The following is a 72,089-nucleotide window of genomic DNA, read 5'->3' as shown; positions in this document are numbered from 1 at the left end:
GTGTTTGTGGAGGTTAGCACAGGCAAGTTTTGTTGTGTGGTTAACACAGTGTTTGGCCAGTGGCCCCATATTTGGCTAGTGTGAGAGTTTGAATATGCTTGCCCCAGGGAGTGGTACTATTAAGAGATATGGCCTTATTGAAGTAGGTGTGGCCTTGTTGAAGAAAGTGAGTCATTATAGGCATAGGCTTTAAGATCTTCATCCTAGCTCCCTGGAAGCCAGTCTTCTGTTTGCCTTCAACACAAGAAGTAGAACTCTCAGATCTTTCTACACCATGCCTGCCCAGATACTGCCACACTCCTGCCTTGATGATTAAGGACTGAACCTCTGAACCTGTAAGCCAGCCTCAATTAAATGGTGTCCTTATAAGAGTTGCCTTGGTCATGGTGCCTGTTCACAGCAGTAAAACCCTAATTAGGATGGCCAGCTACATACTACTTGCATGCAGAGCATCAGGAACATTCAGAGCAGGAAGCCATCTTCTACTCTTCCCAGTGTCATTGGATGGCATGGACGCTGAAACATCTCAAGCTTGGCTATTAAGTATGATTTGCTAGCCACCTATGAGATTCCTTCATGGAATATTGGCACTGATGTATAATAAAGGTTTTCTACTACCTTCCTGATACAAACTCCCATTTGTGTTACCATTAAAGACTTCTTTATAAAACTCCCTTAGGGGACAGAGAAATGACTAAATCAGCAAAGACAGTTGCCAATGAGCCTGACTTCCTAAGATAAATCTCTGGGTCCCACATAATGGAAAGAGAGAACAAACTCCCAAAAGTTGTACTCTAAGTTGAGCACCATGTCAGGTGACCTTCACACACACACACACACACACACAGACACACATGCATATATGCACACACATACATGCACACACACATACATGCACATGTATACACACACAACAAATAAATTAAAATGTATTTAAATTTCAATCCCTTGTATTACATATAAACAGCACACCATTAAAGAATGGCTTTCATTGATACTTCATACACTAACCACTCCTTCTTTCCATATCCTGGAGCTTGGGAAAGTTATACAAGCAAGAGAAACAAAAAGAAAAACTAACACATTCAGAGTTAGGCAGCCCCACAGGATTCTCTCTGATAATTATGAGCATTTTCCTAACAAGGTATAGTTGACTCAGTTGATATTTTTCTTGGCTTGGCACAAGGACCAGGGAACTGTCCCAGATTTGTACCAACAGCCTACACAACACTAGCATAACAAAGACCAGGACATCTTTCTCCCTGGACTTACACCATTTTGCTAATTTTTTTTATGAATGTTCTTCTTTTGTTTCACTTTACAAAGACCACAAAACTTTGAAAAACACCCAATTGTCACACTCTGCAGTGAGACAAGGATCTTCCTGTCTGTAGAAAGAACAGATACACAGCTGACAGTACCATGAGCCAATCTGGAAGGGGTGTGAGGAACCGTTGACATGAACAACTCTCAGAGAAGAAAGGCGGCCATCCGCTACGACCCTGCATGAAGACCTTTCATGTGAAAGGAAACGGAGAGACCTGTTGAGTCTGGAATGAGATGCCACCTTATGATGACAGAGCTAAAGCAAGGGGTCCAAGAAATCAGTAGAGACTTGGGGTCTACCGATCTTTACTTAAAATTACGAGTCTGAATTGATTGACTGGACAATGATGGATATTGTATAGAATATGGACAGATATAGCACAGGCCTAGTTTCGGGGGTGAAGAAAGGACGGCTTGAGATAAGCAGGGGGTACAAAGAAGGGAGGACAAGTCTGGGGACTGGAAGTTTTGTCCATCCCTCTGTCTCTTGATTCCTACATCGCTGGTATCCATGTAGGCATGGGGTGAGCATCTTATTGATTCTTGTCATGAGCACAAGTTAAAGCATGTCCCCCTCTTCCCTGTGGAGATTACATGGTACTTTAACTCTTCCCCGGGTCACTTTCTCAGAGGTTCCCTCTGGCCCCTGCCCCATTCCTTTGTTCTGTCTTCTTAGAACCACAGGCCCTTCCTGAAAGCAGCCTCAGCATTTCACACTTGGAATTAGAATGGGATTTACAAGAGTAGGGCCATGCACATTCAGTTTTCCCCTTTGTACACAAGCACATAACTATAGAAGTATTCAATAAGCTTTTGAGTAAACAGTGAGTGGATGAGTGGGGTGGGGGGAGATGAACATCAAGGAAAACTCATCTCTTATTAATGTGAATTTGGCTCTGTCACTCGGGGAAAACTCTCCCCCTGCCCAGCTTCCTCTACCAGTAATAGACCAAGGAGCAGTGGCTCTTTCCTGCCCTAGAGGAAGCTTGGCTATGAGACAAGAGACGCGGGGAGCCGTCACTGGTTGCTGTCTTTGCTACCCAGAAAGAACCGTGCCAGCATCAGGATGCCAGCTCTGATTAAATTCTTTTGATTCTGGGCTTCCCTCTGACAGAGATGGGGAAAGGGTGTTGGTTCATCCCACCACTGCAGAAAGGGAAAATAAACACAGTTTTCATTTATTAGAGACCAGTATAAGAAGCAGTCCTTCAGAACTCTCTGACATGGCCTCATTACAACATAACAACATGTTGAGAAGGAGCCCATCACTCTTTCCTACTTCATTTGGCTCCCACCATGACCACACAGCTTTTCAAAACCCCAGTGCTATGTTTTCCAAAATCCACTTGGAACTCCATCACAGCCTCCCCCTCCCCTCTCAGCAGCTCCAACCCTCAGCTTGAGAATTAAGGCATGAAACACATGGAAATACAATGTTCCAATCCATCTAATTAATGCATTAAGTCCCTCATTTACATAGTACAAATTTCCCTTTATGCTTTCAGTTGCTTGGCAATCGCCTGCCTCAAGAAAATATATTAGCAGCTAAAGCGCAGCTTAACAATAAGAGAAATAACAAAGACATCAGCCATCTTTCCAAAAAAAAAAAAAGGCATATTTCAGAAAGGAATGGAAAGATCCATCGTGGGAAGGAACTTCAAATCTTTAAGGAGCTCAGGAACCAGTTTTGAAAATTGATGTGAGAAAGTGAGTAATGTGGCGTGCATTACTCTGGCAGGCAGGAGGGATGTCCATTTAAGGTCTGTGGAGCAGATGCTACCCTAAGATCTGCATAGCAGTTCCTCAAGTATGTCTGCCTCCTGAAGGCCGTGGGGAAAGAAGCCTGGAGGGTGGTCAGGGTGCCTCCAGCATTAGCTGTGGGAAGAGTCTCACTGTCCCTAGAACCTGAGCACTCCAAAACAAAGGTAGATGGTGAACCAGATCGGTAAGCATGCTCCCCAAAAAAGTGCTATCAAGCCATACCGCACCGCTGCAAATAGGGAGACGGAGGGGCAACTTTGATCCTAAATTAATCCCAGCTTGTGTCAGAGCGCCACATACTCCTCTAGTGCTGGGGAAGCCCCAGCTAGGTAGAGGCAAAACTATAGCAGTTGATCTCTCTCCGCGGGACGCTGCTTCCTCAGGATGTATAGGAAGGAGTGCACCGGAAGTGCACTGTCCAGGCAGAAGGACAGTGGGAAGTTTCTGGTTTGGAAATATAAGGAAAATTGTGAAGACCAAGCAGCAATTGCATCCTAACCCCTGACAAGGCAAGTAAGTTCCTGCCAGGCTCAGAAAATAAATAAATAAATATAAAAGGCAACACAAATCCAGGCCGTAGAATGTTTCATGAACACCTTGGAGTGCCACCTCGGCGGATTGCTCACCCTGGTTCATGGCATCACAGATCAAAATACATCTCCACAGTCTCCCTGCCAAATGATAATATTCTCTGCACTACCTAACAGTTGTGTGTGACGCATCAAGATGTCGAGAAAATGCTTTAGATATAGAGTTCCTTTTCCAAGAGGACAACAGGGATATTCGACCAAAATGCCTTACATGCGCATGCACACTTATCAATGAATAAGTGGTTTTCAGAAATTCATTCTGCTATTTAATAAATACCGAGAAGCCTGAATTTTAACCACCCCTTCCCTTTTTTGAGATGAATTCACAATACTGAAGCCATGACTTAATGAAGATCTCATGATGGGCTGAGCACGGTGGCTCAGCCTATGAACTCAGAACTCACCAGGACAAAGCAGGAGGAGTTAGTCCAGAATAGGGTCCAGGCTACACACACACACACACACACACACACACACACACACACACACACACACACACACACCACACACACACCACACACACACACATACACACACACACATAAACACACATACACACACACACACCACACCCACCACACACACACACACACACACACACACACACACACACCACGCACCACACACACACACACACACACACACCCACACACACAACCCACACACACACACACACACTCACACCACATACACACACACACACACACAACACACACACACATACACACACACACACACACACACATACCACATACACACCCCACCACACACACATTCACACACACACATACACACCACACACACTTCACACACACACACACACACACACACACCAAAACAAGAAATTCATAAAGTACATCCATATTCTCAATTCCAAACCAAAGCTCCTGAGGAGGAATACATTAGCACATCATATCAAATCATACTAAATGTAAACCACTTATCCTTGTGGAACGAGATCAGATGCGTGGTGCATGAAATCAGTGCACAGTGGCCTGCTTTCCCACTGTATCTCTGGATTGGAATGGACATTTTCTCAGAATGTTGCTCTTTAGCAATTGCTATATTTACAACTCCTGATGGAAAACAAACAAATGAATCTGAGACGAGAATGTAAAAGGAAGTATGATGTCTCAATAGGGAAAATTATATATATATTAATATAAATTTATATATGTATATGTACCAGGCCAAAATAAACAAGCGTAACAAACTGGAAGACTACCCATAAGCCAGTTCCTGATTTGTTACCCCAGTTTGAAGATATCTCCTTTGAAGCCAATGTTCTGAGGCACTTTATAAATAGCCCTTTTCTTCATGGGCTGGGTAGCATCTGCTGTCTAAGATGGCCTGGTTTTTTGGGACTGCTGTGAGGGACAGCTTCCAACTTCCAAACCCAGGCAGCAAGCTGTGTGAGGACATATTTCCCAGAGAGGTTGACAGGTTGTAGTGGAAAGTTCCCAGGCGCTAATTTCAGAGTTATCTCCACTCTGTTTCTGAATCTTTGTATCTGTGCAGGTGCCAAGCACTCTTTGGGGAGAATTCGAGCTACTTTTCTCTTCGATGTGACCAAATATCTAACAAGGAATAATATAAAAACAGGCTCATCTTGTCCTATGACTTGAAGACACTTGGGGTGGGGGTGGGGGGGTTATGGTAGGTGGAGGCAGCTGGCCTGCAGCTGTGGCAGTGGGGCTGCCACATCTGGATGGATGAGGAAACAGGGGTAGGGGAGGAAGTAGGGCTAGACTATAAAATCTTAAAGTCTCCCCATTCTGACCTACTTCCTCCAGCTGGACCACAACCAGTAACAGTAATACAGTTACCAAAACAGTGCCACCAACTAAGGACAAAGTGTTCGAAGACATGACCCTGTGATAGCCATGGGAACTGAAACTGGTCTGTATTACTGGCTGTTTCTATAATAACCCCAGGTGCCAGCGTGTCTTTATATTCCTTCTCTAACACTGGAAGTGGTCCCCTAGGAAGCATCCATTTTACCTTTCTATCTCTTCTATATTATTGCTAAACAGGGCTCTGATTGTGCCAGTCCTTGGTCAAATGTCAGCAGACTAGGCAGGGAGAGTGTCATCACCCCATCAGAGGAACCTATGCTATGGCCTGAGCCCTCCTGGGCCCCCTAGTCATCCTAGGCATGCCTCATGCCTGCTCAAACCAAACTCCTAGTATGGGAAAGGCATAGCCTCTGGCTACATCCTTCCTTCTTCATTACTGCTCTACCACAGGCCCCCAAATAGCTTCACGTGCCCAGACCCATCTTCTCTTTGAAGGCCAAGAACAATGCTCCCGCCCCCATCTAACTACAGTAGTCCATCCATTAGTCCATGTTCCTGCCCATTCTGTGGTCTCATAGAGCTTCACATAGTACTTGCTACATGGGCACCATAGGACCAAGACTATATATAACAGCGTGGCTGTCAACAGATGCATTCTTACCCCACTCACTAGACTCGGACATCGGTGAGGGGCTGGCAAATGCTCTGCATGGGTTCTTCATGGCAAAGAGCCCTGTTCTCTCAGTGCTTGGTGTAAAACTCCTAACATGGTGGAGTTCACTGAGACAGTGTGGAAACCACCAAGTCGGTGGAATAAGGAGAGTGAGATGGAACCATTCAGCAACATCGTCATTATACAGATAAAACAGTCAGGAGCGTGGATCATCGTAGAGATTCCATGTTGGAAAATACTGAAGATGTGAAGAACTCTGAATATTTTTAAATCTTTTAAACGTTGAATTTAAATAAGCGTAAGGCTTTATCCTCCAAATTTTAACCATTGATACGTTTGTCAGCCAGCTACAAAGTTTCCGGAAATTTACAAATCTGTTTTTTGCAAGCTGGCTAGTCTTTCCCCAATCTTGAGATGCTTCGGATGACAGGGCCCCAAAGAAGTGATTCAACTCACGTATGGGGTAGCCATACATTGCTATTGAAAGAGGAAAACATTTCGGAACGTGACTCGCTGATAACTAAATGTCAAGCAGGTAGAGGGGGCTGAGGAGATGGCTCAGCGGTACAAAGCGCTGGATGTTCCTCCCAAGGACCCAGGTTCTATTCCCAGCATCCCCATGATGGCTCTAACTCTAACTCCCATCTCTAACTCTAGGGTTGGGATCTAATTCTCTCTTCTGTCATCTTCAGGCACCAGGCACTCATGCAGTACACAAACATAATACATGGGGTCACAATACACAATGAATAAATAAATGAATAAATAAATAAATACTTTTTTAAAGAGGGACTGGTACCTACTTCAAAAAGCATTACTGGCTCCATTTTTATAGACCTCACAGTTCTCTTAATACTGATTTTGCTTATGGTGGTGACCCACATACGGATACTGGTCTATCTACACACATGCACTACACACATACACATGTAAGCACAACATTTAGAAAAGAGACCAAGAAATGGTAACGTTGGGCAACAGAGAGGACAGGATGCAGAAAAGCACTTATCTATCATAAAAGAGGATAGAAAGTTGTTGGTTTTTATTTTTTCTAATTTCAACTGTGTCGCTTTTTCCCCTCTCTGTGCTGTGATAGGATACATGTATAAAAGTGTAGTTAACAGTAAAGATAAAGCCCCTGACTCCCATGGCTTCAGGATGGCTATTCTACTGTATAGACTCTCACTGAGATATATGGAATTTGGGGCCAAGGAGGCTCTCATTTGTGTAGCTTCCTTAAACTGTCTTCGTGGTGCTATTTGCAAGCCCGTTACAACAAAATGATTTTATTTAATTTTTTAAAAAAGGATGAAAATGTTTTCTCAGCTAAATTAATCCACACAAATTATAAACTTTATTTTGTCCTTGAAAATCTCCTAGTGTGAGATTTCAGGAGTGTTAGTTAGAAAATAAATGTCACTGGGGCACAGGGGCTACTATTTTTTGCAAATTCAGTGTGAATTATCAGTGTTCACCATGGGATACCCAATCTGGAAGATTTCTGTGGAAACCTCAATATTTGTTTATAGAAAATCAGCACATTGTTCTCAGAGATGCTTCATTTTTTTTTTCTCTAACAGGTGGTATTCATCATAGGCTTCAACTCATGGTTGACTAAAGAAAGCTGTAAAGGTTAGTAGGGATTGTCAAATTGACAGCATCTGGTATCACCTAGGAGACAAGGTTCCAGGCACACCTGTGGGGAATTATTTAGATCAGGCTAGCCTCTGGGTAGCCTGTGAGGGATTATCTTGTTTAAACTGACAGGGGGCTTGGCTCGCAGGCTGCAAAAGGAGGAGGAAGCTGAAGAGACAACTCCCTCGTTAAGCCCCTTACGGGTATCACAAAGAACCCGAGCTGGGGTCCCAGCATCCACATACGGAGGCTCATAACTGCCTGTAATTCCATCTCCAGTGGATCCAATTCCCTCCGTGCTCTGACCCCACAGGTATCCTAACTCATGTGTACTTGACCCCACACAGACACAGATTTTTGTAATTAAATTATAATATTTTTAAAAGGGGGATGCTATCTGGGTGTGACCAGTGCTTGTTCTCTTCAGTCTAATTGCAGATACGACTTAACCACTTGCCCCAAACTTCTTCCCACCGGGATGGATGCTGTCCTTAGATTGTAAACCAAAGGTGGCATGGTTGTATACACTTTTAATTCTAGTCCTCTGAAGGCTGAGGCGGGTTAATCTCTATGTTCGAGCCCTCCCCATCTCCAGGAAAGCCAAGGCAACATAGTGAGATCCTTTCTAACCACCTCTCCAAAGGGGAAGAAAAACTGAGGCGAAATAGACCCTTCTATCCTTAAGTTGTTATTGTTAAAGCATTATATTACGGCAACAGGAAAAATAACTAAGAAACAGCCATGTTAGAATTTTACTTTTGGAACACATCAACATTTTACATTAGAAATACCCTCTTTAAAAAGATGTAGGATGCTTCATGATAGTCATCCAAACACAAAGGCTACACAAGGATATCGTCATAAAGCAGCCACCCCGTGTCAATCAGGACCAACTTGACACGGCTTCTTTCTGCACTCAACAAAGTGTTTCCTCCAACACTGAACACCATTGTGCGATGAAGTTGTTGGTTGTTAGGTTCAACTGGCAGACTCTTCCGATGGAACCACCACACCATACAAGGAATACTGGTGCTTGTATTTTGAAGTGACTGTTCTCAGAGCTGATCGCTTCTCCTAGACTTCGGTAGTGAGTTCACAGAGGCCTTCCGTCTCCTTGTCCCATCAATAATTCCTTCTTGCTTTCGGAGTTCCAGCCTCTGCTCTGGGCAGCTCTTTTCTCGGCATAAAGGAGCCCATAATCTCCTTTATCCTAAACCTGGACAACACCGAACATCTCAGCAGCCCAAGACGCTGCTCTTTCACTGCAGGGCCCAGGCCTCTCCATGTCCCTTACCTGTACATTCTTGCTTCTTCTGTCGACACTAAGGTCCATGAAACTCACATTCTGGTTCTCACTTCTGCTGACACTTTCCAGTCAACCAGCACCTTCCCTGTCACCTCATATGCTGGCCACACTCCTTTCTCACCCACATGACCTCCACAGCCTTTGAGCCCCAGACCCTACCCCTCTCCTCTCTCCTCTGACTTCTTTACATTCTATGCATTCCATGGGTCAATGTCGCGCCCACCTCAACCGGCAAGGAAGACGCAACACCGTTGGATCCTTCTCAATCAGCCTTTATTGCAGGACACCCTCATTGATAGCATGGGGACCCCGAGGAACAAAGGCAGTTGCCTTATATACAAAACAGACTGTGGCTGTAAATTTGTCCACTGGGGATTGGTGGAGTATGAAATAACCTATTTAGCATGAATATCACCCTGGCCTTGTAGATGCTGGGGGCATGCCAACACATGCGCTGTAGGTGTTTACCACAAAACGACCACCGGATGTCGGCGCCATCTTTAGCCCCTCCCACATCTCTCTCTTTTTTGTTTTATTTAAAAATGAACCCATTAGGTGGAGGTAGTGGTCTGAGAGAGGTCAGACATGTCTCACAGAGTGCCCAGCTCGGCCATGGCGAGCCACTCTTGCAGTTAGGACTGCACCCCAATGGCTAGAGATGACTGAAATGTATAACACACCGTTCTGGGCTACTGGTGTGCTAAATAGTAGGAGAGAGACAGAGCAGAGGGGCATGGGACCAGCCCGAATGTACAAACAGGGCAGAGCCACCTCTGTCTATGACTGGTCTAGATCTGGGTGTCACGTCAATACACGTCATTGTTCCTGTCTTAGGTCGTTCCTCTCAAGAACTCGGCCTTACCCGTCACTGGAACATAACCCTATCGCCACCGGGCTCCTGGCTTAGGTTGGTCCGAGCCTGAGGAAAGTTGCCCGTCTCTGGATACAATGACTTCACATGACAGTGACAAAATATGATCTAGGGCGAACTCTCAATCTATCAGAGAGGCCAGCCATACCCTGGGAGAAGCACCGCTTTCAATGGCCGCCATAGCCTGGTAAACAATCGCTTTGTGTCTGGCATGTTCTCGTTGTAAACGGCAAAAAAGCCATAGACATACTCCACATCCCAAGAGGACAATAGCCCCCCAGGCAAACATGTCAGCCCAATCTTTAAAAAATGAGAAAGCATTAGTGATCCACGAGGTGAAATCTCCAAACGTGATGGGTTCCAATCTAGTGTTGTTAAGGGCAGCAATCTGTATCAGCAATTGTCTTGATAATCGCTCCGCTTTCATGGACCAGTTTCCTTTCAAATAATTCGATATTTCTTTTGCTCTGTTGAGAATACTGAGAAAGGTTAGCTTGCAATGGAGTAACACATAAGTTTCTAAAAGAGGGAAACCCAGGACAGCTGTGTTATGATATAATGCCTCAATTTGTTCTTGAAGCAAATCTATTCGTTGGTTAGCTAATAGAAAGCCAGATGCCAAGTGGGTATTGACTTCTTCTTTTGTATCTCTAATGCTACTGTGGTTCTTTCTACAATCTGATTGATAGTCTCAGCCGTCTGTATTTGATTAGTCATAGGTTTAGTAGCAGCATGGCGATCTGCAGCAGAGCGGCCATGCGTATCTAAAATTAAGAAATTTAGAGTAAAAAGAGCTAAAGACAACTGTTCTCTTGGTGTTTTGCCATAGGCAATTCCCCCTTTTTGTTTTTGTAAGAGCTCTTTTAAAGTATGATGTGTTCTTTTTATAATTTTTTGACCTTGGGGATTGTATGGCAATCCTGTAGTATGTTTGACCTGTATTGTTTGGCAAAAACGCCTGAAAAGACTTTGTAGTGTAGGCAGGTCCGTTGTCTGTCTTGAGACTGTCAGGCTTTTCCCAGGCTGTCCACGCCTCTTAAGCAATGGCTAATGGCATTACGAGCCTTTTTACCAGTCATTAGAGTGGCATGTATAATGTCAGAGCAGGTATCAACAGAAACATGTGTATATTTTAAATTTCTAAATTGAGATATGTGTGTAACATCTATCTGTCAGAGTTTTAGTGGAATCAGACCAGGAAGGTTAATTTCCACCTGAGGAGGGTGGTGAAACTGAACACAATTCTGGCAACGTAATACTACATCACGAGCTGTAGCTCTAGAGATTTTAAATTTTTGTTGAAGAGTGAAAGCAGGAACATGGAACTTTTGATGAAATTCTCTGGCGAGATCAACTGGGGCTGTATGAAAAATAAATTCTCTACGAGTACTAGCATCCACCAGAACGTTATTATTGGCCATGGGACCAGGCAAATTAGTATGAGCTCGAATATGTTGTATGAAAAACTTATTTTTTTTGGCCCAGATTAATTTTTGTAACTCTAAAAGAGTTTGACATATAGTACTAGTCGACCTAATTGGCCCTGTAATTTCAAGTGAGCGCACAGCGTTAACTATATAAGCAGAATCAGAAATTAAATTGAAAGAATCATGAAATCTTTTAAAAACTTTTAACACAATTTTATATTCTGTAATTTGGGGGTGTCTGGCTCCTAGGATAAGAGTTCTATAAAAATATTATCTCAATTTAGACCTGTTTCTCTAGGTTGGCTTATGTCACATATTGTCTAGAATGACTCTATCTAAATTATCAGTTTTATGTCAACTTCTTGTTATAGATGTTATAATTTTTTAACCATATCTAATAACTTAAAGGCCAATAATCTATGACCAAGGCATGTAGAGCATATTTATACACTTAGAACCAGTCAGAAACAAAATTGAAGTGGTTACACATGTCTTTAATATTTAGACCAAGCACCATTTTTGTTTTTCTAGCTGTGATTTTAAGAGAAGCACCTTGTCACCTGTTAAATCTAATAACAAGTCAGGGAAGAGAAATAGCCATCAGCTCCCATACCAAGAAGCTGAGGAGTTGTTGGCGCCTTTAAGATCAGCTCTTGTAGATGCTCCGCCCCCGGGCAGCTTCTCCAGCTGACCTAGGCTCCTTGTTGTAGGTACAGGGCTCCAAAAGCCTATTGAAACTGTTTTTATTTATTTGTTCTCTATTTAGAAACGAGTTAAGACCAAATCAAGGTGTGAATGACCTGTAGATAAAGTTTTTACTATTGTTTTCTTTTGAACATGAAACATAAAACATTTAAACAACGAGAAACAAAAACCACAGGCATAAAATGACAAACATGGACAGCTTGGTGCACCAAGGACAGACAATAGACATAGAGGGGGGAAAACTAGATGATGTCCCACTGAAAGGACCCAGATATCTTATCTATGGAATTCAGAACCAGAAATAAGCATTTCTCCAATAGGAGCCAGCAGAGAGGCAGGACGTCTCTCGCCTTCCCTCTGTTCCCAGGAGAGCTCTGAAAGTTTTTCTCTTTCTCTAAAGCATCTGTGGAGAGTCTGGGAGGACTGTTTTTCCCAAACCCATTCTCTCTCATGTCTAGGGTGTAAACTATCTCTAATCAGGGTCCAAAGATTAAAACATAACTCTAAAAGAACACATACACAAAAACACTTTACCATTACCTTGTCTCTTTTTTATTATAAGTTTTACTCACGCTAGCCCAAATCATCGAGGCCTTTTTTAGCCCATCTTACCCCAATATGTCCCTGTTTTATGGCTCCAGGAGATAAGGGATGCCAAAAGGTTTTATGGCCCCTGGTTCTTGGAACAGAGCTACTAAATCAGGAGAAGGGTCAGATCTTCAGGTCCTCTTTATTTTTATCTCGTCCTGTTGGAGTAAAAGTTTGTCAGAGTTGATGAAACATCTGCATTTGAAACACATCTGGTTAGGCTTGAGCCGACCGGTTTCCTGGAATGCTCTCTGTTTTAACTTTCACCTTTGGCTGTTGGCAGTTTTGCGGTCCGCGGGGCTTCTCTGTCCCCCAACCTGGGGCATTTTGACCATAAGGGCAGGAACTGGCTGCTGTGGGGATAGGATCAAAGGCACTCTCCATGTTAATGATGACTAACGAGAAAAATAACTTAATGTTGGAGACTGACTCCTCTCTTGGAATAAAACCAACAGATAAGGTAGGCTCTTTAAAGAGCTTCTCTTAATGAGCACTCTTTCTGGAGCAAAAGTTGAAGGTCAGGCCTTCAACTGGCAGAAATTTTTTTTTTCTTGTTCTTGTTTTCTTTAGAGTCCTCCCCACCTCACTCTCAGCCTTTTTAGATCATTCCTCCTGTAGCATTTTTTAATGTAGCCTGTCCCTTTAAGGTTCCTTGTTCCCAAGCAAAATGTAAATCTCTCCCAGCTTATCTCAGCTGTCTACCTGAGATTCCCAGAGACTGTGAACCAAGGTGCAATAGCACGCATTCACTAAGAAATCTCTATAGTGTTTCTTTTTTATCTTAAGCCTTTTCTTTCAAAAACAGCTCCTGAAGAGCCAGAAAAATTGGATGAGACTGAGAAGTCTCCATGCTCGCTGCAGCAGCTCTGCAGCTAGTTTCGCTCCCCACTACTGTATGGGCTGGGAGCACAAGCACAGATAAAACACTATGCTTCAAAAATTAACGTTGGCTATCAACCAACACACTGTCACTAGAGCGGGGTCTATAAAATTAAGTTTTCTTTCACTACACCTGCTCCATAGCCGAAGAGAGGCAGGCTCTGGTTAAACTCCCCCAGTCTCCAGGGGTGAGACAATATCTGCCAAGAGCCTCAATTTGAGCGATAACAAAAGCTGAGTTGACTCCATAGGTTTTGACTGACTCTGCTAATTGTTTTATTGTCTTAAAGTCAACAGGTTCATGATGTCGCTGTCCGTTTGTATCTAGAAAAACTGGAAAACTCAATCCTAACTCTTTCCATACTTCTGGGCAAAAAGAAGTACTTCCTGCAGACTTCACCATTGTTTTCCTTTGAAAGTTATACGGTGGTGCAGGAGGTGCTGTTGGGATAATTGTCTTCTTATCTAAGTCCTTGGCTTGTTTCTGCACAGCATAAGTGTTTGGCCTGTCAGAGTGATAAATCTCTTTCTCATAATGAGCTACCTCCTCCTCAAGGTCAGCTAAGTCACTATCACTAAACTCTGAATCACTAGACATCTCCGAGGTCAATTACTTTAATGAGGGATAAATTTTCTTTGTTCTTTGATCCTGATTATTATTCCCGCCTTTGTCTGTCCTCTCCTTGATCTTTTCTGCCTTTTCTTTTACCTCTTTTCCTCCTTTTCTTTTCTTTCTTTCCTTCAAAACTTTCTCTCCTTTTGACATACTCTCCTGTTGCTCTGTAAGGATTCTCTGACCTGTCCTAACAGCTTCCTTACACCGTTTATCTTCTAAGCAGGCACGGACCATACGCCAAAGTGGCCTTGTCCCTGGTTTAAGCTTGCCCACTGTAGTCTCCTTATCCAGATCTTTTCCCAGCTTCTCCCACGCTCTCAAAGTGAGTGACCCTGACACTATAAACCACGGGGCACAACGGTTACACTCATCAAGAAAACACAACAGGATTTTCTTTTCAATTTTAAGCTTACGCTGACCAAGAAGCTCCTGAAGAGCTGACAGGAGCGGGGTGGAGTGTGAGCTTCCCATGCTTTTACGACCTTATTTACGAGCAGGGCGAGTTGGCGAGCTGGCGTGTTTATTTACACACGATCTTGTGGCTCATCAGTGGACTCTTCCCAACAAATGCATTCGTGCCCTGGACTGTGGCAATTAACAGTAGCAACACCACAACACAAAAGGAGTATAAGGCAAAAGTGCTAGTCCAACCCACAAAGGATCAAATGGAAAAGACAACATTACCTTGCTCCACAAACCCCTTTTCGCCTCTAAACCAAGGCTATCATTGCCTCTGCTTTTCCAGAGAACTTTATTGTCCTACCAGGGAAGTTTTACAATCCCTTATCCCGGAGCTTTACAGTCCCAATTTAGGAACTTTACCGTTCCACTTCTAGGAACTCTATTGTCCCATTCCGGCAATTAACTGCCACCCTTGGGAACTTACTGACGCCGACCGTCCTGTGGCTGAAAAGTTCTGGATCCAGACGAGAAAAGATTTTCGGTCCCCGTACGGGGCCACCAGTTGTCGCGCCCACCTCAACCGCAAGGAAGACGCAACACCGTTGATCCTTCTCAATCAGCCTTTATTGCAGGACACCTCATTGATAGTATGGGGACCCTGAGGAACAAAGGCAGTTGCCTTATATACAAAAACAGACTGTGGCTGTAAATTTGTCCACTGGGGATTGGTGGAGTATGAAATAACCTATTTAGCATGAATATCACCCTGGCCTTGTAGATGCTGGGGGCATGCCAACACATGCGCTGTAGGTGTTTACCACAAACGACCACCGGATGTCGGCGCCATCTTTAGCCGCTCCCTACAGGTCAACTGTCACCAGTTTTCAAAAGGCTCCCCCAGCCCGAGTGTTCAAGCTGTCATCTTCGTGTGCTCACATTCCAGCTACGGATTAACACCTTGATACCGTGAGTCCTGAAATCACGAGGAGAGTGGAACATGGATACACCTCCTCTTCGCTGTTTCTTCTCCTTAACTGTATGCTATCCTCTCACTAACAGAATAACCAGCTGCTACCCCCACCCTGAGTTATAGCATCTCATGAGGCTGCTTCCCTAAAGCATGTCCCACCTGACGATATCCATTTAGGTTTCTGTGGTACAGGTTTCTCCGGTCCACTTACTGCTTCTTGTCTCGTGAGATTCGGGACATGTCAATAGACACTCAAGTCTCAGTGGCAGCCTTTCACGGATGGGAGAAAGGCTCCCAGGGCACTATCACCACTCTAGAATTTTCATTGTACCCCACTACCAGGCACCCATGTTCAGTTCTTCCCATGTGCCCACTGTACTCCTCACCGTCTACCATCAGTGGCTTTCTTTGCCTGTGGCTTTCAAGTCTCCTGGCCCCTCAGCCTACTTCTGGAAGAACCAGCTCCAATTACCTGTCATGTGTCCTCACTGCAATGTCTCTCTACTTCCTGAACACCTTTGCACTGTTATGCAGTAGTTATATAGTATGTGTGCGTGTATTTTTAGACTCCATAAGATCAGGGGCTACACCCTAATTCTGCTTTTATCACTCACAGGCCACCTGCTGTCCACTAGATAAGCCTCTTAGGAATTCGATCAGGAAGCATGTTCGGACCAGCCTCCCTGGACACATCCATCTGTGTCTGTTTGTCTTTGTCACACCTACAGCCATTTCAAGCGATAAAGCCTGCACTTCTGTACTTTCCTTCCCAGGCTTAGTCACTTATATGGCTGCCCTTGTCATATACATTTATTTGATAAGCACACACTTTGTGCAAATTAGTCAATTAACCTTGGCTGCCTAGTCATCTACATTTCTGAGTTAACTCTCAGACCTGGCATCTTGAAAATCTCATGAAACCTACAGGCGAGATAAATAAGGGGACTCTGAGCTTTAAAATGTCAGTGCTGACAGTACCTACAGTGTGTGTGTGTGTGTGTGTGTGTGTGTGTGTGTGTGTGTAGCCTAGAAAATGTCAACATCTTCATTATAAGATATGATAACATTTTTAAGCTAGTCTGCTATTCTAGTTGCTAAACGTTTGCTTAGGCATTTGTTAGTAACTAAATAATCTCTAAATACAAGTTAAGAAGTATAACAATCTAAAAAATTAGAATGAGCTCTAATGGGGGGTTGGAGATGTGGCTCAGTAGTTAACAATGCATACTGCTCTTGTAAAGGACCAGAGTTCAGTTCCCAGCACCCTTGTCAGATAGCTCACGACCTCCTGAAATTCAACCCCCAAAGCACCCAGCAGTGTTCTCTGGCCTCCTTAAGAATGTGCGCTCATACCCACACATAACCCCATGTACACACATACATACACCTAGGTAAAACAAAAATAAAAATCTTTAAAAGATGCTTGGAACATTTAACCTTTCCTATGACTTTAAGGAATATAATTAAATGAGCTCTACAGACAACAATAAAGGTCCCTTAAAGTGAACACTCTGTGGTGTGATTTAGGTATCATCTTCCAAGTTGTACAGGAAGATTTCAACTTAACACTGGACTATTTTCTAGAAGACTAGAGAGACCCTTTACTGCTCTTGCAGAGAGCCCAAGTTCAAGTCCCAGTACTCATATCAGGTGACTGAAAACTATCTGTAATTCTGTTTCCAGAGACTCCTCTTCCAACCTCCCTGACAAGTTCCTGCCCCAATGTGGTGCACATACATACCCTCCAGCACACATGCATACATAAAAAAAATCAATAAAATTTTTAATTAAGCTGTATCATAGGCAAAGTGTCATACTCCTATCAGATCTGTTTTTGTGTTGTTGGTGTGATATGTTTCTCAGCTCCTGCGAATGGTAGGGCTTCTCTGGGACTCTGGTTTCTTTCTTTTTTTTTTTTTTTTTTTTTTTTTTTTTTTTGCTATTTGTTTGTTTGTTTTGATTTTCCTTATTCTTCCAGCCCTTCATTTCTTCCTCCTCTCAGCACTGTTTACAGACTGCACTGTTGACTCCTAAGAGGGCAAGCCAAGGGAGGAACAATAACCTTATTTTCACAAAGCTCACTGTCTAGCGGGTAACAGAGAAATAAACAATTCCTCTAAAATCACAGTCAGTGTTCCCGGGTTACAAAAGCAGGGCTTCTGGCTAGATGGAGAAGGGGGAAGTGCTCCCGCAGGAAGTGCGGCTTGAGGAGTCTGGAGACAGAGTAACAGTGGCAGAAGGAAGAAAGATGTACTCACCAGGGAAAGGCAAGAAGAGAGACTAGTGGATTGTTGCCATGTATCTGGAGACAGCCATAATAGAAAGAACCTGGTCAGACAGTTCTCCATGAGCGGAATAATGATTAGATATTTAGTGGGGCAACCTGGAACCTTTAAGGAACTTTACTACAGGAAGCACATGATCAATTTGGCATTTAGAAGGGTCTCCCCTGCTTCACTGAGATTGGCAGGTGAGCTGTTCTCTGTACATCAATCTCAGTGATACAGAAACAGTCACAGTCAAATGCCTATTGGGGTATAATGCAGCCTTACTGTCGGGCACTCGTGATGTTCTGTGAAGTTTGGTTCCAGTGATTTCCGACCCATTCTGCAGCGTTAGCCAGAGCCGACTCCATGTAATGCTCATTCCCAGGTCATATACCCTTGGATAATCTAATTCAGAGTTCTAGAGAAATGGCACCCTGCTATACACCCTAGGGATTCACACAATTTATGTTCTGGGACATACATATTAGAGGGAATCGTCAGAGGTCTGGATCCATGACCGGCATCCGATCATCACACATTGGAAACACTGCATAGCAGCCCTGCCCCGCCCTCCCTCCCCGTTCCTTCCCCTGCCATGCATGCACTTCTCTCCCATTTCTTTTCTTCTCCTTTTTCTTTCTTTTCCTCTCTCTTCTTTTCTGCTCCATGATCGCCACCTTCCTTCCCCTCCTTTTCGTGCCTGGTCTTCCCAGTAGGACTACTACATGGGTCAGTGCCGCCATTTTGTCAAAGTCTCGTCCCAGTGAGCCTTCCACCACAGAGATTTTCTCGTTTACCCTAATTGTGCATGATCGCCCAGGCCTTTGAGTTCCCATAGGACTTTGCACTCTATAATGACTTTTTAGCATTTTGCAAGTACAACACTTCCTTAAATCCTAAGACTTGGATTTTACTGAATGGTGTAAGAATGTAGACTCCCAGTTCAAGCACCTGACAATGACTAAGAAGCTGGTCCAGACAGACAAAAGGAGGAAGGTGACCTCAGAAGGAGAACAAACAATGTGTCCAAATTCACTTTAAAATAGCCTGTATCTCTGAGCACAAAGATGAAAACTGGAATCAACCTTAACTTGAAGGAGATGAGAGGTTGCAGAAGCTTCATCCTTTTATACATAACACTTGGGAAACAAACACTTAGATTGTAGATTTTTCTATAGGATCCTGAAGCATCAGAATAAAGCAAATTGTCATTCAGGGGAAAATAGAAGTGGAAAGTAACGGGGTTCTTGCAAATAACCCACTGGAGGGTACCGGCAATGAAGAAAGACCTCAAAGGAAGCAAGACTGTGCAGCAGTTACGGGTGTAATATCTACCAGATGCCCCAGATGTTTTCAAATTACCAAAGTGCAACTCTTTCCCACAGCCCATTTGCAAGTGGACCTGACAGCCCAAGCCCACAGAAATCAAAGACTGCAATCTACAATAAATTCTGCCACGCTAGATGGAACGAATATCTGTCAGATTTTTTTACTTAAACTTCTCTTCCTTTGAGAAAACAGCATCTGGCCTCAAACCGCACATTTAATTGAAAAATCCTTTAATAATAGCATTAATTTTCATCGTTGTGCATTCCAGCAGGCCAGGACAAGGAAGCAAGCTCTGCATGTGGAATGCAGCCAGACTGCAGAGGGAGGCATGAACATTGGATACTGCAGGAGGTGAGCCCTTCCTGGCCATTGTTCCCCTGAGCCAGGCTGAGATAGCATCAGGCCTCATGGTTAAGGAGTAAAACACAGAATTGTTCTGTTGTTGTTGTTGTTGTTGTTGTTGTTGTTGTTGCTGTTGTTGTTGTTGTTATTGTTGTTGGTGGTGGTGGTTTGGTTTGGTTTTTCTTCCAAAATAGATGACGTCCTCCTAACCAGACAATGCACGTGTAGCCTACCAAATGCAAACTGGGCCCTTGAGGAAGTCAACATTAGAGTCCACAGCCAAGAATCCTGACAGGACTTTGGACAACCTAAGCTATGGTTTCCCCTCCATGCTTGCAATTTCATTTCTATGCTCTCATTTCATCCTGTCTCGGTGCTTATCAAGTGTTCTGTTCTCTTTCACTACAACACCAGACTAGAGACCTGTCCTAGAGTACCTTAGCCTCTGGCCTCAGAGACAAGAAGCAGGCTTTAGCAGGAGGGGCCCTGCTCCAGCCCTGTAAATTCCTTCACTGTTTAGCAGTTTCCTGAAAGCCCAAGGCAGGGCTGTTATCCAAAGTCTTGTGTGTTCCCCAAGTGTACCACACAGTACACACCTGGCCAGCCAGTTCAATGAGTAATCAGGTAAAGTAAGTTTAGCCAGGAGGATCTCCAGGGAGAAAAGGGATGTGGAACTTGGAAGAAAAGGCCCCTTCTAGGGAGGTTGTGTTCTCTTCAGAAATGCCTGCAGAGTTTTCAGAAGATAAAAGGCCAGACTCCCCCACTCCACTTCCATCCTGTGTCAATGGGGTAGCCCTTTTGTTTCTGAACTGCTCACTCCCTGGGGTGGAGAATCCTTAGCTGTTGCCATGACCGCCTGTCACACTTGGTTATAAGTTCTGTCTCCTTCTGCCCTCAAAATGTTGTACTAAAATGAACTAGATGTGTACTTTTTTCACTTTGGAAGAGGAGAACTCTGTCTCCATGAGTTTCTAAGCTAAGGATTTAATTGAAAGTCCATTTCCCCGGCCAGCAGAACTCATCTACATGAAGGTACTCTGATAATATCTTATTTTTGTAGTCCATTCCTTTTCAGTCGTCCTGGTTGTCTCTTTGAAAGCCACACATGGTAGAGTAGTGTTGGCACAACAATAAGCGCTTAATAAATGACAGTGGGAGGAGTCAAACTCCATGGTGGAAAAGGAGAGAAAGAACTAAAGGGAGAAGCACAGAAAAGGCTTTCAAACAATGGGCACAAGTCTGACCTTCTCCATATTTATACCTATTATTAATGTTGGGAGACCAGGCCATTGCTATACCTCTCAGACTCTTGTTAACTGGCAGAAACAACCAGCCAGGAAGGTAAGCTATGGTTTCTGTTCAGCCTCAACAAAGCTCCTGAATTCTTTTAGAACACTGAGTATGTGTGTGTGTGTGTGTGTGTGTGTGTGTGTGTGTGTGTGTCTTTGTGTCTGTGTGTCTGTGTTCATATATATGAATGAAATGTGCTCATTTGAAAACCGCAGGGGATTAGTCATTTTCTTCACAGCAGCAGGTAGTAGGCACCAAGGGTTTTCTTCAGGATTCATATGGGCTCTAATCCTAGACAAAACCCCAAATTTCTAAAACTTTGCATACAAAATGTTGCAATAAAGGGAGGAAGTTTCCTTCTGGTTAGACAGAAAAGCTCTAGGTTGGCTGGTCAGAGGTGAGTTGGATATGACTCGAAGGTCCTGGAACACAGAGTACCTAGAAGCAGAACACAAGAGCTAGAGAAAACTTGGGTAGGGCCATCTCTCATTACAGGACACATGGCCAGTCTATAAAGAACGTCAGGAAATCAGGAACTTTCACACGGAATGCCCTCCAGTGGTAGAGGAGGTCATGCATTCTTTTATTCATTCAACAGATATTTAATAACTTCTTTAAGTGAAGTCCTATTCCAGATCACAGAAATAGACCATGGGCACAAATGAAGTTTCTTCCCTCATTGAACTAACCGTTCAGTGGGATCAAAGTTGTGTTCTACTTTTGTTAGTCCAAGCACACACCCAGAGCATCTCTTTGCTCTAAATGCCTTGCGTTAAAGTGAAGCATCAACTATGCCCTTCAGTTCATTCTCTTGCCTTTTACAGGGTCCTAAATGGGGACCTGATACAAAATATGTATCCATATTTGAGTTTGTTTTCTTGTTTTGTTTTGTTTTTTTGCACATCTATGCTGTTAACGTGCGAGCATGCCCAAACACACACACACACACACACACACACACACAGAGAGAGAGAGAGAGAGAGAGAGAGAGAGAGAGAGAGAGAGAGAGAGAGAGAGAATACATGCTGACACAAGGGTGGGTAGGTTCAATTTATCCTGACTTCCTTTCTTTCTCTTTCATTTTCAAAGAACCATGACATAGCACCTTGCAGGAAAGGCATTTGTGGGGGTTCCTTGTTCATAGCTACCTACTGCACCAGCACTGAACACACCGGGTCCTCTAGAGTCTACTCTTATCCCTTTTCTTAGTATCCTTACATTTTAATATAACTTGTTGCTCACAGGAATATAAATGAGCCACACCCACTGGCTACAGTGGGCATGCGTGCTACCTGGCCCTCAGCCTCTAAAGCAGGGCACACGATCTGTGACAACAAGTATTTTTCTGGATGGATAGAAGAGAGACTGAATAGTTTTTTTGTTCCTTATCGGATGCCATTGCAAACAGTTGCCCCTTCCCGCCCCTGCGCCCATGGTTGAACACTCATCTCTGAGAAGAGGATCCATGTGAAAATGTATTATACTGAATCTAGAATGGAAGCATCCTACAAATAATATTAATCAGTTGCATTCTAGACATCTACGGGAATGTCTCTGCTTCATAACAAGATCACAGAATGCTTTCTGAATACCAACTATTGTGCTAAGCATTTCGCCCAAATAGAGTCTTCAATCCTCTGATCACCCCAGGCAGACCTTTCATTGGACTCATTTACAGAAGAGAAGGCTGAAGCAGAGAGCAATGCATGCAGGACAAAGCTACAGTCAGCTCACCTATTTCGTAAGCAGCTCCAGTATGGTGCTAACACACCCATAAAACAGTATGCCACCCTCACCTCGGGCTCCTGCAGCAAGATACACAAGCTGGGTGTCTTAAACGCCACCAGTGTACTTCTAGGGACTGCAAAGTCCAAGGTTAATGTCCTGGCCAATCTTGATTACCACATGGTAAGAGCTTTCTTCCTGTTAAACATAAAACTACCTGGAAGAAGAAAAGGGAGTTGTGAGGAAGGATCGAGGCAGACAACACTGTGGAATCTCCTCTTCAGAGAAGCCTTGGATTGATGGCACAAGCTTATAATCCAAGGCTTGAGAGGTAGGCGTGGAACACACACATACACACAGACATACACACAAATATACCCATAGACACAAACACACATACACACACAGACACATACAAAGACACACACAGAGAGACAGACAGACAGACAGACAGACACACACACACACACACATACACACACACACACACACTATCTCAAACGAAAGAAACATAAAATGAGAATGAAACGATGGCTAGATCAGATCTCCACCCTCACCATCTCACCAAACCTCGACTGTTTCCTAGAGGTCCCACCTGCAAACACAGACACACTATTGGGAAAGGCTCTGGGATAACTTGAGTTTGGAGCAAGGGTACAAAGAGCCTATAAACCTATCCTTCCTCTAGCCCATAGGCTCTTCTCAGATACCTGTTACTTGTTGACACTTAACAAGATGACTTGACAAGTGTAAGTAACTGATTAACTTCAAAGACAGCGCTTCCAAGGGAGAAGACACATAAGCAACTGTAAGGCCCTGAGATAAGTGTCCTGCAGAGATGGATGGCCTACAGGGTCAGAAATGGCTTCGTAGGAAGAACTGTGGCAAGGCCCCAGCTTCAACCACATACAGAGCAGAGCATTAGAGATACAAAATGCCTCAAGGCCAACACTTGTGGAGGACTATAGCCAGAGAGCACAACCAGCGGAATGCCACAGAAAGATGGAGACTTCACCTTGATGTCCTTAAACAGCAGAGGGGTGCCTCTAAAGGAGCCTGTCAAAAAGACTATGGCATATGGACATTGGGTCCACACTAGTAGGAGCAAGAACAGAAAACACAAGTAGAGGACTGTAAGAGACAGGCAGCGGAAGCTGAGCTCCCCTACCCCGTGATGACACCTGGACAGGACTAGGCAAAAAATTTCTCTAAATCCTCTTTTACCTGGGCTGAAACACGCTGTTCTAAGTTGCCTTTCCGTTTAGAGCTGACTGTGTAGTGCAGGCTTGGAAATGGTGGTCAGGATATCTGTGGAGTTGAGGGTGAGTTTAGGGTAATAGTGGCTTGTAGATTCTGCACCAGCACATAAGTGTGTTTGGAAACTTCTGTGTTGTCTTTTGTTACCAATAAATAAGAAGTACTAGGAGGTGACAGTGAGGAGTTGGGGTTTGTCTCTGGGATTGGACATGAGAGCAGACAAAGATGAGAAGTGAAGGGCTAGAGACCTCTAAGGGCAGAGGAGGCTTTTTGGTGGATGACGAGGAACCAACCGCTGTGAGCTAAGCCACCGCAGGCAGGAAGCCGAGTCCCACATTCGCAGAAACCTTGAGTGTGTTCCACAGACATTTTTCTCCCTTGAAATTATCTTTAACCAAAATCTGCATCGCATTATGAAGTTTATTAAATCCCAAGTCAGTGCAGACATCAGGCTCATTATTTGCGCCTCCCAGGGAAGTTCAGTAGTTTGTCTTGTAACAATAGCCGATCTAAGTAGGAAACTAAAGGCTGAGTCTCCAGACCAAGGGAGGGATGACTGGTCCTTCCCACAGAGAACCCAGACCAACAGCAGCCAGGCTCTCAAAAGCCTCACACAGTGGGATTACAAGGTTAGAGGAGCTACTGAGGTCCAAGGCTCGCCTTCAATATTACAAGCTGCTACCAGTGAGTAAAAGTAGATTTTGCAAGCTCATTAGACTAAAGTATAAGGTAGGAATGCCAATTTAATCATTTCAGAGAAATAAATCTGTCACCAAGACTCAGCATAGCCAACACATTCTGTCCCTAAGATTAAATAAACTGCAGGATAAAACGAACCACACTCAGGACTCTCTTCATTGATATACCAGGAAGAATAATGACATCAAAGGAGAGGGTCAGAGCCACCTGTGCAGTCTCTCTCTACATGTAATAAACCGACCTAAAGATTAACTCCGAGAATTTATAGCTATAGAGACCAAAATAATTTGTCAAGCCTAGGGAAAGCCAGCCCATGACCAAAGTATTCCTGGTTAACCTAACTATTGAGCATTTGGCGGCTTGAGAGATGGCCCAGAGAGCAAAGCGCTTGCTTCACAAGCATGAAGAACTGGGTTTGGATCCCAAGTAAAAGCAGAGCAGAGTGTTGCTTGTCTGCAGCCCCAAGCGGAGACAAATGGGTCCCGAGAACTTCCTGGTGAGCCGGACTAGCTGAAAGTTCTATATTCATTAGGAAACCCTGCCTCAATAAAAATAGAAAGTAAAAGAGGAAGACAGTGTCAAACTCTGGCATGAATACACACACACACATACACACACACACACACACACACACACACACACACACACACAGACTGTATATTTCCTTCTGGTCCAAGAGACAGTAGGCATCTTACTGTGGCACTCTGATTCATTAAGACTATGTGAAGAAATAGAGACTCGCAGCCACATGTCCTGGGACCAAGTGCTGCATCTTTCCTCAACTGTCTTGATGGCTCTCTCCTATGAGGATGGCTAACTGTACTCTAACACCCTTTGTACGTCTGTGGGCTGCCAGTATTCACTGAGTGAGAGCTGAGAGATGGAGGGGTCTTGAGGAGGATAATAGGAATCTATAGAGTTCATGACCATATATTTTACATTCTGATTTACATGTAATTCTCACGCCAGGTCCTTGAATCTCACATCTTAATTTAAATTACATGAAAAGTAGAGTTGGCATTTGCTTAGAGCTTTAACTGTATTGCCCTTTGGTCTCCTGAGTTTCCACCTGGTATCAGGGCCACTCAGGAACTGCTAAGAATGCTGTCAGGGCACCACCCTGACACTGGGTCCAAGGCTTGGGGTGGGACCTTAAGTCTGTTCCCTCTGTTGGACTCACTGCAGAGAACACAAGGTAGGTGGTTTTAGATTTTGACATTTTGCCAAACATTATAATTTTATAGGAATGAGGAAAAAGATAGGCGTGTATTGAGTATTAACTTGACTGCTCAAAGGTGTGGCTATCATTACAAGTACTAGGCAATAGTTGCCTAAAGAGAGGATATCCTTGGAAATCTGCTGGCTTTCATGTAGCTAAAGGTTTCCTCACCCACCTTATCCTACACAATGGAACTAAAAATCCTAATATTTTTGCAATGGTTCACACTATTTTATGACAGGTTTCTCTAGAACACATTGATCTGTTCTGTCTAGCCCAATTGATCAAACAAACAAAAATGACTTCCTCAATACCACTTTCCATATCCTCTCTCTCCAGCCGAAGTCAGCTGCACTCTGACGTACACATTTTATACAAAGGTCAAACTCCAAATAGACGCTCCAAGTTTTCCCTCTCCAGCATCACTGTTGCATAATCAGCAAAGAGGAAGTAAAACAAAGGTTCTCGGGGGGGAAAAAGTGAATGATATAAAAAGGTGTAATTTAATATCATGTTAACTCATTCTGCATGATACGAGGGTACCGCTGCATCACGGCAAAGACACGGTGTAAAGTATTCCCAGATGATTTGGGGACCATTAATATGAGAATTCCATATTTCATAACATCAACAAACCAGATGAACCTCATCCACTTAAAGCAGAGAACAGTGAAAAGAACAAATGTCTTGTGAAGAGTGGAAATTGGAACAGCGTGTCTGAGGTTAAACAGTGGAAATAAGCTTCGGATGTTGTGCATGAAGTAATTATTTCTGCAGTGCCGTTTCTGCATTTAGTTTATAAGCATGTCAGGGTGTGCAATCCAGGCATATTTCAAGGGAAGAAATACCCATCTACATGGTGTGTGGAGAAGCCCGCTGCATGCTCAGCAAGCTCTACAAAAGTCCTAATAAAACTTAAACTTTGAACAGAAAGTCCCACAGGCCAGAGTACATACAAGTCCGATGTACCTGTCAGTCACCTTGGTCCACTGCTAGCTTTTGTGAAATCAAGTATCTCCCTTAACTATTTGAAGACAGAACATTTGTTAAAGAACAAAAACAAACAAAACCAAACCAAAGCAAAACAAAGCAGCAGCAGCAGCTACAACAACAACAAAATACAGAATGGAAGTAACTTCCTATGAAATTCAACAAAAAAGCAATAAATATGCCCTAATTATTATCTAGGCTGATTCACCTCTTCTGGGAAATTTCCATGGAAGTTAATGATGTATTAGATGATGTATTAATGTTAAAGATACAATGAGAAATCTTATTTTTTTTCCTTTATATAACTTTCCAAAATAATGAGTTGACACTGTGAAGAATGAAGAATCTTTACGTGTTTAATCATGGAGAGAGATTATAATGACCTTGCAAAAATAAAAAGCAAATATTCTAGAATTATTTTAGCATGTGCAAATTAAGCCACAGTATCTCAGGCAGATAAAGTGGACTTGACCAAGAACAGAAAGCCAGATAAATTTAGAGCCTCACTATTCAATTCTCAGTAAATAATGGATTTGAAGTTATTGATAAATTCATGTTGTCCACTTCAAAAGGACAGAAAGGATGAAGAATGGGAAATTGATATTCCAGTTTCTTTTCCAGATACTGCGATAAAATACACTCACAAAATAAACAAAAGAGAGTGAGGGTTTATTTGGGATCACAGTTGAAGGATACAGTCTATCATGGCGGAGAAGCCAAGGCAGCTGGTCATATTACATCCACAATCAGAAAACAGAGGGCCGAGCGCGTGCTAGTCCGCTCAGAGCCTTCCTCCAAGTTATACAACACAGGATCCTCCATTATCCTGCCCAACACTAGGATAAGCCTTTCCACAGTGATCAGCATAATCAAGACAATCCCTCACCGGGACACTCTGTCCTAGCTTTCAAGTACACCCAGATTCTGTCATGTTCATATTTGTTATTAACTAGGGCAAGCATGGAAGGTTGATTCCCGCATAGTGGCCTTTGGAGATCTCTGAGAGTTATGACAGACAGGTGTCCTAGCATTCAAGATATGTGTGGAGTGTGGTATATGAACTAGAAAAGAAACCACAGTTCCTGCCATCACAGACCCGAATCCCAGGGCATTGACCCCAAGGTATGTCAATCAAAGATGGGGTCTCTCTTGAAGAACCCCGGGCTAGAGTCTGTGTTCTTGCTAAATCCTTGAGCACTGTCTAAAAGGCAATGGCTGGCGTATAATGTGTGTCACACCCCCACCCCCCTCCCCCATGATTCAGTCTCTGGGTATTTGGGGAAATACCCACAGCATTAAGTAGGCTGGCATGTGGAATCTCACACTCACAATCCCTCACAACAGCATTATTCCCTGGGAAAGTTGCCATCGCCTAAATGTCTTTGACTGCAATTCTGTTCCTGAGTCCCTTTCTAAGCTCTTCTCTGGACTATGGTCAGTAGCAAACAGTCTTTATACTGTGTGTGGGTTTTATTTCTAGAGTTGGAAAATGGATGTCCAAAGCCAAGTTTGTAAATTAGGGTTGAGCGATCTCACAGTGCAACATCAAAATGAGTGCTGCAGCCATAAAGAAATAGATGTTTTATGGTTTTAGTTCATGAACTGACTCTGAAAGAGTTCCAAAAGAAGAATTTTTGGAATTTGGAACTGAAGCTTTGGGTAGTTATTTTCAGGATGTATCCATCAACATGGATTCAGAAATTTTTTTCTTTTAAGAAAATAACCATGTTTCCTATCTGCATTGCAAGGCACTGTGCATACATATCTTACCCCTTACATTCTGTTCATTTGTAGCCCCCATTTTGGCCTGTATATAAAAACATCTCCCACAGGTTTGTGGATTAAACACTTAGTGTTAGTACTATTTCAGGTAGTTCTGTAAACATCCGTCACTGTGTCTTAACTAGAGGAAGTAGGTCCCTGTGGGTGTGGCTTTCAGGTTATGTGTAGCTTCTGTCCCTTCCTGTCTCTCTTTCTCCTTTCTATTCAATGTAAAGAAACTCTACTCACTTGCTACCACTCCGTGGATCGTTTGGCCAACCATAGGCCCACAACCAGTTAGGTAAGTGAGCTGACACTGACACTATGAGCCAATATACATCATTCCTCCTTCCCAGTTGTTCCTCTACATGCTTTGGTCTCAGTTGTGACAATGTAAGAAGTTCACGTTCTCATCACCTCAGGGTAAGTCAGCAGACATTCCTATTGAATAAAAATAGCAACCCAGATATCCTGCAGAAATGGATACAAAGAAATCTGGTACATTTACACAGTGGAGTATTACGCAGCTATTAAAAACAATGGCTTCATGAAGTTCATAGGCAAATGGATGGAACTAGAAAATATTATCCTGAGTGAGCTAACCCAATCACAAAAAAACACACATGGTATGCACTCACTGAAAAGCAGATATTAGCTCAAAAGCCTGTATTACCCAAGAAACAATCCACAGACCACGTGAAGCCCACGAAGAAGGACAACCAAAGTGCAGATGCTTCAGTCCTTCTTAGAAGGGGGAACAAAAATATTAATCTGAGGAAATACAGAGACAACGTTTGGAGCAGAAACTGAAGGAAAGGCCATCCAGAAACTGCCCCACTTGGGGATCCAGCCCATACACATACAATCACCAAACCCAGACAATAGTGCTGATACCAAGAAGTGCACGCTGACAGGAGCCTGATATAACTGTCTCCTGAGAGGCTCTGCCAGAGCCTGACAAATACAGAGGCGAATGCTTGCAGCCAACTATTGACCTGAGAATGGGGTCCCCATTGGAGGAATTAGAGAAAGGATTGAAGGAGCTGAAGGAGTTTGCAAACCCATAAGAACAATAATACCAACCAACCAAAGCTCTCTGGGACTAAACCACCATCCAAAGACTACACATGGATAGACCCATGGCTCCAGCTGCATATGTAGCAGAGGATGGCCTTGCTGGGCACCAGTGGGAGGAGAAGCCCTTGGTCCTGCCAAGGCTGAACTCTCCCAGTGTAAGGGGATGTCAGTGGGGGGGGGCAGGAATGGGTGGGTAGGTGGGGAAACACCCTCCTAGAAGAAGGGGAAGGGGAGATGGGATAGGGAGTTTATGGATGGGAAACCAGGAAAGGGGATAACATTTGAAATGTAAATAAGAATATATCCAGTAAAAAAAGAATATAAATCAAAATTTAATTTGCTCAAATGACCAAAACTGTTTCTCAAATGTTTTGAGCCTCAATTTAGAAAACACAATATGAAATAAAAAAAAAAAAAACATATCAACCAAGCAAGACTATTTTTTTTTTGAATTTGGACTATTGGTCAATTCACGTGATATGAAAAAGAGATACAGGAGAATTGTCATTCTTGGTAAGACTCCCAATTCTGACCCTCTGAATTTCAATTCAATAACCCTAACTGCAAGTATTTCACAGCCCAGCAGTTGTACACAGAATATTCACTCAGCCATTTACTAAGCTGATATCCACTGTGGTGGGCAGAGTAAATTTGAGGACTCTGGCTTCTCAACTGCTCAGAGTGGATGCAGCAACCACAGCTCTATGGGCCACCAATAGCCCCCATGTCTCCCTGCTCAGCCAAACCAAATTCTTCTGAACTTCTCTTTCTGAGAAAACTAAACCTGGAGGAGTTTGTGATGGAAAAAAAAATGTGGGGGTTTCCAATCAAGGGGATTGTATATGATTAATAATAATAACAACAATAATAATAATATTCCTGGATTATAAACATCTGATACTAATCAAATAAATACAGCCAATGTTAATATCACCTTTCTCTGGAAAAAAATATCTCTTTTAATGACAAGGCTCAACTGAATTTCATTTCCCAGTGTCTTCCAAGTCCCTAACACATTATGTAAAAATGAATGCAGCAATGCCTTCCTCGTTCCTTTTCTTCTAATATTTTACATCGTTTTTGTATATACTTATGTTTTTTAACTCACACGTTTAATTTACATATAGCAAACCCATTTATCACTTAATCTGCAGCACCGCTACGCTACACCATCTTCTGTCATGGGAATCTGACACGTCTCTCATCCGCATTTTTATCAACTAAAATTGTTAATTAGATGTAATACATATATGTGAATTATATCGATCAGATAAAATAACGACCGGCCCCCGCAAAAGTGATGTAAATAATTACTGACTCTGATAGCCAACTCTTCTGTATTCTTCTTAGGACTGTAAAAGTTTTCCACACAAAATAAATATACCTGTGCGTCACAACTATTCTTTTAACTGCCAAGCACAGATCACATACGGAAGAACTTTATGCACTGATTAGTTATTCCTATGCATGAAAAAATTAAAATATTTATTTTCAAAAACCAAAATATATTAACTCTCTATGAGAGTTGGCCACTCACAGGACCTCCCGTTCCCCGTTTCATCCCTGCATGATCACCCTTCAGATAGGCACTGCCATGTGCTTAATCACAAACCAAAGTCCTCTGCATTTGTAATACTAATTATCTAAAAGTCTTGTTTTGTTTAAGAGCCATATTCTTATTAATAGAATTAATTATTGGAGGAAATAAAATTCCCATCCTTAGGGTAAAGAATGTTGCCTTTGCTCAAAAGGTTGGGACGTTCAGAGTGCTTGGCATTGCTGTGACTAAAAAGACTGGTTCTCAGAAACACTTGTTTTACTCAGAGTGAAAGCCTGGCTCAGGTTCCTGGCTTAACTTATCCATCCTTGTTCTTTTCTATAAGAAGTAGAGTGTAGTTTTTATTTAGGATGCCTGGTAGGGTGTTGGGGAGACAGCTTACAGTGAAGAGCGTAGGGACCCCGATTCAGCTCCCAGCACCCACCTGGTGACCCACAGCCATCAGTAACTGCTGTTCTAGAGGATCCAATGTCCTCTCAGGGCCTGCAAGGGCATGGCACACATCTGGTTCACAGACATATATGCAGGCAAACATAAAATTCAAAAGAGAATTTAAAGATTCCTGATGGGCACATATGCCACTTTTCATTTTATTTGGAGACTTTAACACTGTTTCAGATTAAGAATAGGAAACATTTCATGACTTACCCTCATTTTTTTTTCCCAAATGTTTGTAATAAAATTGTCTTCAGTGGGATTAAAGCGATAGTGATTTTTTTTTTTTCAAAACTAAGAAATAAAAAAAGATTTAAAAGACAAAAGTGGGCTGAAATTATTTTGACACCAGAATTAGCCATCTGTGGGTGGGATGTGAGGAGTGAGAGAAAGTCACAGGACAAACTAAGCTGTCCGCCATGGTAAAGCTGAATTCCTGGGAGGGTCCTCCATTAGGCTTCATCCAGAAGGACGTTACTTCTTCCCTCTCTTCCACTTCAGAAGACATCACTTTCCCTCTCTTCCCTCCTGAAGGATGTCGTCATTTCTTTCCTCTGTTCCTCTCCAGAAGGATGGCGTCACTTCTTCCCCTCTCTCTTCTGCTCTAGAAGGATGTCGTCATTTCTTTCCCTCTGTTCCTCTCCAGAAGGATGACGTCACTTCTTTCCCTCTCTTCTGCTCTAGAAGGATGGCCGTCATTGCTTTTCCCTCTGTTCCTCTGAAGGATGACGTCACTTCTTTCCTCTCTTCTGCTCTAGAAGGATGTCATCATTGCTTTCCTCTGTTCCTCTCCGAAGGATGACGTCACTTCTTTCCCTCTCTTCTGCTCTAGAAGGATGTCGTCATTGCTTTCCTCTGTTCCTCTCAGAAGGATGACGTCACACCTTCCCTCTCTTCTGCTTTCATAAATGACTTCTTTTCATTTCCAAGCTTGGCTTTTCCCAGCGCCTCTCACTCTTCCTGATTTCTTTTCAATCCCACTCTACTCCAACTCTTTCCAGGACTGCACACAGCCAGTGAAAAGGATGGGTAGGGTCTCAGAAGCTGGGATTAAAACTGCAGATCCAATGAAGGACATGGGCAGGCAGATCTGGAAGAAATGAGGCATCTTTCTGGAGCCGGAAGACAGGGGAAGTGCTGTCCCCTTCTGGGAGGATTTTTTCCTCCTCTCCCCCTTTCTCATTCTAAAACCCTGAGGAACACATGTCTGAATTGCCTAATTTTTTCGTCTTCACAGTAGAATGAAATCATTGAATAGAATTCTGTGCCATCATCCACGTGACCTCCCCACAAATCATTTGTCTGGTTACTTGAAGTCTGAAATGTCCTGCAAAAGGGACAATCAAGCCTTTTTACCTCCTGCTTGGAGCTGGGAAGAAACACCCTACCCCTCTTGACTCAAGGAAAGAGCATGTCAGCCCTATTCCTCAGTTTACCTCTTTTTCGTGTGCCTCATTTCAATTCCTGTGTCAAGACATTTGAAGGGCAAGATGAGTCCTCCTCCTTACCTCATGACCAGGTATTTACTGTAGATACAAAGAGTGAACAGTGCTGCAAGCACCCATGTCTAAACATTCGCCATGTTTGAGTGAGATAACCCTGAGAGCCCTAATTTGTATCCAAGCATCTCACCTCCCTCCTCCGGCTCTTTAAACCATCTCCAAGCCACATCAAAGCTCGGATTCAGGAGGATTTTCTTATTTCCTTCAACACCTTCACTGAATTAAAATCAAGCCAAATAACTCAAGGCTTCTTTTCTGCCCCTGGGCATAATTCCAGGGTTGACTCATGTGGATCTGAGATATTTGAACATCTTGATGCTCTCAGATATTTTCCAACCTAACTTCCTTGGAGATTATTTAGTCTGGGTAAAAGACCAGTTCTGAGATTCCCCCTGTATCGTGAAGCCTTCAGAATTAGGAGAAAGAGTCTCCTGTAGCTTGTGATACAGAATCCCCCTGAAAGGTGGTCTTCCTGGAGCGTGACGGTTTTATAAACGGAATTCTTTAGTCATCTATGTAGACAATAAGTATATTACATTTTATAAATTAGTTGGATTACTTAAATAGCTAATAACCAGAAAACGACTAAATGTTCAAAAAACACTCCAACAGTGGGCTGGAGAGGTGGCTCTGTGGTTAAGAGCACTGGATGTTCTGCCAGAAGCCCTGGGCTCAATTCCCAGCACCCACACGACAGCTCACAAGCATCTGTAAATCCAGCTCCAAGGGATTCAATGCCCTCTTCTGGCTTCCAGGTGTGCAGGTGGTGCACAGACATATATGAAAGCAAACAGTTATATAAAATGTCCCCAACAGTTCATGATACATGCGATTATAAAATTGAGAATGGTGACGAGGAAGAAAGACTTCACACTCTAGATGACTTCTTTCCCATGGGAAAAAAAAACTTTTAATGTAACATTAGAATAATTAATAATGAAATTGGGTTGGGAGGCATGTGGGAACTTTTGGCACGTAGGGAGAACAAAGGGCCAAAACCAAGTGCAGAAGAAGTCTTCACTATAAAAAGAAGTCACAGTGACAATGCTCTACACATGATCCACTCTTCACCAGTCAGGAAGAGAGGGAGGTGACCCGTGGCCACCCCAGTCCTGAGACCTCAGAAACAGGCTCCTACGCCATTCTAAGCTCATTACTGGAAAGCCTCCAATAATAAGCCTTGCTAATTTTCAGGATATATATATTATTATTATTATTATTATTATTATTATTATTATTAATTTGGGCTTTAAAATTTATTTATCCATTTGTTTGGCAAGAAGGGAGATGTCTACCAAGCATGTGATGGTCAGAGAACAACTCATGGGAGTTGTTCCTTCTATCACCTAGGTCTAGAAGTAGAACTCAGAGCCCCTGGCTTGGTGGCAAGCACCTCTTCGCCTGAGCCACCTCCAAAAGTAGCTGTCAGCTTTTGAGGGAAGTAAGACAGACAAGACAAGGCATGCATTTAAATCTGAATTTGTATATCTCTGCCCAGTCAACTAATGCCTTTCACTGCAGCTTTTGGGCCAGTGCAAAATCAAGCCCCAAATGACTGAATGAAGATCTGAAAGCTGGGAGAAAATAAATGAACTGCCTGCTTTTCATTATGCTCTGGGCCCAGGATGGGATACATCTGGTTTTCTGATTACACTTTCCCGTAGTAAAGAAAATTCTAGTCTAGCAGGTCAAACCAGTGGATGACTTAAGCCAGCTCAATTACTGACCTGACCTGCATCTAACCTCAGAGGGAAGAAAGAAAGCCCTTTTACTCACTCTTAGAAACCAAAAAAAAATATGGGTGTAGAAGGTGGTTAGGTTTTCTCTTTTGGATTAATTAAAGTTGCTTATTCAAATCGTGCTTTACAGTAATAGTCTTTAATTATAAACAAAATAATGCCCAACTTCCTCTATAAACAACACTCAAAGGCAAGAGAAAGAAAGACTAGACCCTTTTATTCTTGTAATAAAAAAACAACAAAAGCAGCAACTTCAATATGGCATTTGGGACCCAATTCACTCTATTTAATGAATAAAAGATAATAGTGTTTCTCAAAGGAGACAGTGTCTACTAAATGAGCCTCTTTCAAATGTTTTTTTAAATGGGCTTCACTCAGATGGCCATTTCTAACCAACTTAATGTTGCTGTGGCTTTCAAGGGTCCCTAGAAACTTAGACCTGGAACACTGATGATGTATCCTTAACTGTGTTAACATGGTCAACCTCAACTTTACCTTAAAACCCACCCATTGGTGAAGAAACTAATAATAATCTAGCTTAAACTCTTCAAGCACTTTAGAGTATCTGAAACAAACAGACAAATCATTCCTTTCTGTGAAGGCATGACCCGGTCCAAGGAGCACTCAGCCCAGCCCCTACTCTGTTTTACCTGAATTTGAAATGTAAATGAACTGAGATGTAAACTACTAAATAAATGTAGTTTCCCTATGACTGAAATTGCAACAAGCTTTTGATCTGTAAAAGGACATTTGCAAATGGTTCAAACTAATTACATAAAGAAACTATATATAATAAAAACATTATATTCAAGATATCTAGACTTTTTTAGGTTGACAATGAAAAATGAACACTAAAAGATAATTATTTTTCCAGCCGAGGAGGATGTCAAATCCACATTGTGCAGTGTTCTTGCCCTCAAATCCAGAAGAAGTCTACTGAAGTATCTCTTACAATAACCAGACAAAATTATCAACCTCATCCCTCATTCAGAAGAAATGGTCAAGCATCAGTTTTGATTTACCATCGTATGACTCTCATGAATACTGCCTTGCCAGGAAATGTAACTTATTAGAGAAATGTTACACAGAACACCCTGTGAACCTGCTATGGATACAGCCTAAAGGCCTGGATTTACTATTTCTTTTTGGAGTGTTTAAATCGTATATTAAAAAAAAAAAAAAGGATGCTGTGGAAGCTTTTAATGGGAGTTGATAGGAATTATCCATGGTTGTTTTCTTTATTCACTATAAACTCTTAATTAAACTGTTTAATTAAAATGACAGGCGCATTCATTTATTTTACCTTATGTATCTTTCCACTTGCAGCTCTTCCAAACCCTTCTGTGTTCAACTTGAAACACTTTGATTCTGTGCAACACACACTTTGGCCACCCTATGTTATATTTCTTCTTTGGCCCCAGCTAAGTTGGAAAGGAGACTGGGGTCGAGGAGAACAATGTGTTAAGTAATTAGAATCTTAAAAAAAAAAAAAAAAAAAAAAAGTCAAAGACTGTGAGAGGTCAGCACATCATAAGCTGTGTAATTTTACAGGGGCGGGGGGTTATCAAAGACCTGCACGACAAGGATCGAGCAGGGTTTGCGAACATCTGCACTTTGAGCATGCGGTCGTGAAACCCGTTGCCTTTGCTGTCTTGTTACAGAGGAGGGGCCAGCATGAGCTGTTGTGTGAGCACATTCTCACAGCGGACCAAGAACTCACAATTAAAGGTCTTCAGCATGCCAAGGCAGGAAGTTCCTGTCCTGGCTCAGCTTCTGCCTTTCATTCTGTTCTTGCTGCTCTTAAACAACTGTCCTTTCCATCCATCTGCCGCCTGCCGTGCAATTCAGACTTGCCCCTTTGTTCTCAGTTCCCCCACCGACGCATAAAACAAGCCATATCCACACTTGGAGCAGCTGTCGTCTGTGACCATGAACAGCTTTTCCACCCGAGGTTCATCTAATCTAAAAGGAATGTCCCTTTTTGTTTAAAAAACTGAGATGTTGAATGTTTCAATCAACATTACATCCTTTCATGCTCGTGGTATTATGTCTAGCCCGGAGGTTGGATTGGTTCAACCCAGCCTGGTAACAATTATAATCTCAAAAATGACAATATCAACAATCATTAAAAATCAAAGGGGATCCTAAAACCCTGCTGGCCATGCATGCTCAGCAGATAAGCACGCCCACTTTAATCCCAGCTGCAAGCCCCAATGCCTTTTTTTTTTTTTTTTCAGCAGCTTTTGTCTTTCTTCATTGTTGGATGTGATTCTTGGAGGACTGGACTACAGGGTTCCAGTCACTACCTTCCAGACTCTTTCTAGTCTCCACCTGGCTTGCTCTACCCCCCCTGGTCTCTCCTACATGCCCAGTCACCTCTGTGTAGCTCCATCCAGTGCATGGCCTTCCATATACCTTGACCCTTATGAACAACTGATCCCTCAGACATCCCTGACCAGACTCTCTGACATGATACTTTCCTCCACTGTTCTGGTCCATCCTCAACATCCTTTGTATGTACATGCCAAGTCTCACGTTGTAGTACTCTGACCATTGGGTCTTTTTCCTTCTGGATTGTTTTTCGGTGACTCTAAGCCTCTAAACAATCCCTGAATCTCTTCTTGTTCCTCTTTATTCCTCATCTTGGAGTCCACAGACAGCACCACAGACCCAAACTTTTAGAATTAACTCATCCCATGGAATGACACAGAGTCCACTCTACATCTTAGGTCAGCTCAGCGGTGATTCACTTACTCCAGTGAAGTCATATCTAAATGCTGTCATTGCTGCCTCCTCAATCTCACCAAAAACCTCCTCCTCTTCACCACCCATCATGTTACCTGATGAGGCAATGCTCTGGTTCTCAATTCAGGGTTCCATCTTTCTCCATGTCCCTGTGCAAAAAGACTGAGGCGACAGTGTGATCACATCTCTGCCCTGCTCATTATAGGCATTTGCCAGCAGTTAACCTCCTCAACTGTGGTACCCACACTCTTCACCCTAAATCTGTCGCTGGCATCAAACTTGCCCTCCATGTTCTAAGTGCTGGTGGTTCATGTCCTACATGATTATTCTGAAACATGGCTTGCTTCATGTCTTTGCACATGAAATTCCTCCATAGAAACCTGCCTCCTTTTATCTGTAAAGAATTACCAGAAGTCAAAGTTCAGTTAAGACAACTCTTCATTCAGGAACCTGCTCACATAGCTCGGCTGCACTGACCATTGTCCATATCAGATGTTGTCCTCTGAGCCATAGAGTGCAGGACACTTCAGCTGTGGCAAAGTGCTTCTGCTACTGAACTTCAAAGGCATGGACAATACACTCTAGTGTGTTAGGCTGGTGTTTCTCAGCATCGACATTGTTGGCATCAAGGCCAGACATTTCTTTAAAGACCTGAGCGCTGACCTGCACACAATCCTACATTTTACAAAGTTCCTGATCTCTACTGAACTGAAATCTGTGGATTTCCCACTTGCCTTTTATGACTACTAAAACAGAATCCATGATCAGGCACTCTGGGACCATCACTGACACTGAGAATCAATTTTGCATAGTGTAAGCTTTCTTTATGACAACATCTTATCTGTTTATTTCAGTGTCTGACAATTGAGGTAGAGATAACAGCCATCAGTGCCTGGTTATTGATTGGTGCATATTGGTCTCATAATGACATATGTCCTGGACCTTAAATTTTAATATATGAACTCCAAAATAGCAATTAATAAATAGGTCCTTCTTTAAATGTGGTATTGTAGACTCATGACAGGAAATAAAATAACAATGCTATCTTAGTGGGTTTGCAGAAGATGACTCAGAGTGTCTGCTCTGGAGAGGACAATAGCACATTATAATATAAACTAACAATAACAGCAGCGCTGCTCTGTTAAGGCATGTTCTTTATTTTAGCAAGAAAATGTGCACTTAGCATCAGGTATTCCAGCCTGCTGTTTTCTTTTCTACGCAAAGGAAAGAACACCTTAACTGAATGGATCGTGTTTCAATTGATATTTTCCTCTGCATTAAGTTACATTAAATCTGTCTAGCCCAAGAAGTGTACAGAATGTATCGCACTGTAAGTCTCTCCTCTGAACTCCAAAACAACCAACTCTTGGCCATGACCCTTCTGTTTCATAAGGTCTGTGCTTGATTAAGCTTGCAATTTAGATCTTAAAGGAAGCCCACCAATTCCAAACTTCTTTCCTCTTAGTCCAAACCACACAACCGATTACATCTGTCTTTTCCTGGGAAATCCTCATTTCTCAAAGGATCTTGCTTGCATTTATCCAAGGATTATGATGAGAGGCAAAGTCACATGAGCTTGATTCACTTTAAGAGAACTACTAAGCAATTAAAAGTTTCATGAGTAGAGTATCTATCCATTAGGTTAGGATAAAGCCTAGCTTTAAGCAAAGAACCAAATTAAATTAAAACCCACAAGTAATTGGTTATAAATGGATATTTATTGAATCTTACCCCTGGTCTTTACTTACTTGAATCAATAATAACATTCTTTCATGTTCTCTGAACTAGATTATCCTATAAAATGGAACAACTATTCCCCCACCCCCACCTTTCTGCAGTTACTCAGCCGAGAGTTTTATGAAACACAGTTCTCCAGCCTTTCATGGAACATGGCAAAACAAACTTAAATTTTGACATTAGTTAAGTCCTACTCCAAGAAGACTGAAAGTTTCGCTATATATAGAGAGAAGGGAATACAGAGACAGAATACCAGCCCATCAAACTTTGTTAGCATTTTGAACTCCGAGGCATGTATGACTCCATGCTTTAAAAATTAAATATTTCTCTATTAAACCACATTTTAAAATTTATGACTGTCACCTTAAAAGTGTTCTAAATTGCACATTGATTTTTAGTTAAAGAAGTACCCATCATGCAAAATAATACTAAAAGTTGTCTTAGGTTAGGATAGATAGCCCAATTTAACAGGCCTTAAGTCCAATTTAACTGCTGTTGGTTAGTCCCTATATAAAGGTATCACTATTACAACACTGGGGACATCTTATTGAGCCAGTTGTTGTGGTAATTCCTCATCTTTATAGCTGGGTAGGACTTTTGACTGCTTCTTCTTCTTTTCATGGCGCACCTTCCTATACTGTGAAAGCTAGTCTTCATAGAGGAGCCTGCCAGATCAGTCTCACCTCGATTCCTCCTCATTCTATGTGGAAGGTATCTGGTGTCTTCAGCAATAGGGCCTTACCTTTCATCTCTGGAAGGTGACCATGGGTGGTGACAATAGCCTATAATGTTTTGAGAGTCTCTTGGACAACCCTGACCAACAACTTGAAAGGAGGTCTCCCATGCCTGGCACTGGGTTTTTGTTAGATGAACTCTATGGCTCTTAGGACAGGGAACATTATCACCTCATGTTGTGCACCTCCATCTAAACTCTGTGTGTGTGTGTGTGCATGTGCAAATAAACTTGTAAAATAATACATGCACCTAAGGCTCAGGAAACATCATGGAAATAATCTCATCCTAACAGAAAGATTCTAAGAGCCAGAAGACCAAGATAACTGCTGTAAAATATACATAACAAGGAAGACACACTCATTAAATCTCAACAACATAGTTCCCTAAATAGACCTACACAATGACCCCACCAAAACTCTAAGCCTACCTGAAAAACTATAGGCTAAGGGAGGAAGAACTAGTTTTCTCCAGGGATTAACTCTCTGGTAGATTATTCAGTCTGGAGTTAACAACCCTAAATGTGGGGGACTCTGCAAATACCAGGGCCAGTAGATTGATAAACCACTGAAAGCAAGAAGGAAAGCCTATGCAACATGACAGTAGTCAGTGTTGGTTCAAACTTCTACAGTCTGACACTGGGCAGTTAATTATGGCCTATTTAAGTACAGCATGACTTGGAAAATTTTTACCTGGTATAACACAGTCCCATGTGCATAATGATGTCACTTATTCTGTGAAGACAGGTTCTACACATAGGCTACATGGTCATCTTAAGGGCCTAGGGGAAGAGCCAGTGTAGTGTCAGTAATATAGTTAGTGAAGAAGTCATCTGATCTATTAGCCATCTTCAGCTCTGTTTGTGGGAGTATGGAGGAGCACCTGGCCATATAAATAGTACAAAATTATCTAGACTATTACCTACCTCTAGTTCTGGTTGTAGGAGCATAGGTGATCCAGTTATGACCTGGCCCTATCTGTGATCCTAAGAACCATTGTGCTACCAACACTTTAACACTTATGTATTAAGAGAAAGACTAAATGAACTTAGGATAAATAGACAATTGATAGATAGATGATAGATAGATAAATAGGTGATAGATAGATAGATAGATAGATAGATAGATAGATAGATAGATAGATAGATGATAGACAGACAGACAGACAGACAGACAGACAGACAGGGATTTGGGGGAAATAGCTTCTCCATAATAAACAAATAATTCTAAAAAAGTGCCTACATAGGATAGAGATGTGTACCCTATAACAGACAGCAGTATGAAAGTTAGGACACACACCAAATAGAATAAAATATCTGAAGAAAATCTAAGACATGGGCCTGGGAGATAGATCACCCTACAGAGTGCTTGCTGCAAAAGCACAAGGAATTAAATTTGACTCACAGCATCTATCACTTAAAAGGCCATGCAGAACAGCATGCCTGTAATCTCAGCACTGGGGAAGCAAAGGCAGGAGGAACCTTCCTGGGCTTGCTCAGGGAGCTCCAGATTCAGCAAAGAGACAGCGACTCAAAACAAAGCTTTCAAACACATACACACACACACACATAGGTACACACACGCACGAATGCATATGCTCCACAAACAGATGAATAAATAATCTAAACCATAAAATAAAGTGTTTACTTAAAATTAATACAGTAACTTTCTTCGTAAAAATATTTTTATAGGACGGAACGAGAACTTAACCATTTCAACTGTGTATTTCAGAGACATAGCAGGACTCATGAAAGCCTTAAGGTCGAGTGTGTAAGACAAGGTTTTAAATCAAGACAAACTTCAGCTATGAGAACTTCCTCAGATGTGGGCCCCATTGAGAAGCTGAGATATGAGTCTCACTGAGAATCTCTTCAATGTGTGACCCATTGAGAAACTCCTCAGACATGAGTCTCACTGAGAATCTCTTCAGCTGTAGGGCCCCACTGAGAAACTCCTCAGATGTGGATCTTATTGAGAAGCTGCTCACACATGAATCCCATTGAGAAGCTCCCACTGACAAGTTCCCTTCTCTATCACGTTCACTACCACTCTGGTTGCCTTGTCACCCTTGCTCTGAAGCATCAGAGAACCACAGGTGCGCCTATGGCTCAACACACTGCGCTGCCACACAGTTTGATAGCCTGTTTTCTAAGTGGTGCCAGCCCTGCTTTCCTGACCCCAGTGATGCCCCTTCACCTAGGATCCAGACCATGAATAACATCAGCTTTGACTGTCCCTAGTCCAGCGGTGTTCACTCACCCTTGCCTCTGTTGAGACCCCAGCTCCTTCATGGTCACGTCTCTCCATGCATCCCTATCTTTCTGTGCCCTTCTTCATCTTGTCGTCAAAACCTGAAGCCCATCTTCACTTAAGTTAGAACTGATTTACCAAGATGGTGAAAGAAGGATGGTGACTGGTATCTATTTCCTTCATGGCCACAGGCTAAGAGATGCTCTCAGTAAATCCCAACATGTTCCTGGCCCAGCCCCTGTACCATCTTCTAAAAGACAATTTCTCATTTCTTTCCCTCTCTTCAGCCAGGCAGCTCTTTTGCCTTGTCCAAGTGACTTCTGTTTCAATTGGGAAATAAAAACAAGCAAGAAAGGCTCACTGGCTCACCCAAAATTTACGAGCCATTGACTGCGCTCAATGTTTTCCTTCTCCCATGAAAAGGTGGATCATCTGCTTAGTCCTATGTATCAAGTTGTAGCCATCTACCTGGGTCCCAGGGCCCATCCCCCTTCATCCCAGGACAGCACTGTGGGAAGCCTTTCCTTTCTATGTCTCATCACTCCTCTGTTTGTTTTTCATCAGCAGAACACGCTGAGATGATACCAATCTACAAGCAAAACAAAGCTCCCATACTCCTGCAGCTCCCAGCAGCCACTGTATTGTCTGGGATGGTTTTCACAGCACGTTCCTCTTCAGGGCTTCCCCGACGACTCTCCCTTCTTCATCTCCCAACCATCTCAATTATAGGCATGCCAGCATTCAGTCCTGTTTGCTCCTTGGCTTATCTCAATAGTCTGAGCATCTTAACACGCCTCTCTAGCTTGATGTCTTTCCACACTTCCAGACTGAGTCTTCGATACCAGATGTACCTAGCAAGCCACTGCTTGCAGGTCCCTGTTTGTGGTAAAGGCTATTTACATGCTATCTGGCTGTCTAGGTTTGATTTTGCAATCTCCAACAGTGAGAGGCACATTTGTTGTTTCTGTTGTTGTTGTTGTTGTTGTTGTTGTTGTTGTTGTTGTTTCTGTTGTTGTTGTTGTTGTTTCTGTTGTTGTTATGGTGGGCTTGTTAACAATGATTTTTAACACAGAGAAGAGTCACTGGCACAAAATTCAGTAACCATGACGTGAATTAATGAATTTGTCCACTTACTATCTTCTGCTTCTCCTATCATTGATCTCTTCCCCCTTTCAATGCAATACAGAATCTTCTTGGTCCCTCCATCTCCCCAGTCTCGTTTGTCCCCATCTCTCTGATTCAGGTCAATTTGTCCTCTTTGGAAGCAGAGGTGTGCATATCATACGTTTCAGGTCTGATAGGCACCCGCGTGCCAAAGAGACAGAGCATGCTCAGTGGGTTTGAGTCGAATGAAGCAATCGATCTAAAGGACAACATCAAGGCCAGAAAAAAAAGAAGCCTAAGCTGAGACGGATAGGGAGTTCGCAGGAGAAAGGCTGCCCTGAAAGTGGAATTGCTGACAATTTTCTCTGATTGCAGAAAATGGAGATGCTGTTCTGCCTCACTTTTTACCAAACAATACCCACAGGTTTTGTTCCCACTCTGGTTCCCGTACTTTCTGAAAACTGTGATAGCATAGGAAGCTTTCTGAGAAACACAACCATGATGGTGATGGGGAGAAAGCCTGGCCTCTGGTGAACAGTCAAGAAACTGGTTGTGTTAACAACTCCAACTGCAGAAGGAAAATGAGAAGAAATGCATGGCTGCTGCTTTCAAACCCTGAAAGGACTTGAGTTTTAGAGGAATTCACCTTTCGTACCTTCACAGACAAAGTCGCTTCCTGACAATTATACAGAGATACATCACAATTTAACACTAGAAGGGTGAGAAGTGTCTGAAACAGAATGAGCAGATATTGGACGATGTGGGAACCCCAGTGCTGGGGTGTCCATAGAGCGGTCGGCAACCTTACCAGGGAGCCCCAGAAAACCTAGAGGGAAGGATTTGGTCATGATTTTAAGGTCTTCCCTAGACAATTCTGGAATCCTAGAGCTCCTCAAAAGTCTACAGAGGGAAAACAAAGAGATGGCTTAGCAGGTGTGAAGACCTGGGTCTGATCCCCAGAACCTACATAAGAATGTGGGGTGAGGTGCTACATACTTAGGATGATACCAAAGGATGCCTGGGACATAAACTAATCAGGGAGCCCCAGAGCCAGTGAGAGAATCTTCCTCCAAAATAAGTTGGTTGATTTCTAAGAAGTAACACCTCTTGCATTAATACACACATACACATATATGCATGTGCACCTGAATACACATGAACATATACTAAACACACACACACACACACACACACACACACACACACACACTAAAATCTATGGAGAGATTCATCTGAAAGTAAAATGACCTTTCATGACGATACTGCTGCCTGGGAGGTCCATGGTCATGAGGAACCAGTGCAGGGTTAACTGTCTTCTCAATAGATTGTATCCTTTCAGAGGCAGTTAATTTAATGTATCACCTCAAAGTAAACACCAAGACAAAAAGAGAAAGGAACAATACACAAAAATAATTGGGATAAATGAGAATAGCGTTGTTAAAAGCCACAGTTTGGAATATTTAACTTCAAAATTTCTAACTGTAAATTATGTCTAGAGGAGGAAAATGGAAAATAATGTTGTCTGTCCCCACCTCTCAAGTCTCAACTACAGGAAAATCCAGTCAGAGACAACCCTCCAGAAAAAGACCACCTTCTAACACTGGCCTAGGTGGAGCTTTCGACAAGGTCCAGGGCATTAAAACCTACCAGTTTAAAGACAACCAGTTTCTTGACTGCTCATCAGAGGCCATGGTGGAGGTCAAAACTCAAAACTAAGACTCCATGTACTTGAAGTTTAGTTTCCCATTAGTTCATCCCTTTTTCTTTTCTTTTTTTTTTATCATTTTTAGAAAACCATACTGATTTTTCGTTTCAAACATTAAAGTATCTTCTATCAATCTCCCTCCTCTTTACCTCTCAGATAGAACACCACTGGGTTTCCTGTCTCCCATCTCTCTGAAAGTCTGCTACTCCTGATGACGTGATATTAGCTCAAGCCACACAATTAGCCTAAATCACACTTTGTCTTAAAACTTTTACCCTCTAGATGCTTTATCCACACTGTCACATTCCAATTTGGCAGTGAGAACAAAAATGTTTGAGTTCTGACTGCACCAGAATGAAAGATCACTAAAAAGGTGTATTTCATTCTCTTTGACATTATAGAACTTGAATGATGTAGAATGGTGTACTGAGCTAAATTTTGCCTCTTGGAAAAAAGATTTGTTCAAATTCTAAGAGCATGTTATCTACAGGGGAGTCGAGAGAAGTCCTAAAATGGAAGAAATCCTGATTGAATGCTATTATTATTGTTGGCATGGGGCATCATTGTGTCAAGGACCACCTCAGTTCTGTTACAGTGGCAAAGCTCTCCCCTGCTGAAGCTTAGATGGATGGTAAAGCTCTCTTAAGGGTCATAGAAGAAGTGATTAACTACCACTTATAAAATCTAGCAACCACAGCTTCTTCCTTCAGGATGCTTACAGCTTAACTCTGCTCCTCCAAAGCCCTGATATGAAACTAGTTTACCCTCCCCTGTGCTATACATAATAAACATTTTGAAGTTCGGGAGTGGGGCAGTAATATGTGTCATTCCATCAGGGTGCATACATACAACCTGAAACAAGATTTTCTGAATGTGCATGTATGTGTCTATCTTCTCTTTGTTTTTTGTTTTTTTGTTTTTTTTTTTCCAGAGCTGAGGACCGAACCCAGGGCCTTGCGCTTGCTAGGCAATCGCTCTACCACTGAGCTAAATCCCCAACCCCTTCTCTTTGTATCGTCAATGACCCTAGTCAGGATTCTAAGATCTATGCTGGTCACAGCCTGTATCTGGGAGTTCAACATTATCTAAAACTAACACATTTACAGATATAGTTCAGATACAAATTACAATGAGGTCATAGTGTACTAGGATGAACCTTCAGTCAATGACAAGCATCTTGGAAGCTGAGGGGACTCTGGACACCAACAAATGGAGCAGAGCATGCTTTGTGAAGAACCAGAGATATAATAGGAAGGTAATATGAACAGGAATAGAGAGGGTACCCTGTGGAGACAGAGGCAGAACTTGAAGAAGTAAGGTATCTATCTATAAGAGAGTCACTGACAGGGCTGCCAGCCAGACTAGCAGTAAGATAAAGGCATCTAAGAGATTCTCCCCTGGATCAGCAAAGAGACTGTATCTGTCAACCTCAAGTCACCAAAAACATGAGTGAATAAATTGCTCTTGGTTAAGCTATTGGTTTATGATCTTTTGCTAAGTAGCCCTAGAAAACTATACTAGTAATGGACTAACCAACCAAAAGGATGTCAGGTGGCCAGAGTAAGAATTACAAAAAGCCATGGATGAAAATGCTGTATTAGCAAAAAAAAAAAAAAAAAAAAAAAAAAATCTCACTTGCAAATGGCAGAAGTCAAGTCAAGCTGTATTAAGGGGTAAAATGGGAGCTGCCTCACCAACTGTCAAGTCCAAAGGCATTATCTAGGGATCTGATGACAACTCAGTCTGTTTTTCTTCACTTGAGTGAGCTCTGCTTTTTTCTTCAGCATGCTCTTCCTCCAGAGAGAATCAGAACCAGCAGCTCCAGGTTCTCCTGACCCTGTACCATCCCCCTCTGGGCAGAGTCTTACTTTCCCAGCATCTGTCTGTCCTTGTTGAGCGATGCTGACTGTCTGACTTAGGTGTTTAGCCTTATAGGAAAGAGGCCAAACGCCATTACTTGTTCCTCAACCAGAGACATTGAGCAGGTATTAGAAGGAGAAAAGTTTTCCAGGTGTCAGAAAAACAGGAAGAGGTTCTATGTACATAAAAGCAACAAATCTGTACCTTGACAGGGAGAAAAATGGCCTCTCAACTACATTAACGAATCTGGTAACTAATCAGCCAAGAATGAGGAAGAGATGCTCCAGGTACAAGTGGTGAAGCCAGATGAGTTGGCAAAGGCCCGTAATTGGAACGCCCGGGAGAATGCAAAAAGATTATACAGTTTGAAGTCAGCGTGGATCAAAAGGAAAGAAGCCAACAAAAGTGGCCAAACGCTCAGTACTAGCTGGGATTTCTCAGTGCCTACTAAATCCATAAGAGTTGTTGGGAACTGACAGACAGTTCTCTTTCCTTCCTTGTCTCCCTCCAGTCTATGTCGCTTTCTGTTATGTAGTGGTATTCAATATGCTCTCTGTTTGCATTAGTGTTCATTGCTGTTGGATACAAAATACCTTCCAAAGCTCATGGATTCAGGCATTTGGCCAGCAGCTGGGGGTGGTGTTTGGGTGGGTAGTGCATACTTGGAGAGAGGGGTTTGCTGGAGAAAGTGGGTCTCTGAGGGCTGGGACTTGAGGTTTATCGTCTTGTTGCACTTCCTGTGGCATGTGTTTTGTTGTTTTGGATTGGTTTGGTTTTACCTCTCCAGATGTGAGCAAACTCCCACCACCACAGTTGCAAGCCACTCTCAGCTAGATCTCCCCTGAAATGATGGACTGTGTCTCCTCAAAGAGCAAACAGACATGCTCCTCTCCCCCATTTAGTCATTTTTATCCATGCATTTTATCGCAGAAAAGAGAAAAATAATATAGCCACAATGACAGGCTACCACAAACTGGAAAAATTTTTCAACATGAGGTTATTTTTGTAAGGTGCGGGGCGTTAGTACCCAACACAATTTTACTGGTTCAATATCAAGTGTTGGGCATCTGTGGCATTGGGTCAATCTATCTCTTTGCCTTTCTAGGTTTTGGGATCACTTAAGATCACGGCTTCTTTCTCCATCTTCAAAAAGGAGTTTCCACAGCATGAGCCCTTCCTTGCATTGCCTTTGTAACTCTTTCTCTGTCTCCCTCTCATGCTGTGGGGGACTTCTCTGGTTACATCAGGTCCACCTGACTTACTCATCATACTCTGCAGGCTTGTATTTTTAAAACCTACTTTGACCAAGGTTCTTACATGCTTTAACCTCCTTCTAGCTCACCACCCACCAGAGGCAGTGGAAAGGAAGGCTACTAGGGCAAGGGGGATTTGGCCCTGTTTAGAAATAGCTCTTTAGGGTGATTCAGTCACGTTCTCAGGATATCAGCAGTTCAGTCCACCAGAATCAGCAATGGCAGTTCAATTCAGAAGAAACCGTGAGGCTCTACCAATCAGCCTGCATCCTCGCCGGGATGACAAAAGCCACCTGAACACCAACAAAACTTCTTTGAGGAGTTTATCTCTACAAAAGATGATCAGCAAAGACAGCAAGGTGAACCAATGCCACAGCATAGTGAGCATAGACCAGCATCAGCAAAGCCCAACAAAGACTAGCAAAGAGTAGGAAGGAGAATCAGTATCATCCACTGTTGGGTTACATTTATTTCCCTTCCAAATAGCACTTGTTCTCTCAAGCATCTATACTTGCAAAACATTGCAGCTTTGGGAAAAACACTATGAGTCTCTTCTCAGCAAAACATCCTTCCACATGTCTGCTTTGCAAAAAATATCCTCATAAGACAGTTTCAGTAAAACATCACATGACACAACTGGCTCTTCAAAGAAACCAGAAATTTCCCTTTAGTACTCCCCTATTTTAGGTCAGCTGATTGGCCACCTTGTGCCATCTTTAGCCTTAATCCCCTTTGCCATGTGTGTTGGTCAAAGTTTTTGCCATGGGGAGCAAACACCTGAGTGAATCAACTTGAAAGAAGGGAAAGCACTATTTTTGGCTCATTCAGAGTTTCAGTCCATGGTAAACAGTCTTTGTCAGTTTGTGTGGGGTGAAACTTGAAACCATTCAGAGCACAAGTTCTGGAACAAAGCATTTTACCACAGAGTATCAGGGCTAGAAACAGGGAGGAGCCAAGGACAGAAATACAGTTAAAGACATGATCTTGATGTCCTACCCCTCTACCAGATCATACCTCATTAAGCTCCCCACCACCATTTGAAGGCTGAGTCTCCACACATGAAACAGTCTGGACCATTTCAGATGCAAGCCCTTAATATCACATGACTTTAAACATCACATGTTCACAGACCCCATAACTGGGGTCATGATTCTGCCAGATGATTCATGTTGTGGTTGCCTGGGCCTTGTGGCCTTTGCTCTTCTTTGTGTTACTTCCCACCTTCTTGATGGAGAGCTTTTCTCTTACATGGTTCTCTATTCTACTCCAATTCTCTGAATGGCTCTACAGTCACTCCAGAATGCAACCAACCACATCACTAGAACACTCTAAAATTCTCCTTTGAGACACCTAGGTGAGGATGACTGGTCCCATATCTTTATCTCAATGAAGTCCTTTGAGCTAACCCTCCTCAATATACTGAACTCTGGCTGAGCTATTTATTACTGCATCGTTGTATATCTTAAGGAATATGCCTATCTTTATCCAGCATACTTTGCTATGCCAACTCTTCAGAAATTACCTTCTCAGTTGAATCCATTCCAGGCTGTAGTATAAAGCTGTGGGTTAAACAGGACTCCAAGGTCCACCACAATCAAACAAAGCCTATTTTATTCTTCGCTTTTGTTTTTGTTTCTTAAGCCTCCTTTCAGTTTTCTCTACTTCTCTTTCACTTTTATATATGTGTGTATGCAGTACTGATTTTTTTTTCTCTTCATATTTCAAGTGATTTATCTTGAAAGGGAATCTAACTTCACAAAATCTCTGTGGATTCACAGCAATAAGCAAGAAAGCAACTGGGCAATCCCTTTATACTGTCAATATTTATTTATGTCTAAATTTTGTTGACTGAGTGGTGTAGTTTCTAAGCCTTTAGGGCAAAGCTCCTGTACAATTTGCTTTGTTTATTTATTAGTATGCCAGTACATGTCTACAAAGAGCTACAGAGGTTTCAGTGTGTTATTTGTAAAAACCAACTCACACCTTTATAATTATCACATTTGTGGAAAGTTGTGTTATTGTCCAGATGGCTATCATTTAAGTCTAATTTTGTACAAATAGGGGCACACTATCAAATTTCAGAATACTGTGTTAAACATGATTCACTTAGAAATTATTCTTTTCTCTGCTGCCAAAATGGTAATACTTCACTGAGCTCAATGTATTAATAATGGATGACTTAATAAAATTTGAGGAATATAAATAATTAACATTAATGATAATGTTAGTTTTATATTCCTCAATATATAACTACTGAGTAGTTTAGTAAAATGGAGAAGATTTATAGGATTTGGAGAAAACTCAGACTATTGCATTTTATTTTTATAAAGTTGAACATATGCATAAAACTATTATAAAGGTACTTGGTGACAAGTTTAAAATATTATAATGCAATTCAGGGATTAGATGCAATCATTAATGTCAGCTATGTTTAAGGAGAACATATCATTTTGTGTGTCTTGGGGAAATTGTGAATAATCAAATTAAAATGCAATTATGTTTAAATATTTCCTTGGGGGAAAATTGTTTTTTCTCAGTAGGTGGGATTGTGGACTAGGGCTACAATGCTGAGCCATATTATGATGTTTAATGACCATGGAAATAAGAGAAAAAAGAGTACATTAATGTGTAAGTTGTATGTCTACGAAGTTGAGACACAAATTTACAGTTAGTACAAGAAAGGTCTCTATTCTGAAGCAGTTTCTTCTGTGATGCAAAGAGGTATTACCAAGGAATAAAGGATATCTGCATTTGGATTTTGCATTTAATCATGATGTGCAGGCTATCATAATGAGGCCTCCACTACCCACCCAAGGCCTATCGACTTCACAAGATAAAATGATGTGAGATCTTTCAACTGAGCACTTCATTTTAAAGATTGATGTATTTTATTTTACATGAATGTGTATATATCTGAGGGTATAGTGTATGACATTCATACAAGTACCTGTGGGAGGTACAAGCCAGAAAAAGTCATCAAATCCCTCTGGAATTGGAATTACAGGGAGTTGTTAGACATTCCTTGTGGATGCTGGGAACTGAACCTAGGTCCAGTGCTGGAGTGGGACTAACCTATAATCTTTAAGGTCTACTCCGTGGCCCATACTGTCTATCTAAGACCAACATCTAAAGGCCCTCAACCTCCCCAAACTTCACACTAGCTGGAGACAAAGTGTCCAAAAGCCATGTACCTGTAGGAGAGGTAGGAGAGGCCACAGCATTCCTGTGTTGGATAATGGCCATCATATGAAGCAAAATACATCTAACTTTAAAAGTGCCCCTAGTCCACAGTTCCAACACTTTCTATAATCCCCATTCAAAGTCTCTTCTAAGACATAGCCAGTTGCTTAACTATGATCCTATAACATCAGGAAAACAGTTGCATACTTTCGATATACAATGACATGAAATATTCCCATAACAAAATGGAGGAATGGGAGAATAGCAAAGAAAGATCATATCATAGTAGATCTAAAGCCAAGTAGGGCAAGCACTTGAAGACTTTTCTCCTGTAGTCCAGCAACTAGGACCCTTGGTGGCATTAGCTGGGCTCCAATAGCCACAAGTAGACCCTATCTCTCCAGCTTTGCTGTCTGGAATGAATTCTGCCTCTTTCCTAGTTCCACATAGTACCTTCAATTTTCTTCAGTCAGTATCTCATGTTCCTGTCATCCACCTATTTATAAATGAAGAATAAAGAAGCAAGACTATCTTTATGTCCTCAGTATCTTCACAATAGAAAAAATTCTCATGCCTATTCATTTATGTGGAGATACCAGAAATGGCTTTACTCTCAGTGTAAACCAAAGTTCATTCAGTACTTCCATCCAGGAAATCCAATCCCGAGGCTAGAGTCTGCCACTGTCTGGACTCATAATGTAAGCCCTCTCACTCTTGAATCTTCTATGTTGGGATGACTAGCATTATATAGGAGCTGGTATGAAGTCCTGCTACCAATTGAAGATGTAACCTGGCCCTTTGGCCTACACGTGCTGAATCCTTTGGGCATACATTTTTAAAATTGAACTAATAACTTCCATCTTTTCTTTTTATGTATTTATATACCTCTTTCATCTCTTGATTTATCCAGCCACTGTCATGTACTCCTAGACTTGTATAACCCTTGATATAAGTGTGCTTTCTTTAGGTGATTTGAAGGTCATCTATAAAAACAGAAAAACAGAAAAAGCCAGCCTCTGGCTTCCAGTGTAAGTCATGTCATGAAAGAAATACACAGTTTCCAGGAGCAGATGAAGCCCTAGAGACAATAAGTTGACTATTCTGTGTGAACAAGCAGGGACACAATAGACACTGAAGAATGAAACAAATCTCCCAGCCACAGTCATCTTCCTGTTTTCTGAAAGGCAGTCACCAGGTTGGTACCATTTCTTTCCAGAAGGTCTGATCCCTTTTTCCTGGATGGTCCTTGAGCTTCTAGATCAATAACAATATGTTCCTTGTTCTTGGCCCAACCTTCCAACACAGACACACAGATTCCTTGCAGCAGGCATCACCTCTCTACAAGTTCTACAGCTCTGGAGCTCGGCTCCCAACAGATGTAACACTTCTGCCCTGAACACAGGGAAGGATGGAGCTCTAAACAAAAGTGTGCTATAGCAAGAAGTTTGAGGGATGGCTACATGCCCTGTTCCTTGGCAGAAGTGAATATCTGCTAAGTTGCAAGCCCTCGGAGTGGTCTAGAACGGTTATGCATCTTTACTTTCGTTTGTTCCAACCAAGAAATAAGTGGGAGAGGCTTCATGTCTAAGTGGTAACCAGCTGTCACAGAGCAGGAATGCAGACAGGACCATTCCCACATTACCTAAAGGGGTGTTGCATTAGTTACTGTCCCATCCCCATGACTGCAATGCTGATAGAAGCAATATGAAAGAAGAATAGCTTGATTAAAACAGCTCATCACAGAGAGGGAGAGTATAACCTGCAAAGACAACCCCTGTGACTTCATCCACCAGCTAGGTCCTACCTCCAGATGGCTTCACAGCCTTCGAAAATAACCCAATGCATCTGAAGCATGAGTCTCTGAAGCACATTTCAGGTTCAAGTCATCTAAAGGACAAAAGTGTTTCTGAAAGCGGAGCTCACCAATATTGACATGCGAAGTCATCATATTAAAACCATCCTTTGCCCTCAAGGAATACAACACCTTAACTGTATCAAAGACCTCCAGAGGAGTTATCACTGTCCCCATCAAGGCTGGTTTCAGTTTTTAACATTCCTTACTACTCAGCTCTTAAATCTAACTGAAGTCCTACTTCCTGCTGTTCAAGTTGGGAAATATCCTTCTCTGAAGGAATTTAAAATTAGAAAGTTACTCATCAGACCAGGTATCAGTGCCAGCAATTATCTACATACGGAAATATTTGAGGTCTGGCACTTTCAAAAGCCTGCTCCCATTATTCACACATTCTGCGCCAGAGACCAAGACACAAGATATTCTTGTGACCTACTTGGGAAGCCATCTGGCTCTTAGATCCAACTGTGAGATTTTTGATCCAGCCTTCACACTAGTGGCAGCTTTGCCAGCAGGACTCAGAGGGACAGCGTCTGTTTCCAGTATAGTTTATGTCTGCCATGACTCTGTGAGCCCCTCAGTGTGGGGGTAAGATGCAGACAGATATAGATAGTCTCCTAAAGCTCATTAGAGTACTGGCCTAGATGCCTGGATACCTGGATGGTTGACTGACAAACAGTTGTCAGAATTTCTCCAGCCTGGGGAAACCTTTAACATCACAGGCCAAGTCCTCTTAGCATTCTGTTCATCTAAATGACACTTGCAAAGAATGTCATTCTGTCTACCTTAAAGACCCATGCTATAAATCAGATTTGCTTCATTGGGTGTCTGTTTTTCTTAATGAGAATGTCCTTATGTGGTGCTCTCCACATTCCAAAAGACCTACTATTATTTCCAGGCCTAAAAGGCACTATGGCTCAACAGCCATATAGCCAAATTAATAGCACTTTCATAATGTCAGGTTCCATACCCTGAATGACACAAGACAGTTCTGTATAAATCCTTTTAAAGGAGAATCTTCCGCAGAATTCTACGCAGCCCTGCAAAGCAGCAAATTTGACAAATCCTTTCAGTAGGTGCTACATACCATCAACATGTGAATCATCTTTAAATCATTTCCTTAACAATAGCTGCGTTTTGAATGGTACAAATTACTTGGCTGGAGGAGACCGGGAGGATGCCAGCACACTGATAAACTCACCACTCGGATGAAGTCAACACACTGTCACTTCCTATATGCTCAGTGGGGGACAAGGGCCAGGCCTCAAGAATGCTTACACATATCTCTTAAGGAAAATCGCAAGTCTAAATTGACAGGACTGCTTAGGAAGCAAACTTCCCCACTGCAAAGGGTGCTGTGTGCTTCCCCAGGGAGCCTTGTTGAAACACTGACCCCTACACTTCACTGTTATTGTTGTTGTTGTTCTCTTCCTCCTCCTCTCCCTCCTCCTCCTCCTCCTCCTTCGTTTAGAGACAGTAATCCCCATCTTCCTCATGAAGGGCCAAGGATGTACAACTCCCCACGACTGCATATATAGTGACAGTAAGGATTTTGACATGAGATAAACACCCCAAATCATCCACTTGGACCCCAGTTAATTCCAAATATCCTCAAACTAGAAACCAGATGAAAGCATGCCTATAACTATGGGAAGGCAATGTGGACATTATTGAGCTCTACACAGAAAAAGACCGATCACATTTTACAGAGTCGACTCCTCTGCCTCTTTTTATGATAGTGTTCCGCTATACAGCTGAGGGCAATGTGGAACTTAGAATCCCCTTGCCTGGACTTCCAAGCTCTGGAATTATAGGCATCCTTCCCTACGCCTAGCTAAAAAGTCCTTTCAAGGTCATTCAGTTGTGATCACTCAGAAACATTTCTCACAGTACAGGAAAAACTAGGGAGAGTATGCAGACTCCTTCACTGGTACGTGAATGGATAACTTGCATACCCACGCTTTGGAACACAACTCGGAGTTATGAAAGTGTAGCACCTTGCAACAGTGTGGATAACCCCTGTACACATGGTGCTTGAGAAAATGGAATCACGGGTAATGGCAGCTGATACCCTGCGTCATCCTGGCCTGGGTTTTCCACTCAGCTTGTGAGATGATGCTGGAGGTTTTAGATGCGATAGCCACTTCCCTCGATAGGCTTTGGGTAAAGGATAATAGTATCCATAAGGCGAGCATGCTCATTCAATCAATCGAAGGCCTTGAGAGAAAAGACTGATGCTCAGAGGAGGAAACACTTGTGCTTCTAGGCTGGCCTGTTCTCATGACTGCAGCTGATGGCTCTACAACAGACTCTATGGCCTTTAGGCACTTGTGTGGACTCAGTCTTGGTGGGCCCCATTTGTCAGTCCTATAAAAAGGCACTTACACACACACACATACACATACACATACACATACACATACACACACACACACATATACACATACACACACATATACATGCTTATATGTACATATATATACATGTATTATTATATTAGATGTGTATATAGATTATTATATTACACACATCATATAGATATGTACATTTTACACCTACATGCACACATATATGAACAAAGTAATCCTATTTATTGGAGAGCAATGACAATTACCAGATTGTGCTGTACAATTCTTCTACATATACAAAATTGTTCAGGCTCTGGGATAGAGTGATCTCCTATCATGAGTTCAATTCTCTGGGATCCCATAAACTGATCCTTTAATGTCAGTATCCAGGAGGTAGAGGGAACACATCCACGGATGGGCTACATACCAGCCTGGTCTCCATGAGAACTTGTCTAATAAACAAACAAATTTTTAAAACAACAGCAACAACAACAAAAATTACAAGAAAATAAAGACTTCCAGAAAGACCAGCACACTGGTAAGTCCTTTAGATGAAACGCTTTAGGATAAGGAAAATACAGTGCTTTGTGAATCTGTCATGACAGAGGTCTCCTGAGTGTATCAATTATCAATGTGTACTAAGCCATGCATGTATATACACACTTAGAAGGAGTGGTTCTTACTGTACTTAGAATTAGTTCATTAGTTCATAGGACCCAACTACAAGCCATGCAGCAAATGCTAATGTGCGCTGTTGCCACCAACAGGTAAACTTAAATAAAATCCTTTTATACATAATCTTATTTTGTTCTAGACAGAGAAATAACAAGGTTCACCGTACTGCTGACATTTATCGAGCACCATGCAAGGTGAGGAAACATTAACCAATATATCTGTCAGGTAGAGCCACGGGTGAAGCGCATATTCATTATTCTGAACAACTTAATTAAAAACATAATACTAATAAATTATATCCACTAAAATTATTATTTTATTCACTTCTGATTTATATACTGTTTCTCTCTTGAATAAATGGGAATTTTTATGTGCCAGTAAAAACTTAATAACTAGTATATCAATCTATAGTAAACACCATTCAGGAGCTAATAGGACAAGAGTGATGTCCCTAAAACATCAGGGAAGGACATCAGCCCCAGGAATAGAAGTGTTAATAACTTACAGGCAGCACCTGCCCTATCGGTTCCCACACCACCCTTTTATCTCCGGCTTCCAAGCATTTTACAGCGGTTCCCGGGCTATCTTCAGAAATCACAGGCTGTGGACAAAGCACTTGACAAATGGACAGAACAGCAGATAAACAGCAGAAACCCTTTGCTCAGAACTTGCTGCTTTGAGCCTGCGATGCCCTTTTGTCTCAACAATTCCCTGATAACAAATTGGTCTACCCTTAGTTTGCCACCACATTCTCTAGATATAAGTGAACCTAGCAGGATCTCTAAGTGAGCCCGTGAATAATGGTCGTTGGAGGAATCAAGGATCCCTGGTCTCTCAGCTGGCTGCTGTGTGGCTGAACCCAGCTGATGCTCCTAAGTAGCTCACTGAGGCTCATATGAACATAAAGAAACATCCAGAAACGAGTGTCTATAACTGCCCAGCCTTGTGTCAGTGCCATAAAATTTGCCTCCTCCTTAGCAATGGGAACCAGCCTCAGAGGCTTGTCTGGATGAGAATACCATGTGGCACGGGCTTAGGTGAACTGATGGGTCTTGCTGGAAATTGTGTTCTTATTTTATAAAGTATGAGTGAGTCTACCAACTGTGAACAGCTGTGTAACAGTGGGAGGGATGTTCGTAAGAGCTCTCCCTTCAATCCCCAAGACCCTATCACACCTCAGTAAGAATGAGGGATGTGACAGTTACTATTCAATAGTTTAGTCTATTCTTGCTGCCATAAAAAAAAAATAGGTTCAGTAACTCATAAGTAAGAGGGATTGGTTCCTCGTAGTCTAGACTGGAAAACCAAAGGTCAGAGCTAGAAAAGATTGGACACATGGTAAAGGTTAGCTGTCTGTCTCCAGCTGGTGGCTCTATTGATGTATCTTCCAGAGGAGATGAAGACTGGGTCTTTCTGTGGCTGAGGGGCTTTAAAGGGACAAGCTGTATGGCTTCCAAAGGACTTACCTATCAGCATCAGTGATAGGTAATAGATGACATAGGATTCAGTTTCAGCAATGACTTTTGGGGAGGGGGACACATACATCCAAAAGTAGCAAGCAAAGGTTTGTGGGCTCATATTGACTCCTGAGACTATAGCATTCTCTTGGAGCACTGGTCTTGGGCATTACGGAACTGAACAGGTTCCAGCTAGTAGCATTATAATATCAATCCAGTGTTGAATAAAGAGGTGCCCAGCATGGTCTGTCTCTCCCAGAGGAGGCCAAATGCACCTCCTGAGATATAGAGCTTTTGCGTATGCCTTTCAACCCTGATCCCAAACACACCAATCTAAGCTTCCATTTTCAAAGACACCAAATCAATAAATGCCCACTACGCCTGCAAGAGAGCCGACTCCAAGGATGAGAAAACTTGAAAGGGTTGACAGGTGTCAATGGGTGCTGATTGATTTTCAGGGCCTGTATTAAAAAACCAAGCATGCCAATTTACTTTCTCTGCCCATGTCGCATAACAATTTCAGTTTCCTTGAAATGTATTGCGACTCTTCCAGACACCACTCTGAGCGTTAGGAATGTCTTAGCAGTTTTTCTTGCCTGCAATTCATTTTCTCTGTCTAATACATCATTGCTCTCCAATAACAATTACGGCTTTATCTTCTACACAGCAATCTGCTTGTTGCAACCACCACCATGCCATTAGTACCACTGTAATCTCCTCTGTCATCAGTCAATAGACTATCTGGTCCCAAGTACTAGGTTAGGAGTGACAGCAAATTCTAGCACCAGACGCTACCCTATGCAGAACAAGGCTAGTTATCCCATCATGCTCCTTATACACTGGGGTAAAAATAGAGTGAAAAATAGATGAGTATGGCACATAGATTTGTGTGGTCTCCATGTTTCTGTAATACTAATATCCATATACTAAAATCCTGCCCCACAAGGTGGTAATATTAAAAAAGAGCTCCCTGAGGTTGAAGAAATGTCTCAGTTCTGGAAGATTCAGGTTCAGTCCCAACACCCATACCTGGTGGTTCGCAGCCATCTGTAATTCCAGCTCCAAAGAATCCGATGCCCTCTTCTGACCTCCATAGGCACAAATACACGCCAAACATCATACATACACACAAGTAAAAATAAATCTTTTCAAAAAGAGAGTAAGTCAAGCCTCTAGAGCCATGACTCGGAGAATAAAACACTTTCAGCTGCCTCAGCTGCCTCACCACCTGAGCTCAACTCTTGATCCCCACACCGAAAGGAAAAAACTGACTCCCTGAAGTCATCCTCTACCTCCACACAAATACGGTGGCCTGTGCATGAACCCCCTCCCCCCGCCACACACATTAAATAAAATTTCTAAGGTCTCATTTAAGAAACAGAGTCTCTGAGTACATCATGAAATCGAGAGTGGAAAAGTTCTAAGAGCCAAAGGACCAGGACCTATGCTGAGAGACTGCATCCTCTGTGTGTGACAGGGAAGCTACATCCATGAGATCTCAACAAAATGTTCACTTCAGTAAGACCTGAGTAAAGATGATCTCAGTTGACATCATGTGTGGATGGGGAGATCTCGAAAGGCCCGCCCCTAGATAGAACTCTAGAGCAATTATGGCTGCCAAGAAAGAAAGAGTCAGTCTTCTCTCTAACTGGTTATCAAATACAAAATGGTCAGGACAACCCTAAACACATGTACACATACAAGTAAATGGGTGTGCCCTTGCCTCTGTGTCATGCCTCTGTGTGAGTGTGTGTGTGTGTGTGTGTGTGTGTGTGTGTGTGTGTGTGTAAAACAATGTAAAAAATAAAGAAAAGAGACAATGAATTCCAAGGGTAAGGAAGATGCAGGAGGTGTTGGAGAAAAAGTAGGAAAGGAAATGTCAACACAGTACCTATACGTGACCTGTCAAAAATAAATATAAAAGCAGAATGTTTGAACGTGATTATGCCATAGAAATAGAGGCTCATAAAACAAACCTAATGCCCCGAAGCCCCTTTCCTCTTCAGTACTCTGGACCAACACGAAGGCACCATCTATGAAGACTAGTGGTACCTTCCTGAGACAGTGAGTCTCTTGTTACATCCATCTTGTATTCCCTCCAACACAGTTATCACATAACTAGAGATTTGTTTATACAATAACTATCCAAGTGAGTATTCTGTAAGTTATCTGCTCAAGAAAATACATAGCTCTGAAGGGATGTGAAATGGTAGTATGATCCTCAGTTCACAGTCTTCCTACTGGACTCTTGTTAGAACATTTAGCCTCTCAGTTCTTAGAGTGAGTTAGATGTACTCTGATCTACATTCGCACTGATGTTTTCCTGTAGTCCCTTTGCTGTCTGTAGCCTCACATGAACCAACCTAGCTGGGCTTCTCTCAGCTGGAGACCAAAGAAAACCACTGTGTCTCACCAGGCCAGGGTGTCTTTTATCTTCTAGTTCAATCACCACCTCCTCTGTCGCCGTATTAGTACACCTTGATTAACTGAGTGTGTAAATCCAAAAGCAGGTCAGATTTAATTTACGAATTCCTTTATTCCTTTTTTTTTTCTTTAAGAATTTGTTTTAAGAGTTAAACATAATTGCATGGGCTAATGATGTAAAACTATCCACATTGCTATTTTGTTTTATCTCCAAACACTTTTCACTTCCACTTGTATGTTTTGCAGATCTGACCAACTTGTATGTTTTGCAGACCTGACCAACGAGACGTTCGAAGACTAATCACAAAGGCACGTATGAATAGCAGAGGTGGAATGTGGCCCCTATGCATGGAAAATAAATTTGAAAGTGTTTACATATGCAAATGTCTGGGAGCTAGAATTTCATTCTTGGCATAGAAACTAAGTTTTTAAGCACACGAAAAGCAAATGTTCCAGAAGGGCTAGTTTCTGAGAAAGGCTCGTGTGCAGAGGCATACAGCGTTCACGGGGTTGAGCTGATATATGCAAAGGTGTACAGCATTTGTGCTGTTGATGGAACGTGTGCAGGAATCTACAGCATTTCATGGTGCTGACCAAATGTTATTTTAGGGTAAAAGGAAGCAAGGAATCTTGCCTTAAATGTCTACATTTTATCTATTCCATTTTCATCAAAAAACTGTCACTTCAAAGCACTAGAGCTTCATGGGATAAGATGCATTTCCTCAGTTTCTGACGTAAAAGGAGGCACGGTGAAATGAAATGTCATCCTAATTGGGACCATCAAAAAAAAAAAAACTAACTTCTCTCCGCATTTAGTAATTTAATACACTAAATTTCAAAGGAGCTACGTATATGCTTATTATTATTGCATGCATACAAACACATATGGACATAAATTTGTATATTTGTATATGTTTGTGTGTATGTGTGTGTGTGTGTGTGTGTGTGTGTGTGTGTGAGAGAGAGAGAGAGAGAGAGAGAGAGAGAGAGAGAGAGAGAGAGAGAGAGAGAGAGATCCTGGAGAATCTTCACTCCTTCCACAGACTGCGTTCAGTTCCCAGGCTTGTGCTTTTACCTGCTGAACTTCTGTTTTCACAATTTCATGCTCTTGGATACTAAAAAAGAGAGAAAGAAAAAAGGAAGGAAGGAAAGAGAAAGAAAGAAGAAAAAGAAGAAAGAAAGAAAGAAAGAAAGAAAGAAAGAAAGAAAGAAAGAAAGAAAGAAAGAAAGAAAGAAAGAGAGAGAGAAAGAGAGAGAGAGAAAGAAAGAAAGAGACTTTTTAAATGTTTGCTGTTCCTAGCTGGCCCTGTATTTACTGTACTACTGGGTTATGTAACAAACTTTCTCACATGTGAAAATAAATCTCTGAAATTCCATTTGTAAGCTACCTCAGTTTTAGCCACAAGGAAACCAGCTCAACCAGTTTCACTAATGCTTTGCAACACAAAGCAAGTATTGTGATACAGGACAAGATAGGCGATTAGGAGATAATGGAAAAGTTTGTCTTTCACTGTGAAATTATATAAAATAGGAATAGAATGTGTGATTACTGATTACAGAAGCATGAAACCTGGAAGAAAGGCAAAGAAGCTCATTTAACTAAAAGGGCATTCAAAAGAAAGAAAGAAAGAAAAGAAAAAAAAAAAGCTGGGATGTAACCCAAGCTAAGGAAAACAGGGAAATGTATAGCCTAGGCTGACTTCCAATACCTGCACTCACCAGGGTGTCTTCTCAGCCACTTCCCTTTTTGTTTTTTGAGTCTGCAAATGGGAGGTCAGCTTAAATTGTGAATTTCCTTAGTATTAGTTTCTGTCACAACCTAATGTACTCTTGAGTTTTACTTCAAGACTTTCCTGTTAGTGCATTTAATTTCCTCCCTTTAACAACATTGGTATGACCTTGATTGGATAAGCTACCACAACTGAGATTCAATTTTCCCCAAGAGGAAGCCCTGATCCAGGTTGGGTCCCAAGTGTGGTGATGGGTTTCCTTCATTACCCAATATGTCCAGTCACTACAAACATAGTCTTGCAGGCAATGTCTTCATAAAGGACTTTTTAAAAATATTAATTAACATAATTTCATTTATGATGTTAATAAAAACCCTTTGAAGGCTTTTTAACTTCTTACTTAATTGTTTTAAAGACAAGGTTAAGAAAGATGCCTTCTGTGTAAAAATTGCTAGCATAATTATGAGAACAGAATTTCCCAGGCCTTCTTTGTTGAGCTGAAGGGCAGAGATTACAGACCAAAGAGGAACCCACGGTCAGCATCATTCTCTTTTGACAGGTCAATAACTGGGAGGTATCTTCAAGATATCACCTGATGATTCTAGTCATCTCTAGCATCTCTAGACCAGAGTCTATAATTTAAAGGCCTATGAGAAAACAAAAGCAAGGCACATCCTGAATATATATCAGAATTAAACCAAGTGTAAGCCTTTCTATTTGTTTCTTTTTAAATGCTAATTGTAATTTTGTTATTTTTTACATTTTTTCCTTTTTTGAGATTTCATACTTGCATATTATCAAATAACATATGATCCTATCTATACCATACATCCCTATCCTGGGGAAGTTGGTTTTCTTCTGGAAGGAGTTGGTTTATTGAAATCAGGTCTTATTCTGTACTCTAGGCTTACCTAGAACTTATACTATATCAAGGATGTCCTAGAACTCAGGGACTCCCCTGTTCTTCAACATCCGAGTGCAGGTGGGTGAGCCTCCACTCCTAGTATAAGCAAATGCTTTTCTGAGCATAGTACACCATGTGACTGCCAGAGCCTCCATCCTGTTTGCACCTGAACTTCTTAGCCTCTAAGGCTGCTGAAGTCTTCAAGACCACATTGCCATGCCTGCTCAGACAGAGAAGTCTCTCGAAGCCTTTGCTCAACCTGCATAAAGTCAGAGGAATTCCCCAGAAGGATGTAGGAAGCAGGTGGCAAGCACTAACTCTTTTGAAAGAATATTTCATGGTCTCTCAGCAATGCTCTGTTACCGTAGGGAGAACAAAGTAATTTCACCCATTTCAATCAAGGTTCTTGACTCAGGCTCCAATTACAAGCTACAGACTACAAAGTAAAAGGCGTGATAAATCTAGTTAATGTTAAGTCGTATGCGACACAGGAGCCTTTACAAACGAAGACTGAAGAAACAAGAAATTTACAGCATTGTTGTGCTTAGGTTTGGTGGCCAGGGAACATTAACTGAAGGCACATAATCAGACAGGGTAGTGATGTTTAACAGTGAACAACTGGAGCAGTCTGGTGAGATTTGATGGCTCAGATTCCTCTTGGCATCTCTGACTATACTTCTTGCCCCCAGGCTTAGGAACAGTCTCTCTGGAATAGAAGGGTTTCTGACCCTCTTGAGAAGCCCAGAGGATGACAAAACTCTAAAGAACATGCTCTAGTCAATGTCCAAAGGCCAGCATGCTCAGACCTGACTGACTTCTCCCAGTTCTCTCAGAAGCCCCTTACACCCCTCTATGACCTTCAGGACATTTTTTCCAGATAGTACTCTCTGGAATCATGAGGAGTGTATAGTCAGCCTTCTGACAGAAGCAAGGAAAGTTGGAGTGGAAAAGACGGGCAGGGTCTCTTTTGCTCTCAGTCAGAGTAAAGATGAGACTTGATAGATAACCTAGGGCCAGCATCTTCTGACTCCAGAGGGGAACTGAGAGGGATGGAAGTGGAGAAAAGCAGGAGCCTGGTTGTGTCTTTTGAGCCCTGTACCTACCCAGAACCCTCTTAATGTGTTAATGACCTCATGGCCTTCCTTCTCACCAAAGTCAATTTCAACCAAATTTTCTATGATTTATAATCAAACGAGTCCTACTAAATCTTCTAATATCAATTCATGCTCAACTATAAAGGTCAGGTTTAAACAGTGTTCAAATGGCACTCTGCCCCATCTATATTGCCCATCTGTTTTGTTACTGTTCAAAACCAGGGAGCCCTGTAGCCCCTTCATACCCTGGCAAGAAGAAACTAACATTATCTATAAAACCAAGTACCAACAAGCCAAGACTGCATTTTAGAAGCATGATATATTCCACATGGTTGGGACCAAGTGACCACTTTGAAGATGTACTTTAAAAAAGTATCAGTGGACTCATATGAAAGGTGATTACAGTTCATTGATTTGTATTAATAAACGAGAAAGTAATTCTGTTCTGGTTTGCATTTTGTATGGTAAGCACTATGACTTGGGGAAAAGGCTTATTCATCTCGCAGTTTACAGTCCAGTTCCCGATGGAAGTGAAGGCAGGAGCTTGAAGCAGAAACCATAGAGGAACTGTGTTACTAGTATGTCCCCAGGTTCACATTCGGCTATCATTCTTAATAATTCAAGCCCACCTGCTAGGGATGGTGCTACCCACGTGGGCTGGGCCCTCCTACTTCAATTAGAAACCAAGAAAAGGCCCCCACAGACACACCCACAGGCCAATGTGATGGAGGTGTTTTCAAATTGAGGCCCCTCTTCCCAGATGCGTCAAGCTGAGAATCACGATCAGTCGTGTAGATGGCATTGCTTATACAAGGCATGGTGCTTACAGGTTAACTTTAAGAGTATGTGTGTAATGTTTTTTTAAATAACATGGGGTTTTTTAAAAAATACGTTTTAAATATTTTTGCGTGCATTTGCCCACAAAGGCCTGAAGAAGACAAGGATCTTCTGGAGCTGTTTGACCTTGGTTTGGGGAACCAAACTTGGATTCTCTGTAAGAGCAGCACTGCTCCTCACTGCTGGCTAAGCCATCTCCTCAGACCCTAAAGATTGGCTTTTTAATATTCCTAAATTGCTTCTATATCATCAATAACTGTCATTTTAAAAAGTTAACCTTATTTATAGTGTGTGTGTGTGTGTGTGTGTGTGTGTGTGTGTGTGTGTGTATGTAGGCAATCGTGTATATACAGGTCAGATGACAATTCTGTGGAATCATTCCTCTCTTTTCACCCCTTGGATTCAAATGAGGATCAAATTCTTGTGTACCAGTCACATTTACCCACTACCTTGTCTGTCATCACTCACTCTCAGTTTTTAAAGAAGTAACAGGTAAATGGTCAAGAGACTGCTAGTCAGGCATGCCAGAACTCATCTGTAATCCCAACACTTGAGAGGTTGAAGCAGGAGGATAGTGATTTCCAGGCCAGTCTTTTCTACATAGCACGACCTGCAAAGAAAATAAAATAAATGGGGTGGGAAGTGTTGTACCCTCTGAAGCAAGGTACAGACTAGGGTCTTCAAGGGAGCGAAGAAAGGACAGACACACAGAAGCACATACAGAAAAGCTGGGATAAGGTGGGCTGTCCATGCTACAACTGAACAGCAACCGGAACCTCGGCCTGGGTTGATTATAAGTACACTGGGGAGAAGAGAACTATCTTATGGAAGGTTTCTGTGGCCAACAATCTCAGGCTGTGTACACTGTGGGGAGGAAGCCGGAGTTGCTGGGGTTTGTACACATTGATCAGTTGTTTGTAAATACTCTCACTTGGACCAGATGAAGGCTTTGCTATTGTGTGTTTGACCCATAAGGATGAAAGCTTTGTCAGTTGTCCATTGCTCTGAAGCCCATGGAAATGATTTATGTTCGTTCTGGACTTCTTCTGTTACTTAGACACACACACTTAAGACTCCTCCAGTCCTCCAAGGGGAGTTAGGGAAATTTTTAACAAAACTTCACATGATGAATATTTAAAATCTTGAATTTATAAGCCCTTCAATGACCCAATGGTGTTTCTGTGATAAACAAAACAAAAAACGAAAAACAAAAATCCACCACCAACAAAAACAAAACAAAACAAAAAACCCAAGTTGAGATTTCATTTCACATTTCAGTCATCAGATTCTGATACTTGCACACAGTCCTTTCCTCACCTACAGGAGCACCCACATCAAGGATAGCAAACTCTAACCTTAGAAACAAAATCTGAGGCCCAGGAATGGAGTCTCAGAAGAAGCACAGCGTGTGTGGCTTATGTGCAGAAGAGTCCTCCCCATTCCTTACAGCAGGCTGCTGTTATTTAAAGGGTAAACTTGAGACCAGTGGGGGGCATAATGTTTTAAATGCTCTGCAGCTGCATTCAGGGGTTCCACTCTTTGAAGTATAGAATTAATAGTTGAATGATATACCTCAAAGCGTGGCCCATAAGGCAGGCAGCGGGTGAAAATGGGAACATTTCCAGAAGAGGTGAGCACGTGATGTTGATAAGAACCCCATCTGGGGCCGATTCGTCCGCCATCCATACACAAGGGGTCTTCTTTGAAGTTAAAGAAAAATTATTCCAGTAAAATGGGCGTAGCCACTCTCAAGATAACTACTAAGGACAAACAACAATAAAGAGATTGTGACTCACACCTGCATTGAAAGATACATGGAGTGTTACCCCCAAGAGACTCCTCTTGTATCTATCTATCTGTCATCTGTCATTGTTTATTTGTCTATCACCTTTATGTCTGTCTCCCAACCCCCTGTGGTCTAAAAAGAATTTTAAAAATCAGCAGGACAGTGTCACATTTCAGAAAAGAATGGAGGAGAAGCCAAGTTCTACTCATAAGGCATAGCTTTAATACAGAAAGGGTACAACTAATGACAGGTAGGATTAATTAGCAGGTTGGCTAAAACACTACTTCTTCCTGCCATGTTTCAATATACACACTCATACACAGACACACGCACACAGACACATATACACATATAGACACATAAACACAGATACACAAACACACAGACACACACAGGCACACACATAGACACATAAACACACATAGACACATAAACACAGATACACAAACACACAGACACACAGAGACACACACATAGACACATGAACCGACAGGCACAGAAACATATAGACACACACACAGATACATGCATACAAACACACAGACACAAATGCACACACACACACACACACACACACACACACACACACACACACACACACAGCTAAAACATTAGCTAGTCAGCATCAAAGGCTCTGGTCCCTCTTCTTCAGTCCTACAGGGAGCTGAGGCCTTTAGCATATAAAGAGAGGTAGACGTAATAAGTTAAACCTTGGCGGCTGTACCTTGTTTAATATACACATCCTCCTCTATCCCCTCTTCTATCACACACAGACACACAAGCACACATACACATATACAGAGACATACAAACACATACACACATGCAGAAACACAGACTCACACAAAGATATACAGACACACATAGTCAAGAGCGTCATGTGGTTCAGTCAAGCTGAGCGGTTTGCCACAGGGTCTTGCATGGCACTTTCTTCTAACTTCTAATAGAAGCCAGCACAGGTTCTCTGGGAGGCAGAAGTGCTGTCCTGCACGGTACAGGCTCTTCCTATTGAACAGATATCAGCAGCCGTGGCTGTGTTCCAGTAAATGTGATACTAACATTTGAGCTTCACATAGCCTACAAAACTGACAAAGTACTATTTTTTCCTTTCTGTCTACCATTTAAATGCATTTAAAAGAAAAACAAAAAACAAAACAAAACAAAAAACAAACAAAAAAAAAAAACAGTGCTTTAGCTCTTGGACCACATAATACAGGCAAGGACAATGGGCAGATTTAACTGACAGGCTACACGCTGCCCACTCTGTTCTTGATGCTGGTTCTGAATGCCCTCTGTGCTTAGGCAAGCATACCACAGCCATGCAAATACATCTCAATCATGGCGTCTTTCCCAGAATTCTGAGCTACTCCCGATACCCACACTCCCCACCTACAGCCAGGAACAGTCTTTGGTAGCTTCACGTGGTACATTTGCTTGACAGTTTTGCATGACTTTTCCTGGGAAGGCATAGAACAAGCATATTATCAGCTGTGAAGAAACTATTCCAGCCAAGTTCAACCTGATAAACCAGTGAGTTCATCAGGCTTGCTTACGGGAGCACACACAGGTGGGCAGCTTCTTACGGGTCTGTGAGGGACTCAAAACATAGAGATCATGAAGAAACACCACCCCATTTTTCTAGTGAGGGCCCTTACTTAACCTCCAACCTCCCACGTATTTTAGTGCCTCCCAAGGTCCCATGCATGGGGAAGACAGGTGGAATCCTCGGCAAGAGGCCTGTGTCCCTCTACTAGAGGGTTCATAGCCCCATCACTGTTACCACAGCACCTTGATATTGCTGCATCCTCTGTTTGCTTCATTGTCATGACTATGCCCCCAGAGCTGATGGTCATGTCAGACCTCAGAAGATTGCTTTCCACAAACAGCTTTCAAGGCCTGGACCTCCATGCCATGAACAACTAATAATGATGACAAGTGGGAGTGGATTCATCTCTATTTCACTCTCTTCTGCAAATGTTCTTATGAGTCACAGTGCTGCAGACAGAGGATATTAAAAGGACTTGGAGACGGTCTGCCTGGGAACCAGAGCCCTACACATGTGGACTCCCAGGTTCTCTGTCAGGGATAATTGCTAATATAATCTGGATCAGGGTGTGGCTCACAAGATTCATCCACAAACATTCAGTCTGGCTATGCATCAAGACTCCAGCTGGGAACAGGACAAAGATCCGCATCCCCCAAGGACATTACATCCTAGGGAGGACAACCTTCAGAACTGGTCTGATGAGAAAGTGAAATGAAAAAAACTGTAAGGGGCCTGAGTGGAGAAGCCGGGACAAGGGGAAAAGGGCAGGAGGGATGAGGAGGCCTTTACTGGACACACCCTAGTCAGATCCCTCCTGCTGTTTCTTGGATCTTCATGCTTTCCCTTTAAGGAGGAGATGACTTACTTAGTTCCTGAGAACCTTCTCTTGGGCCTCCTCCTCATTCAGTTTCTGAGCCCTACAGGAACAGATGTTATTTTGAAACACTGCCTTGACTCCACATGCCTTTAAGACTTCATTCATTCAATAAATACGTATGAAACATCTTTTATGTGCCTGCTCGATTCCAGGCATCTGGGATGCATCAGAAGAAAGTAGAGTTAATGACACATTAGACAATTGTGAAAGCAAAAGACCGCAATGGAGAATACCAGCTTGAATGTGTGTGTGCTTTAAAAAGTGATTTAGGATAAGGCTTAAGTTAAAGAAGACTTTGAGCAAAGGCTAGGCAGAGCTGGGTCCGGCCTTAGCAGTACTTTCAGGGCTGGAGAACAATTAATGAGCCAGAGAGGGTATCACTCCCACTCTGAGGCAAATATTGCCAAAATGTGTTGATGGGAATGAGACCTGGACTGGTGTGAACAGTCCCAGACCCAGCACGGCTTTGTTTCTCATTCTAATGGAGAGCTGAGAAGTGATGTGTCACGTTCCCACCACATTTGGAAGGCATGTTTTGGCCATATTGTTGAGACTAGAGATGAGGGTGAGGATAGTCAGGAAGACTACCGAGGAGTCCCCATTTCATGATCCAAATGACTGAGATGAGGCAGTCTACAGTGTATACATCCACTGGATAAGCAGAAGGTGAGTTTGCTGAGAGTGGACCAACTCTTAAAAACAAACACTGTACGTAGGCAACTGAATTTACAAGTCGAATTCCAAAGATAGGTCTGAACTGAAATATAAATGCTGGCACCTTTGCTTGTAAACAGCAAACGGGGCCGGTAGATGGGCAAGGTCAGCAAGAGATAAATGAGGACAAGAGAAAATGCCGGAGGACAGAGTCCTGAGCTGCTGAGAGTGAACGATTTATTGCCATTGTCACTGAGAGAACTGATTCACTGTCTGACTCAGGTGTAATGCCTCAGACATGTCACAGCCTAAGAATGGGATTCCCTGGTATCGAGAATATGGGCTACCTTATAGAGGCAACTTTTTCTTTTAAAAGGAAAATCATCTTTTAGCAATAAAAAAACCACACACGGGGTTGGGGATTTAGCTCAGCGGTAGAGCACTTGCCTAGCAAGCGCAAGGCCCTGGGTTCGGTCCCCAGCTCCGAAAAAAAGAAAAAAAAAAAAAAAAAAAAAAACCACACACAGAGAGAGAGAGAGAGAGAGAGAGAGAGAGAGAGAGAGAGAGAGACTTCTTACACATTGGATTCTACGTCCCTGGAAGTAACCATCCATGGACTGAAAACATTCTTACAAAAATTTGTGTCCTTCGTGAACAAGTAGACACGTTTCCTTCCAGTATTCCCTAAACAATACTCATTAGGAACTGCCTACCTGGCATTCACAGTATGCTAGACACCATAAGCAACCTAGAGATGATTTAGCGTTCTCAAGAGGACATGCATAGACAGCATGTAAACAAGACTCCACTTTGTGTAAAAGACTTGGTACTGGAACCAGTCTCCCATGAATACCAAGGGAGGAAACTTTCAAAATACAACTATACCACAAAATATTGAAGAAGATAATATTCAGTAACTTTTAGCCCTGACTTATACATTAATAACTCACTAAAAGAAACCCCAAAGGTGCTTAAGTCTAGTAGGAAAGACCGTAGAGTTGTTATGTGCCGTACATACGATATCTTGATAAATATCCTTTCCAAAGATCTCAGAAACCCATCCGCATCTAGTTGGTGCCAAGCCCTTAAGAGCTTGGAGCTCATCTCCAAGGTCCCCTGCCTTTCAATTTCAATCCATCTCATAAATGTAAAATTACATCATGCAAGCATTCTAGTGGTCATACAATCAAGAAAAATTAATATTAGAAAATGTGATTTGAATGTTTAGGGAGAAAAGCCTTTCTGTGTTCAAGTAAACAAAGTCTGACTGAGTGACGCAAAGTGAGCCTAAGACAAAGTTAAATATTGGGCCAGAACAAAGAAGGTGCCTAGCAGGAAAGAGTTTCTCTGGTCTTCCCCTTCCCTTCATCCTCACTTTTCTACCCTCCCCCTCCTCCCAGCCCTGCCCTTTTCTGGTTATGTGCAGTGACTATCAAAGAGGAGAACAAAGGAGGACTTGCATATCTCTATGCACTTAGGGAAAACTGCACCATCACAGTGCACCGGCAGAAGGCCTAGAGTTGTAGTCAGAGATGTAGAAGTAATATGTACTTCTCTAATTCTACACGTGCTCGCTTCCTCTCCCTCCCAATCTCCCTCCCTTCCCTCCTCCCCTCCTCCCCATCTCTGTCTCTGTCTCTCTTTCCCCCTCTGATTCTCTCTCTCTCTGCCTCTCTCTGCCTCTCTCTCATCTCTCTCTCTCTCTCTCTCTCTCTCTCTCTCTCTCTCTCTCTCTCTCATCTCTTTTAATATTACAAGTCCACAGTTTACTAGAGCTAAGGGCTCTTTCTTCCCATAAATGTGGTGACATTTTTGTGGGGTAATGAAGTATTGATAAAAGAATCTATAAGATGATTCTGGGCTGTACTCTGAAAGGTGATGACAGTACCATTCAGGAAATATTGGATCTCAGAGCTTGTACCTAAATTCACATAAGTGTGCATGCTCAACTGAAGCCCTACAGAAATGCTTCCCATGACTATCACATACATCACGATGAAGTGTATAAGGGCAGTATAGTTTTAAAATTTAAATTTTTTAAAAAAAATTATTGGAAGAAAGATCATCTGAGTGAAGAAAACTGGTCATACAACTTTTGGTTAGCTCCAGGGCACACCACAGTCTACTTGAGTAGTACATTGTGCAATAACTTTAAGGCTTGGAATTGATTCACTACCTTCATTTTAATTTTGGGGAAAGGGGTGTGCAGATGCTCTCAGGATGCCTACTCATTCATTCACATGACACGAATCTGCTCAGTAAAATTTTTGAGTCACTAGAAAATCAGCCGATTTCCTTGATGATCAATATTGGCTAATAATGTCACGTTCCCCATACATGCTCTTTCCGTTACAACTAACCAATGCTCCCATCTTAAAAACTATGCATCAGACACACATGTCTAATTTGGAGTTGTTTTGTTTGATTGATTGATTGGGTTTTTTTTTTTTTTCAAACAGAAGACTGACAATCGGTGACAGGAACAGTTACCCATGACTGGGAAGGGACTCTTCCAGAGTATCTTAGTCAGTGTCTGTCTTAGGAGGCACCCTAGGGAATGTTCCAAAATCCTGAAACACGTCTACCTTGAAATGCCTCAAGTCAT

This window comes from Rattus rattus, chromosome 13 (assembly GCF_011064425.1).
Source record: "Rattus rattus isolate New Zealand chromosome 13, Rrattus_CSIRO_v1, whole genome shotgun sequence".
NCBI lineage: Eukaryota > Metazoa > Chordata > Mammalia > Rodentia > Muridae > Rattus > Rattus rattus.
This window is presented reverse-complemented; position numbering follows the sequence as displayed.